Genomic DNA, 72,089 nt, shown 5'->3' with positions numbered 1-72,089 from the left:
CTCATGGCTCTGCTTTCAGGCTTAGAACATCTAGCCCGTGACGGGAGACTTTGACCAATCACAGGTCATTTCAGAGAGAGAGAGCGATCCTATTGGCTGTTCATTCAACGGAGGCAGCTGTCAATCAATCGCGAACTCTGATCAAATGGTCAAACTAGGCAGTGCTGATCAAATATGAATCAATATTCTGTTACTGTAATGCCTATTTCTTTCCTCAAATGTTTTAATGAGAACGTTTACTCTGGCTGGTGGGCGGTGCTCTGTATTTCCTCAACTGATTGATCAGAGTTTGTGAGTGATTGACAGCTGCTCAGAGACGGCAAGGCCTCCAGCTTAGCTCTGATTGGTTGTTTTCCCTCCCGTCTGTGAAATCTTGCGGATGCTGTTAGGAGCACCGGAGGACACAGAGGAACATGATTTTTTTCAGATTATCTGTCTCATGCACTACTGTCAGGTTATAGTGGCCGTTTTATAAAATAACTTTTTGAATCATATTTGCTCCATTTTTACCTACTGCTGCTTTAAGTACAGTAACTTGAGTAAATCTACTGAGTTACATTCCACCTCTTTTCACACAGCAAGCACGAGCAATTTGGGGTTCAGTATCTTGCCCAAGGACACTTCAACATGCAGACTGGAGTGGAAGAGCCGAGGATCGACCTCCCCGAATCTCCAGATTAGTGGCTGACCCGCTCTACCACTGAGCCCACCGCTGCCGCTATATTCTAGGCAACAATGGTCTTGATGCAGTATACCTGTCATACAATCACAACATTCACTACTCCTCCTTTAGCACTTTTGATCCCCAGTAACGATTCTATTAAATTCCACCACATTGATTCAACTGGTTTAGTAAAGCCCTATGAGTTTCTGCAAGAAGCAGTGATTTTTTTCATGAGTTTAAAGAGCGTCTCCCTGTATGATCTCCCACTTAATTGGCTCTTGCCACTGGAATTCTAATGAGTCATTTTGTTTGAGGTTTGCGAGCGAGGCTATTGTGATGCAAATTCACATTGCAACCAACGCTTAAGACCAAAGAAAAATCTGGAATACCTGACATCAGATTTTAAAGTCCCGATGATTTGTTTATCAAATAATCCCCCCACACTTGCCCACTTCAAACACTGTAATGATATCAAACATGGGGAGCTTTGATATGCAAATGTTGTGTAAGGGAATCTAAAACATTCTGTTTTCCTTCCGTTCACCGCATCAGGCTGCGACAAAGACGCTGCTTAGTCTCATTTCTAACACAAAACGCTCCATTAAATTCTATTTAAAGATGGCTCTGGTGAACCCGTATTTTGACAGCACCTCCTACACTAGAACCCACAAAAGCTCTTAAGTATCAGTCTGCATTGTGCCTTTTTTCGGTTTGTATTCTTGTGTATGTGTCTTTGTTTTGCCTCTTGTTCTGCCGCCAGCTGCCCACATCTTTGGTCTGTGCCTAATCTTCCAGATCCAACCCATGACTCTTTTTTATCCCTTTATCCCTTTAAACAATACACAAGAGCCTTTTCTGATCTGATGCCCGTATTAGCAGAATGACATATTTTGTCTGTGTAAAAAAAGCTGTTGCCAGCTGTTACAAACATGACGTATATGACCATTTATTTTTTATGTTAGGTTAGTTTAAGGCAAAAACATACAAACAAACAAAACAAAGAAATCTATAAGAGCACAGCCACGTGAGTGGCTCTGTGAGGTTGGGCTTTGAGTTCAACGCTAACGTAAGCATTAGGGGTGGGAAAAAAATTTATTCACCTATGTATCACGTTTTTTTGTTTTTTTTAACGATTTTGAAATATATATTTTAATGCCAGAATCGATATATTTGTTTCATTTGAATCTATGTGGAGGTAGAAGGAAGTAGCCGCTTTTTATTGTTGTAGTCTGAGTAATGTGACATCATATCCGTTCCGTATCCGTCAACCAAAACAAACCGCAGTCGGCTGGAACGAAAAAGCAGAAAACGTTGCAGGGTCAGCGTGGATACGACCTGCACCCTCCCATGTTAAATCCAGCGTGGTAAACACTACACATCCAGTAAAGGATGGAAACACTTTGGGTTTCACACATTGACAGGAAAAGCAGAGCTAGACATTATGGCTAAAGCTGCATGCTAACTCTGTCACGGACAGGAAACGTTATCGTATTGCGGGTAACGTGCGGTCGAGCCGGCTGTCGCTCTCGTCTCCGTGGTCAAATGGGCCGACGCTACAACTGTAGAGCACCCAGATACTGACATTTATGTTCTCTGTATTCAAACGGCCCCAATGGAGCTGACCATGGATGGATTAAAGAGAACGGAGCTGACGGGAGAGCTAGAGACGGACTTGGAGAAGTTACACGTGTGACTATGTCCGGTTTTCAAAAGGTGTTAACAAAGGGAACTGTATATACAAAATACATCTATGGAAATAAGATTGATCGGATAATATTCACCAGAAATATAAAACATTACATGTACCTTAAAAACGAAAAAGAAAATACCACTGATCTGTGAGGGAAATGTCTTTATTCTTTGATTTTTGGGTTGCTGGAAAAAATATAATAAAAAAATGACTGATATATTCGACTTCAGGACACTGCTGACTACATACTTACTGTTTTACTGTATTCATTTATTTAATTTTTCAACTTAAAATTCCTTAGAAGTGCATGACTTGTGACCCATGGTCTAGTGTTAAAAAGGTTAACAAAAATCACAATAAATTGTAATATTGAAACAATACTTAAAAATCGCAATACATATAGAATCGACACCCAGGTATCGTGATAGTATCGAATCGAGAGGTAGGTGTATCATCTGAGTCCTAGTAGGCATGCTAACATGCTCCCAACATTTACTGTATATAGATGGACAACGCGTCTCCGCTTCCTCCAGCTGTACAAGTGAAGCCAAAATATTCCAACACGTTCTCATCCCAGCTCATCACATACTGACGCTTTGTCGGACCCCTCGGCATCACTTTTCAGTCGCAGTAAACACATGCTTGTCTGCTGACACTAATATGAACACATGAAGTGCTCCGACTACTACTTCAGCTGTCAATCACAGCTGTCAATCATGATGTCACACCCCTTTTTTATATCATCGAACAACTAATTAAAACCAAACTTCTAAGAAAAATGAACACATGAACATGCATCCGTATGATAAGAACTAACTAAAATCACAGAAAACCATTTTTTGAAAAAAAATTATTTGACTTATTTTGGCTCATGTTCCATAGGCTCACATTGAGGGGGTGGGCTTTATGAGCTGTCCTGCAGCCAGCCACCAGGGGGCGATCAAGATGTTTTGGCTTCACTTCATATCGTTTGAGCAAGTTTAATGTTTACCACGTTGGCATGCTAACATTTGCTAATTATTGCTCAACACAAAGTACAGCTGACAGCCGATGGGAATGTCCTTAGTTTTAGGTTAATGTTAAGTTGCTGGCCATATTATCTGCCCAGAGAGTTCACCAGTGGTGTTGTTGCTAATGTTTGCATTCCTTCTGATGGACAAAAAAAAATGCACTACAGAATGCACTACTGTTTTTGTTTTGTTTCTGGTTGTAGTATTAATGGACTAGGCTACAACTGAGTTCCGTTGTGCAGCCCTGTGTTGTATAATGACAATAACTGAGTGCTCCAGGGATGATATAATTTTAAAGGCCAACCAGGAAGTTAGCATCACCCTGAGTCCCTCGACACAAAGCCAATGGGAAAAGAGATGTCTTTTTTAAGACACATTAAGGCTTCAAAATTCACGAGTGGGGTATTTTACAAAATACATAAATATGTATTTTATGTCGTAGAACAAAATGTGAAAATGTTTTTAAACTTGTGTTAACCACAGACCTTATTTCAGGCATCTAACTAAAAACCCATTCCAAAACACATTGACTTCCAGATGAGGGAACAGGAAGTGCTAAAATGCTAACTCTTTTCCGGGTTTTAGGACTCATTCCTGTAGCACTCTATAGTTATTTTTGTAACTACTTTTACAACTTGCTGTATAACAGTCTGTTTTCTGCTACACGTTCATGGGGATCTAACAATGCTGTTAATGGCCCACTGGGCTAATGTAGCATGTTTGAGGTTTTTATGAGACCAGTTCATCAGGAACAAGCATAAACATGAGGAGGATGGAGGATGAAGCTGTGGCCAGACAAATAAAAGAACAGCCAAGCAATCGGGATGGCAGTTTTCCAAAGAATGGTTGTCTGAGGGGCAATTGGATGAGCCGGGCGCTGATGTAAACACACGTATGCCTCCCTCAACAGAGAGAGAGAGAAAGCACAGCATGCCACTTCCTCCTTCATAATCACTTTGTCTCTTTCATTTTGCTTATTTTTTTTTCAAAAGGCACAGAAGCCCTGAGCCCATGTGTCTTGAAAAGGGAGCGCAATGGTGGAGCATAAGACATTAGTCTTGGGAGTAGTGAGTGTGTGTGTGTATGTGTGTGTGTGTGTGTGTGTGCACTTGAACACGGCATATGTAAGTAGGGTTTTTGTGAAGCTATATTTTGCATAATTTGTGCCAAGCTGCGTGTATGTGCAGTCATGTGCATCTGGTGGGTAAGCAGAATAAAGGACTTACTGGGGTTTGGTGGGACAGGGGTGTTGGGGGGTAAATGATGTGTTTGGGAAAGGAGTAATGTTGGGGTTCTGTGGAGGGTTTGATCTGGAAAGTGCTGGCAGAGTATCACAACTGGCACAGCAAGAAACAGAGCCGTTTTCCCCGACAAGCTGTGAGATCCACACAGCCGGGAAGGCTATTATCTGGCTGGGGATGTGACTTGTTTACTGCTGGCTATCACTCACACTGCTAGCGGGCAACATCTCAGAATAGAGAGTCACAATGTAAGGAGAGCATGCTAATGGTTTAACATATTATAAGCAAGGAAAATATGCATTAAAAGGCATATCATAATCTTCTTTTATCATATTCAAACTTGGTTGGACAGCATTGCATTCAGCATTTCAACAGTCATGAATTACGACCATGCTGTTGTTTTTGATGCCTCTACCATGAACAAATAATAGCATCTGGTTTGGCAGCCTTAACGTGCTATAAAGCAGAGGTTCTCAATCTTTTTTCAGCCAAGGCGCCCTTACGAGATCCCGGGAACACCCTCATGTGAGACCCTTGAAATAATTTGATGGAGCCTATTTTTACATTTCTAGTTATGTAAAAGAAAAACACAAGAGAAATGTATCATAGAGAGATATTAAACTTATTTGCAGATTCTAAGTTATAGATCCGTTGGATTAAAATGTAATCTATGAACTATTAAACCACCCAGGCGCCAGAAAAAATGTTGGCATTGTACAATGTTGATATTTCTGAACCAAAAACACATTTCGTAAATACGATGCCAAAATGCACAATGCCACGTGGTTAATGTGAAATGATTAGTTAGGTTTAGGCAACAAAACTACTTGTTTAAGGTTGGAAAAAACATCATGGTTTGGGTTAAAATAAAAACATACCAAAATAATGTTACAACCGTAAATACACAACAAATGCCCTTAGCAGACTTTCTTACGTAACGTTACATAGTAAGCGTAACATTGTTATGCAACAAGTGTAATAGTGTTACGTAAAATAGCATTACGTAAAATAGCATTACGTAAAACAGCGTTACATAAAACAGCGTTACGTAAAACAGCGTTACGTAAAACAGCGTTACGTAAAACGAACCACGTAACTTTTAATAACAGTCGCTCGATATACTACTATTACTACTTCCGCTGACCAAAAGCAAAAATGTCCACATTCAACGTATCATTGGTTTCCAAACATACAATACCAAAATTTTTTCTTGGCGACTTAAAACATCATTCGTTGAACTATGAAGTCATTTGTAAAAGAAAATGATCACGATAATTTAAATGAATGAATCTGAAAACTTTTCACGGACCCCTTTGGGGACCCTCGGTCCTCAACCTAGATTAAAAGGCCTGAGAGATGGGGTGTCCTGGTGGCCTAGGGATTCCAGACACTGACCATGTAAGTGCAACGTCAGGCAGGCAGCCATCTTCTCTTTCCAACCCTATCTCCTACAACAAGGGTTCTCAAACGTTTGGGGCCAGGGACCCTTTAAAGGGGAGAACATTTTCCAAGGACTCCCTCATAATTGTAACACAGATTAATCATAATGCTTTCAACCATATGTACTCTTTCAACCTAAATACTTTTAGCCCTGTTTGATAGTGAGAAACAGAAACACATTTCAATGTGAATCATGTTAACATCACTTTGTTTTGCCCTGATAATCCGGGTGCTTTGTAATCAGATGTCGCTTTAGCTTAGCTGGACTCATGGCTTCGTTCGCTAACACCTGAAGACATAGGAGGCATTTTGGTCTCCCGTCGCTGTTGCTTGACATAACTATTGTCCTATTTTCTCAGTTTAGCTAGTTTGATCTTAGCATCACTTGACGATGTGGACTGACTGAAGTATTTATCCATGCTCGCCAGGGATAGGGACAATAGCAATACCTGGGTGAAGTGACTAATTCATGACAGATTGACGTAATGTGTCACAATCGTATCAGAGTTTCTATTGTTTCTATAACATTTACTGATTTGTTTAGTATGGGTATTTTGCTGTGAGCAATGTTTCCTGCATCACATTTGGAAATTAGTAGAATATAAATGTAATTTATATACATTTATTTCCTTTTGTATTTCTTCTATCCACTATTAAAAGGCAGGAATGCTTCCAAGAATCCACATTATCTACAGGCCTAATTATAGTGACATGAAAAAGACAATTTTAGACAATAGCAGATGTAAATCTTCTCTGAACAGTGCTCTAAAAGCATCTGAGGAAATTAGTTTTTTTTACATGATGTGGAGAATACTGAGTACTGGTACGTGCTGATTGTTCTATCTTACAAAGGGTTTAGGCCTGTGACATCATCAGTCTAATTGATGCAGCAATCAGCTGGCACGCCTGCTATTCATTAGCTGTTGTTTCCTAACTCCTCCACCTGCTTCACGCTCTCTCTTTTTTTTGAGCAACTCTACTCTTATGCCAGGATCAGACTACACAATATCTTTGTCTTTGACGATGGTCACCATGTCAGATCACAGCGCCATAAACTCTTGCAGTGTCTTGGTCGGGTGACTGGCAAGACTACACGAACTGTTCGACCACGACCAATCATGGAGCGTCATATTCCACGATCATGTGCGAGTTCAGACGTCATCGGGGAGGCGGTTGAAGCAACTGTCAATCATGGTGACAGAAGTGTCGTGTGTGATGCTGGCGGTTTTGTGTTGCGCAAAGAAAAAGAAAAGAAAGAAAAAAGGGTTGTGTATCGATCCTGTGTGGCTCAGAGAGGACGGTACGGACTGTCGGTACTTCAGTCAGTTTGGTTGTCCCACCTGACAGCAGCGAACTGGGCATCCCTCCTCCTTTTCACCATGTTTGTTTATTACCAAGTGACCTGACTGCGACTGCGCGCTGGAGAGAGCACCTGATTGGTCAACGCAAAGGAACACATCGTTGGAGATGTCACACTCGGCGTGTCGAGACGACAAATGCTGACAGGCTAGACTTTTCCTCGGGTGTCGTGGGGCGTCCCTGACATGACGTCGGTTGTCGTGTACTATAACACTACACGAGATAAGAGGATCGATTTTAGCACAGGACACTCATTTATCGTTCCTGATCCCCTACGACGGCCGTGTCGGGCTATAATCGGGCTGATATCGTGTAGTCTGAACCGGGCATTATACATGCTAATACGTGCTATAACTGGAATTCCTTGTTTCTTTCATACAAACTTGTATGGAACATGGTCGTATATGTTTTATAATACTCTATTTTGCAGATGGATATAGTACTATAGCAATGATGCCACTTGTAATGGTCTGCAGTTTTTCTATTACCTTGTCTCCTTAGGCTGCTAAGTATATAGAAACAGACCTTGAGCGACTGCTAAACTAAAGCAACCTCACGGAGACGATCTGCACTGAGCATTTCTACATGACTCATGAAGAAACGTGAGTGAGATCATTAAACAGAGATCGGTATCGAGAACGAGAGAATGTGGGGGATGCTGTGCCTTCCCACAGCCACGACGACAGTGACAGCTCAAGCTCGACTTGGACACTTACTTCAAGGGTTACTTATGTATTACTTCTTTTGAGTCATACTCAGAAAGCACGGTATGTGGGAGAGAGATGCATCTGTTATTGATCACGCAGAAAACATCTACGTCTCAGCCAAACCCTGGTGGGCAGAAAAATCATTTGAGTGACAAAAAAGTTTACGAGACATGTGTAATTAGTCATTAATCAACAAGTCATTTACATAGACAAGTTATGTGTCAATACACATGAGCTTCATTTATGACAATGACTTTCTGCATTTATAGATCTGCATTTAAATGACTGTCAGTCAATTCAAATATTTATTTGCAATTAATCGCATGATTGTCACGATTAATCACGATTCATTTCAAATTAATCGCACATTTTTTTATCTGTTCAAAATGTACCTTAAAGGGAGATTTGTGAAATATTTAATACCCCTAACAACATGGGAGTGGGCAAATATGCTGCTTTATGCAAATGTATGTATATATTTATTATTGGAAATCAATTAACAACACAAAACAATGACAGATATTGTCCAGAAATCCTTCACAGGTACTGCATTTAGCATAAAACAATATGCTCAAATCATAACATGGCAGACTGCAGCCCAACAGGCAACAACAGCTGTCAGTGTGTCAGTGTGCTGACTTGACTATGACTTGCCCTAAACTGCATGTGATGATCATAAAGTGGGCATGTCTGTAAAGGGGAGACTCGTGGGTACCCATATAACCCATTTACATTCACTGATCTGGAGGTCGGAGGTCAAGGGACCCTTTGAAAATGGCCAGTTTTTCCTCGACAAAATTTAGCGCAAGTTTGGAGCGTTATTTAGGCTCCTTCGCGAAAAGCTAGTATGACATGGTTGGTACCAATGGATTCGTTAGGTTTTATAGTTTTTATATGATGTTGGTATCTTCACTCTAGCTTTAAAGCTGAGCCCGCCACAATCTAAAAACTTGCATTAATGCGTCAAAAAAATTGGTGGCGTTAAAAGAAATTTGTGTTAACGTGTTATTATCGCGTTATTATTAACAGCCCTAGTAATAACTTTTGTGCGTCGTTGATACATAAACAATAAAATGCAGGAATAAGATATTTTTAAGACACATAAAGCACAAAATTGTAATATTTTAGATGAAAAGTGAAATATGACGAAACTGAAATGCAAACTTCCATGACTAATGAAAGAAATGTCTAAAAAGACGTATAGCTCAATTTGTTCCCTGGCTTCCCTTCAAGATTTTCAGGCAGATTATCCAAAAAGCTCACAAGAACAGGCCCTTCACTCCCACCCTAATAGCTGCCAAATTGCAAAAAAATCAGCTAGAGTAATCCCCTGAGAAAAAAAACACACTAATCTACTCCCCAAAACCTGCTAATTGTCCATTTGGTTACAGATCCGGGTAAACACAAAAGAGCACCGCTCTCTCACTGAGCACAGTTTACACCCACCCAAAGATGTCTTGAGAGAGATCAATGCAAAAAGCCTGTAACAGCTAAACACTCAGAATTTCTGAAAACACATTCTAAATAAACAGCACCCGGTTTGAATAAAATGAAATGCTCAAAGTTTGATATGTCCAAAGCCTCAGAGCAACTCCCACATCTGTATATGTTGTATTGGCCTACAGGAAATCATTGTTTGAATCTCTGTAAAAGTCTCTGAACAACAAGCTTTGAGGTGTGAGTTCCAATTAGGCTGTCAGAATGGCAAAGAGCAGCTGGTACAGTAATGTTCTGGATGTAAGAGTTACTAATTGCTGTAGCAAAGTGCTGCAAATGAAAAATGAGAGGGAACTATGTACCATTCCTTCGTTAATTAACTTGAGATCTAGTTTGCAAGCTGATTTGATGGCTACCAAGCAAAAAAATCCTACTGAGTAAGAAGCATTCAGTATATAGAGCTTTTAGTAATGTTCTGACATCGTGGGATACAGTTAAGATCACTGCTCACCAAGTAAAGGCTTGTTGGAGGAGCTGGAGCTGAAATGTATAATGAGAGGGAAAGCACCCGCACACTCTTCACTGTGCAACATTCATTTACTATGGCAAGCTTTTGGTCTTATTTTAATTAATGTATGTATACCTGTAAGGGGCCATGTAGTTTAAAATAAAATGTTTTACTCAGCCGTGAAGGCCCCTCGACACCAACACGGCATGCAGCAACCAGACTCTTAACCACATTACCACCTTCCTTTTTAGAAAGAAGAGAGAGAGAAACAATCATTTTATTGTGTTTTATATGTTAAGTTACACTACTGGACTCATTTCTGCACAATACTTCAATTATGTAGTAGTAGTAGTAGTAGTAATAGTAGGTCGGGAGCCTGGCAAATAGCTCAGGGTGTTTGCCCTTTTCTATCCATAAGCAGTCATTAATGGAGGGAGGAGATGGAGAAGGAGCCCACTTGGTAGGGAAGCACTATGGCCCATGGCGGTTGCATCGCGTGGCGGCTGCATCGAGTCGCGAGGCTGCTGCGTGATGCACGCGTCGGGCGTTTCAGCTGCGATTCTGCTGCTGCAGCTGCTGCAGCTGCTGCTGTCAGCCCTTTCTTTCTACATAGTTTGCCTTTCATAATGGTCATTTAATTTCATTATAAATATAATTTATATTTATTTCAGACAGAGAAAGGTTAGGAAACGTGTGGTAATTTGTAAATAATAGTAATAATCAACAATTAAAATCTGGTACTTTATTCATTCATGAAGCTCTCCAAGTCACTGCATGTTCCACAACACTGTCCAGCACATATTTCAGAATAAAAGCCTTGTGTTAACAAATGAAGAAATTCTGTCCACAGAAAAAACGCTTGAGCAGGAAGTGTTGATTTAAAAATAAGTCTTTACTTTTTTTTCATGTCTGTAACATATTCTACAGATAGACATGTAAACTGTAGTAATGTAGCTGATATGATGTTAATATACAGTCAATAGATCACCTTCACTGTCTTCTGCTGTGAACGGAGTGGCACGCATCAAAAATAGGCAAGACCTCTCTTCTCTAGAAGAGATGCAGCTGAGACGCGCGTCTGACGCGGGCAGTGTGGCTGCTCTAACCTGTTAACATGGACACCGAAATAAAAAAACAACAGGTAACGCAGCCGCCACGCGATCCTGACGTTCCCTGTGTGTCCTGGACCTAAGATTAGTTACCCTAAGTAAGAATACCAGGGTAACCAACCAGTGGCAGATTAGGGTGGGTCATGCCTTTGCCATAGTAGGAATAAAATATTGTGGCCGTGACATTATTCTGCATAATAATTAGCAATGTGCTTCTGATTGATGCAAGGAGAGTTTGTATTTGGTTTTGTGATAACGGGCTGTCAGACAAATGGAACATTTTTCTGACTATTGGGGTATGGGAATAATGGGTCCTTGGAAACAATGGCATGGCGCCAGCTAAAGAGCTTGGAGCTAGGGTTATATGTGTAACTAAAAAAATCTATGTCTATATAATAAAGAGGACTTTAAAAACATTGGCTGCTGTGAAGCTGGAAGCCTGCAGGTCTGAGAGACAGCTGCTCGGGGGAAGGAGAGAGGAAATGTGTCCAAAACTGCACAGAAAAAAGAGATGAGAAGTCACAGGTAAATGTGAGAGGGAAAGAGACAGCAATAGTGAGCATCTGTGTGTGTGTGTGTGTGTGTGTGTGTGTGTGTGTGTGTGTGTGTGTGTGTGTGTGTGTGTGCGTGTGCGTGTGCGTGTGCGTGTGTGTGTGTGTGAGAGAGAGAGAGAGTGCTTCCTAACACTGCCTCCACTGGAAAGTTTTAGCAAAAAGCAGCACCGTTCTCTATTCTTGTAGGTTGAGTATGTTCAAGACTTCAAAAAGTTGTCAGGATTTTAGAACTCCTGGCCCAGTTCTGTGAAATGCACTCCTGTTTGGCAAGATGTTGCCGGGCAACTCAACTCGCTGGAATACTGAGGTGGAGCTATAGCAACTACTGTATATTTTGAGATACTTAAAACAGAAAAGTCATCCAAAAGTTTGTTATTTAAGTAAATGGAACACCCGGTATGCGATTGTGCATTTTGTTGGCAAGTGTCCATGGTATACGTGGAATAATACCTGACAAGTTGTACGGTGGCTATGAACCTAATTCAAAGCAGGAGGGGGGGTGGGGCGGGGGGGTCTGCCTCCTTGAAATACTCACTCATCTTCTTTGAGAAAGAAATAAAGCCAGATTTCCCCTACGAGCCAAGCAGAGTGATTGGGACACTGTGTAAAGCATACAAAAACATCCCAGGTAAAGTGATATCAATGCTGTATTAAGGGCTGGTGAAGAGTAGCGGAGTCAACACACTGTATGTCAGAGATAAATGGGTAAAGAAAAGAAAATGTAACTAACCGAAGAAGACTGGTATAATATATGTCACACTCAACTACCACCAGCTCCAGGGTGTGGAAAGAACTTTGCTGGAAAAACATAATCAGATTATTCATTACTTCTTATGACAAAAAGTACATTTTCATCTACTCAACAGACATGCTGGAGACTGTGTTGGGAGGATAAAGTAGGCCACACACATGTTTTTTGGGAATATAAGAAAATGAGTAAATACTGGGAAGATGTATGGGTAGAATTAAAAGCAATATTGGGTTATGAAATACCTAAGACATGCGAGGTGATGTATCTAGGCAACCTTAAAAGGGAAAGTGTTCAATGGGAAGACCGATATCTGGTCAAGGTCTTGTTGGTGGCGGCGGCCAAGAAAGCAATCACCAGGAAATGGTGCAAAGAGGACCCTCCTACTCTGATTCACTGGAAGGACATTGTTGGGGAGATATTTTACATGGAAAGACTGAGAGAAAACTTACTAATCTTACAGCTGTCTACGCAAGAGACACATTTACGCATTTTTTTTTTTTTTTTTTTCATTTGCCTGTCTGACATGTAGCTGATGAAACAGATACGCTTCATTTTTAAATAACACAGGCTCAGCTTATGTTTCACTCACACTTTACATGAGTAGGCTAACTGTGACTCGACACGTCTGAGGCAGAACTGAATCTGCAGCGCTTCTAACGTGCTTCTTTCACTATGCTACCACTGTGTATTTTAGCTTATTATCTTATCTTAAGTTATCTTATAGGAGAAATGAAGCATTCACATGTTCATGTTTTGTTTATTTTAGGGCATATTTATGCACATCTGGAATTGTGTTACATACACTAACACTTTCAAATAAATATTTTAAAGATCCCATATTGTAAAAAGTGAGATTTACATGTCTTTTATATTATAAAGCAGGCTTAAGTGCTTTATAGATACTGTTAAACTATCAAAACGCTCAATATACGGAGAAATACACACAGCCCGTATTCAGAAATTGCGCGTTTGAAACAAGCCGTTAGGATTTCTGTCCATTTGTGATGTCGCAACATATTTAGACCATTACTCAGATTTAAAAGTTAACATTCTAAATGTGTCCCAGTTTATTTCCTGTTGCAGTGTATGTAAATAACATCAGCTGACAGGAAGTAAAACATGGACCTAAACTGTTGCAAGGCAACGCAATTCCGTTGAAATGCACTAAAACGGAGCGTTTCAGACAGAAGGTAAATACAGGTATATTCAGGCAGACAGTATGAGGAAAATAATGTGTTTTTTGAACAATACAGCATGTAAACATGTTCTAGTAGAAACACAAAATACAAGTATGAACCTGAAAATGAGCACGATATGGGACCTTTAAGTACAAATTCAAATACAAAATTTGAAAAAATAATATTTTTGAAAGATAATTCTACAATTACATCTGGATTAAATTCAATTACACACCGATAAATCCGTCCTAGAATATCTGGCTAATCTCCATATGTCTAGATTAAGAAAATAATTCTATAACAGTGTGTCCAAGTATACATGATTTAGAAAATACCTCAAAATAATCAATGCTTTTATAAGATAATAAGAAAGAACAACACATTTACATGAGAACAGCTGTGACTGTTTTATTTCTGTTATTTGATTGGGTTCCAGGACCAAGATGTCATATATGATAAATAAGTGTTAGACAGGCTTTAAGTGTTAATGTAAGATATGTGTTGGATTGAGGTGTTCGTCTTATTCGACGTGCTGATTTTGAAAAGTAACCTCCGGGATGACTTGATAGTCCTCCTTGACCTTTTTCTTTTCCAGCAGGGAAGGTACGTATGTGGTTTAATTTGCCGTGCCTAGAATGTGATAGGGATAAATTACATTACATAAATGATGTACTTAGCCCTGTGGCCTTGTGTGAGGTGACTTCTCATTTTACGTAGTGCTTATTCTAAAGAAGACTGTGGTTTAGGAGACGGATGGACTCCATACCACTGAGAAGGTATCAGACATCCAACCTGGGACTTGATCAGCCTCCTCAACCATTTTATTGACCAGTGTCCTAGAGACAGTTGACATGCAGCCGAGGAAAAATAAAGAAAACAAGCCATAGATCCTACAAATTACAGCATGCAGAAATTGAAAGTATTTTTTGGGGGAAACTCATTGCTGACTGTATTGTGTGTTTTGGTCCACATATCACAAAGGATACTGAAGCTTCATTAACTTAAAGCTGCAGTAATCAATATTTTTCATCCTAACTGATCAAATTACTCTGTGTGATGTCATAGGGGTCATTTGGAATGATAAACCCTCTGATAATTATCAGCCAATTTTAGCTCCCTGCAGCTTTGCGTCTTTCAGCTCATTGTTTGGATTTTACGGGCCAAAATTTAACCGCTCCGGTTCAGTCTCACGGCTCTCATCGACCTTGTTTTTCCTGCAGTCTGGTGTCACTCCCAGGGCGCCAAATATCGACCCTTGGCAGTGGCCCGTCTTGATACTGAGGTACAAGGCACCCTTTAGCGTCTGTATTATTAGACACTCAGAGCAACGGCCGTAGTATTAAGAGCGACAAAGTCCGCTAAGGGCGGGAGGGATGTATGGTAGATGGGTCAAACAAACACACACTAATCACACACACTTTTACACACGTTCATGTCCTGGGTAAAACCAAAAGTTAAGTAATTTTTACTAACCTTGTTATGTCACTCGCCGCTACATTACTGAGTCTAATGACAGTTAAGCCGATACACAATGTTTTTTTCTAACCCTAACCAAGTAGTTTTGTTGCCTAAACCTAACCACCTTCGTTTCACAATGTTACCCACCTGTTACAACGTTAATGACACGCAAACCTTCTGCGTCAAGATACTACGCAAAAGGTTGCCTACTATAATGACGCCGGGGCTTCTGCCCAAGCAAAACAAAATTAATCCGATTATACTGTTATCAGTTCATTAAATAGGCATTGTCAGTCACTATAAGCTCCATAGACATGGGTCATTAGGGACCAACTACACCTACTTTACGTTGTAAAAGTGAAAGTGAAACTAAGAGCAGCACGTTCTAACATGTCGTAAAACGGATTAAACATCCCATTTTGAACACTAACAGAAACGTTTTTTTTTGGGTTTAGGCAATAAAACTACAACTTCTTTAGGTTTAGGCAAAAAGACCAGTTAGGTTTAGGGAAAAACATTGTGTTTTGGGTTAAAATAACTACGAACACAGACAACTAAAGCACCTGACTTCCGCTTCTGCTCCTGTCATAATTACTACGGTCGCTAGAGGTCACTGTCGTGTTCTTTTATACCTTCTTTTGGTGATCTAACATGTGAATAGATGATAAAACCTACTAGTGGGTGTAGTGGGCCCCTACTGACCCACATCTATGGTGCTTGTAGCGACTGATAATGCCTATTTAATAGCCCGACAACAGTCTAAACGAGTAAGGATGCAGCAGCATGCATCTATTTTTAACATAAAACTCATTCGAACAAAACTCACTCAACATAACAACTTCATAAAGTGGTAAAATGTAAATGTTGTGTGTACAGGGTTGCGTTGCCTCCAAGTGGCCCATAAAAATTGTGCAGGTGTAACATTATTTTCAAAAAACATTTATCAACAAAACAACATTGTACTTATCTGGAAAATGTCCACTGCCAACATCTTTCAGTTGGTTATTTCTAAATGTATGATTATGGTATGGTTGTAACAGTATGAGATTTTTACGATACAATAACCGTCTCAGAAAATATCACGGTGTACAGTATTACACTATTATTGTCATAAGTAGCAGTAGCAGTTGTAGTAGTTGTAGTAGTAGTAGTATGGGGCGGCAGTAGCTCGGTCGCCGTTTCAAGTCCCTGCACGGACCAAGTACTTCCTCCGGGGCACTGCCGATGTTCCCTTGAGCAAGGCACCGGACCCCCAAACTGCTCCCTGGGCGCTATATAGTAGCTGCCTACTGCTCCTAATACTAGTAGGGGTTAAATGCAGAGACAGAAATACACAGTGTGATGTTACCTTTAGTAGCATTAGTATTATTATCTGTTATAATAACCCTTAAAGGAATGAGAACAGAATTATAAACCTGATGAAATAAATAGCATGCACCTATAATATGTTATCTGACTAAAGCATGTTAGTTTACATGTTAGTAGCATAATATAATATATTTAATTACTAAATGAAAAATAACATCAGCTGTGAGCTTTTAAATTATTTCCTATGATCATTGACAATTAACATGTACTGTAGGCCAGACTGCTTCTATCTGTATCTCTAACTCACTTATGTCAGGTTTCGTTCAATACTGTAGATAAGCAAATGTCACTGTATGATAACCGTCAACTTTCATACCACGTTGTACCTTGATACTGGTATACTGTTACAACCCGAGATTATGGTGAAGGTTAGGTAACTAAACATTCTTGATTTTATGAAAACTATATGACTGTATGTTAAAATGTGGTCATTTATCTACACATTTAGGTCCTGTACTTACATTGTTTTTCGAACTCTTTTTAAAACTATGGAAAAAGTAAAGAAATCTATAATTTTTACTTTATTTTAACACTCAAAATAAAGTTACAAAGTGCTGAAAAAAGAAAAATAATAAAACAGTGTCACAAATAAGATAAGGACAAATTAAAACAAAAAAAACAACAAGGACATAGTTTTTAGTTTCTCATTGCAACTTCAGTTGCTAAAATTAGACAGTCCTCTAACAAACAATTAAATCCTGCTCTTTTCCGGGATTCAACAAATCGTTTGTGATAATAGCCCTACCACTAGGTAAGTAACTTAACAAATGTCTTCAAATGGCAAAGTGAAAATACATTCAGCGATTAATTACTTCATTAGCCTGCTGCTGTTCTAATTATTGCATCAATAGTGCTCATTAAATGATCTTGACCTCCAGATTTTCTGTCTTTCACTGTCACTTTTTTTTTGCCTTCTGTCTCCCTCAGCCTCTGTCCACCCACCAGGGCTCCGGCTGCATGCAAAAGTTAAAAGTCACACACTCAGAGCTGGACGGAAAACTGACAGCTCATTACGACTTTTGAAATTGAGTTCAGTTCTGTGTGATCTATTAATCTATTCTGTGCTTCTGCCGATCCACAGTCATTTCTCTTTTCATTAAGCAGAACAATAGCCCCAATGCCACAGAATTCATTACACACAATCAAAAGCAGATCCTTGGGGCCCATTTAATTCACTTTCATTATTAACATTACCACTATTATTAATATGCTTACGTAGAAGGCTGCTGTGACATTGTGTGGCGTTGAATTGAAATGTTAATCCACCCTTTTGACACGTGCTATTTTCTCGCTGGAGGCAATCGTCAGCTTTCTAAACTGACTGAAACTTGTTCAGAGATGAATGTGTCGCAGTTGACATTTTTTAGTATGGTACAAAAAACAACTACAATGTGGTGACATTTTCTGCCATAATACAATGGAATTATTTGCGAACATATATGTCAAGTAAAATGTATATTTGTGCCTTAATTATGTAAAAGATTATAATTACTTTTAAAGACAGGGAGTCGTACAGGAACTCCTTCATGATCCCACTGCAATATGGTGCTACAGGAATGACCACTAACAAGTGGCTGAATGAGACTAAACGTCATCACGCCGACTCACCCGCTGTTACAGCCTCGTGTTTACTCACGTTGTCATACAAGAGAGGTGGGGACAGAATCTCACTTCTTACTGTGCTGTGAGAAATATAAGGATGTGAGAGATGTTTTCTTTGAAAAAATAAATAACACATCCTGAGTTCATCAGTCTCCCCGATCCTCAGAAAATACCATACTTATGTGGGGAGAAAAATCAATAATGCAATATTAGCTGCAAAATATGTTGACTGTTGTCACACAATAAGAGGTTCTACAAGCTCTGAACATGTTTCTGATTGACAACATCTATAAAAGAATGTATATTAAAATGTATGCGGTATATTGTGATTGTGATTATTTCTTGTGAAATGTAATTATTCATTAATATGTAATTTAGCTTTGGCAATAATATAACCACATGCCAATAAAGCTTATTTGAATTTGAACTTGAATTTAAATACTCACACTCATGCGACTGTGGTGTAGTTTGTTCATAGCCTAACGTTAGCTTTTTTTTACTTCTGGCGATAGCATTTACATTTCAAAAATCATAGAATTGGTGTTCATTTGTGAAAATTGTCTTGCTGAACAAAACATGTAACTATAATAAATGTGCGTTTGCCACAGAGCTTATTTTCTGTAATTATCCAAAACCCACTGGATGCTAACTTCCTAAAAAAATACATCATCCCTGCACTCTACTGACTGTGCACGCAACCCACCCCCACCCCCCCCTAGATACTTTCTGTTCCTTCACAGCACACAGTTTACAAAAATGATAGTGTAGATTTACCACTCAAAATTTGCGTTTATTATTTAAACAACAAGTCTGGGATTTTAATTTTCTTCTATTTTCTTTTTTTGCTTGCTAGCTAATTAAGGCTAACATAGGGTGACCCCCAAACCGGGCCCCTGAAGTGTACCACACATTAAAACATGCACACACGTATGCGCGTCATATGCATTTTCATCAGGACGGGGAACAATTCTTTCAGCACCATTGACAGCTCCTCAACAGACGGAAACTTTTTTGTCACCACCAAAGCATAGTTCATTAGAAAACTGTGTAATAACACTAGTAAACACAAGGATTGCATTGGTGTAATATAGCATATTTATTGATTGTCAGACACCTTTTAAACACAAGGCATTTGTCAGTTAAACATGTGATTAACATAAATTGAAACAAAACAAAAATGAAACAAACTGCTTGGTTAGATTTAGTAAAAACATCATGGTTTATTACAATATTTAACTTCCGGATGTAAATCAAAATAAGTCAACGTTTACTTTTGGTTTCCCACGGGACACAAACAGCGGCCTCCTGGGTGAAAGTCCTGTGTTGACTCCCCCAAACACCCCGACCTCCTCCCTGCGCGACCAATGATTAGAAACGTTTTGTGATTCGTCTAAAACAAATGTAATCAGTTAACAATGCAGTTCCGTTGTATGGGAGTGCAATTTTAAGGAGACCAGGCTGGAAATCGTGGAACACCTAATGAAAGGCAAAGCATTTAAAGGCACTTTATTGATCCCCGAGGGGGAAATTACCTTTTTTCACTCTGTTATTTTACACAGGCCCAAAATACACACACATGCACAAACAGGACCTATATACATGCATTAATGGAGAGATGTCAGAGCGAGGGGGCTGCCAATGACAGGCGCCCCAAGCAGTTGGGGGTTGGTGCCTTGCTCAAGGCACCTCGGCAGTGCCCAAGATGCAAACTGGCATCTCTCCAGCTTCCAGTTCACACTCGGGACTTAAACCGGCGACCCTCCGGTTTCCAATCCAAGTCCCTATGGACTGAGCTACTGGACTGAGCTACTGCCGCTCCCAGTTTAACAACAGCAAAAGTATATCAAAAATCAGTTTACAAACTCTCACACAACTCGTGTATAATCCAAGTCTCGTTGCAGTCATATGCTCACTACTTCCCAAACACATGCATTTTCGGAAAATCATACCATTTGAAATGCCATCTCAAGCGTTGCATGCATGCCAACATGTTCTCATCCCAACTCGTCACATGTCCCTTGGCATCACGCCCCGCCCCATGGCATCACTTTAGGATTAGGCAACAAAACCACTATAGTTAGGTTTAGGAAATAACTCCTACTATGTTTTACAGTGCAAATGACACTGAACATTGTGAACACGGGACACGAACAAACAGCTGATTGTAGCGTGACGCACGGGACAAGAACAGCGGTCTCCTGAATGAAAGCCTTGTGTTTGTTGGACCCCACCCGCCCGCTCGGTGTGTGTCTTTTCGTTCCTAACACTACATCACCACACTCCCGGCGCACTTTATGAGAGCGTTTACTGGTGCCGCGAATAGGTTTACATAATAGTTTACAGAACGCCTGGTGCGTTGCAGCTGGTGCTGAAGGGTGCCTTGTGCAGCAACAACGAGCACCGACGGCCTTGACAAAGCCTCGGAATCCAGCGCCCTGGGAATGAGATCGGGCTGTGCATGCATGTGAGTCCGGACGAGTAGTGTGCCTGCGCAAGAATGAGTGTTTTAAATAGCAATTATGTTTCCTTCAAAAGAAATTTGTCGAAAACAAATAAGTAGCATGCAAACATAATTTGAAGGCAGGTTTGGGGTAACACATATAACCACACACAGCAGTGAGCCAAGCAGATATCAATACAACAAATTAGTAAGGTGAGACTTTATGTCATAGAACATTTTATCTTAGGAACAACATACAAGGATTCCATTTAAATGTAGGCTTTTATCCAAAGTGCTTTTATGCTAAGCTCTTTACCCATCACTCACTTAATGCTGCATTCTGAACTGGGTATTGTGGGATCGGATTGGAAGGTCTATAAAAAGCAAACAAAACGGATTTTTCGCCACAAATATTGGATGAATACTTTTGTACATCAAGGTTTTTTTTGTATCCCTTTGTACAACATGAAATAAGTAAGTGTCATTGCAGTAATGGAGTGGAAATAGTCCCAATTAGACTTGATAATTAGCAGTTTAATAAAGTCATGTTGAAAGGATTGCTCCCATGAGGACATACAGTACGTCATGTAAGCGACATCTTAAGTGCTGAACCACATGGGGCTAAAATCTGCATTTTTTTAATTATGGCATGTGACCTCTTTGTGTAAAATTAATGAGGAAAAAGTTGCTCAGACAGGCTGTAAGTCAATGTACCTAGTACAATAAAGGCTGAAACTTGTTTTGAAGTGTTACATCACTGAAGTTGGTCATTATTTATTCAAAGAGCACAATACAATATATCTTTCTCACACTCCTACGCCCCACACTGTAAACATACACATCTGAAAATAATCTTTATTTCATCTTTCTCTAATGCTTCTCTATCCCCAGACATCGAGTAGTCATGTCAACATGATTTTTCATGTGCATGGCCAGCCAATTAGATTGTTGTCAGGCTATTAAATGGGCATTATCAGTCGCTATAAGCCCCATAGATGTGGGTCAGTGGGGGCCTACTACACCCACTAGTAGGTTTTTATCATCTATTCACATGGTAGATCACTGAAAGAAGCTACAAAAGGACATGACAGTGACCTCTAGCGACTGTTGTAATTATGAGCAGAAGCCGAAGTGTAGTATAGACAGTGTGAAACTCTCTGTGAGTGGAGGTCAGGGACGATGAGTGGGACACAAACTGGAGTCTGCATCCTGTGTGAAACCAATAATGTTAACTTTGTGTTCTTAGTTATTTTAAGCCAAAACATAATGTGTTTCCCTAAAAGTAAAGTTTTTTTTTTTGCCTAAACGTAAAAAAGTTGTAGTTTTACTGCCTTAACCTAAAGAAGTTGTAGTTTTGTTGCCCAAACGTAACTATTTTTTTGGCCTAAACCTAAAGTAGTTGTAGTTTTGCTGCCTTGTCCTAAAGAAGTTGTAGTTTTGCTGCCTAATCCTAAAGTAATTGTAGTTTTCTTGCATACAATTTTCTTTGTGTTCAAAAGGTTCAGTTTTACAACATGTTGCTTTTAAGTTTCACTTTCACCTTTACAATGTGGTAGTCATAGTAACCCCCTAATGACCCACATCTATGGTGCTCATAGCGACTGATAATACCTATTTAATGGCCTGATAACAGTCGAATCGGGTGCCATGGCAATGAATCAGCCCAGAGATGTGTGAGTCATGGCGTGTCAGGCCAGATGGATGGTCAACTAAACATACAAAGACAGGCCATTAAAGCCATAGATAGATGGATAGACCACTGGATATAAAGACAGACAAGATAAACAGAATGAAACCTTCACTGTGTACATGTGAATGAGGCTGTCCGTTGATCTCTCAGAGCCACTGGGAATATACAGCCAGGTTAAAGCAGCTGCACTTCTCAACTGCGGGACAGGCACAGTTTATTATTCAAAATGGTGCACTGATGCAATTGATACGATTTCTTAATAAAGCTGCAGAAGCTGTGAAGTGACGGAAACAAATGGACAGGGCTGTCATGGTTGACCAGCTCATGAACCTTGTGCTGAGCTATAATACTGGAGCAAAACTGAGCTGCGTGCTCCAGAGAATCACTAAAAGCCAGACTCAGCTCATTCAACTGCAACTCTTTCATTCATTTTCAGACTTTAGGGCTTATTGAAAGAGCCAGAAAACTGAGGGTGCGTGGGGACGTACGTGTGTGTGTGTGTGTGTGTGTGTGTGTGCATGCAATTGAAAGACACTAACAGCAAAAACACCTCTGTATGCTATTGCCTTATCAAATTCTCGTTGTTAACATGGTGGCAAAAAACGAATTACATGCACATTAGGCAGATGCAACACAACATAGGCATCTCTTTGGAGCTCAGCGTCTCTCCACCTGATGAACGTGAGCCCAATGTTTAATTGCTTCTCAGCTTCTCTTGAGAAAACATATCTGGTTTGCTAGATGTTTAAATTTCATTTACTTTGGCTGTGTTATTTCACATGGGGCAGGTAGGTTACAAGCAGCTTGTCTGAGGCTGCATGCTGGAAACAGCTTCTGTAGTTTTGCATGAGGGGGAGCTGTTGGGTTTGAACCAACAGACCAAAAACAATGGGATGAAAGTGGCTGAAAGCCGAACAAGCTGCAGATTTGGGTCTCGGCACTCAGTGGAATCAGCTGTAGTAGCAAATCTTTCACATTATTCCAGGCAAACACTGTATGAACTAGAATGGCACCCAGAGAGTGCAGACCTCCGCCAAGCTGCCCGAGTACGATTGCCCCCCCCCCCCCCCCCCCCCCCCCCACCTCCCCGTTTAGCTTGCCACATGTATTTGTGTTTATGTTGAGATCAGCTGTACGTAGCGGAGCATCATAAAACACTTCATTCAAACTGGACAGAAACAAAATAAAACTCACCTAAACCATCGTTGTTACTATTTCCAACAATCACCAAGTGTGCTTCGGTCCAACTCAACTGGAATTCACCGAGTTTAATGTGAAAAAACGCAGAATGTGCAGTTGTTCCTCTCTCTCTGTCCCTTTCTCTGCAGGCAGAAGGAAAGAGGCTGGTCGATGTGTCATGAATGCGTCATCAGTTACACTGCGCATGTCTTAACCCTGTGGTGTTAATGCAAAGGCTGAGTGGAGTTATTAAAAGCACCATAATCTAATGGATTGTTCATTGTTGCCACAAACCCACCCCTCCAAAAAATCCATCCATCATGGACTTTTCACGCCGGTGAAAACATAACATACTTCCTAGGCCTTCAGCTTGGCGGAGGTAATTAAGACTCAGAAATGGTCGGAATTGTAGAATTGTGCCGAATTTTCTGCCAGATTGTTGTAGTTTGATGTTCAGTTTGAGGGTGCTCGCCATGCTAGAATAATTTTCTTAAAAATCAACTATCTGGCTGCTAGGAGAATGATTTTGTTGACTTGAAAGATTCAAAAGTGAAGAGCTGCCTTACAATATTACATTAGTGTTTGCAGTTAAATTATCACGACTAACATCACCACAGTATCTGTATCTGAGGTGATTTTGAAATTTGGTTCCCCTTACATGTCATAGACTCGATGATCACGATACAGATAATTAACTAAATAATATATTTTTATTAGGGCTGTCAATCAATTAAAATATTTAAACCCGATTAATCGCATGATTGTCCATAGTTAATCATGATTAATTGCAAATTAATTGCACACTATTTATGTGTTCAAAATGTACCTTAAAGGGAGATTTGTCAAGTATTTAATACTCTTATCAACATGGGAGTGGACAAATATGCTGCTTTATGCAAATGTATGTATATATTTATTATTGGAAATCAATTAACAACACAAAACAAAAACCCTCACAGGTACCGCATTTAGCATAAGAAAATATATTCAAATCAAATCAAGGGGAGACTCGTGGGTACCCAGAGAACCCATTTTTATTCACATATCTGGTTGTCAGAGGTCAAGGGATCCCAGTGAAAATGGTCATGCCAGCTTTTCCTCGCCAAATTTTAGCGTAAGTTTGCAGCGTTATTTAGGCTCCTTCACAACAAGAAATGTTGACATGGTTGGTACCGATGGATTCCTATGGTTTTGTAGTTTCATATGATGCCAGTATCTTTACTCTAGCTATAAAACTGAGCCCGCTACAATCTAGAACTCGCAAGTTGCGTTAATGCGTTAAAGAAATTAGCGGCGTTAAAACAAATTTGCGTTAACGCGTTATTATCACGTTAACTTTGACAGCCCTAGTTTATATATTATGTGGTATTCTACTGTTGTGTCCCCTTCTACCCCCTCACCCTATATGTTATGTGATGTTGTGTGGTTTATCATTGTGTTGTTGTATTGTATACCTGTATAATTGCAAAACTGTGAACAAACAAATGAAAAATCAGGCTGTTGGTCAATCAGATGGATTTCTGGCCAATTTTAAATGGCTGTCTTGCAGTTTGAGCAATTCCGCAATCCATATCCCACGTCTGTTGTTTATTATTATTGGAATAGTATTTTACATGTTGTAATTAAAATGTAAAATTACATGTCTTAATTGACTGAGATGATGCTGTGATAGAAATAATACATACAGACCATATAGTCCACATGTTACCGGCCATTTCTGTCTGTGTCCATATTTTCCTCTCCATTCAAAGTAATATCACACAAAGTAATGCTGCCTTTTTCCTTGTTTGGCAACATTTTTTAAGACGTTATCTTTTTAACGCAAATTTATTGGACCTGTCAACGGACAAAACCAATTTGGAATCGATCCGTACAGTGTGAGCATAGACAACCCTGTTTCCTACAAAATTACATTCCCATACAACTAATCTGCATTCTCAATAGTTTTGAGGGAAACTTTTTTTTTTCCCATTACAGTTTTAAACACGTGGTTACAAAACAAAATAAAGAAAATGCAGCATATCTACTTAATACGGTTTAGGCAACAAAACCACTTGCTTAGGTTTAGTAAAAAAACATCATGGTTTGGCTTAGAACAACTTCAGAACTGAAACAAAACAAAACAAAAATGCAAGAAAACTAGTTTAGACTTTAGACCTTATTGTCCCACAAGGGGAAATTCTTTTTCACAGCACTGTACTTGTCAGACACCAATACATACAACAGCACACAGTAACACAGCGACAGCAATACAACAGTGACAACAACAGAAAATGACGGACAGCAGTACACACTCAGGCCTGTTCAGCGACGCCTGTTGTTTAGGGCAGCTATGACTGCCGGTATCAAGCTTTTCCATAAGCGAGCCCTATTGCACCTCAGTGTTCTATACCAGTGCCCGGAGTGGGGCGTTATGGTGAGGTGGTGATTGAGTCGGTGTGTGATGTCCTGTGCTATTGAGATTGCAATGCGTGCAATGGGTTTGTTGTTGAGTTCTGTGAGGTTGGGTTTGGGGATACCAGTTATCCTGGCAGCAGTGTTGGTTATGCGTGTGAGTTTTGACCGATTAGTGACGGATAACATGTTAAAAAAGCAGGTGTAACAGTAGAGTAGGATGGGCTGGATAATGCTCTGGTACAACAGTAGGAGGAGATGGGGGGCAACATAAAGTCCTTTCAGTTTGTGGATGACTGATAGTCTTTGATGGCTCCTTTTTAGGATGTCATTGGTGTGTCGGTCAAACCTGACTTTTTTGTCAAGAGTCACTCCGCGGTATTTAAAGCTGTCAACTACTTTAACTGTTTGGGTATTGATGATGACGGGGTGCTGAGGTGAGGTGAGATCGATTAGTATTTCCTTTGTTTTGCTGACGTTGAGGTGAAGATGGTTGTCCCCACACCACTGAGTGAAGTGAGCAACTGTGTTGTGATAGTCCAGGGCAGAGTTGTTGTCTGTGAGTAGGGCAAGAATGGCTGTGTCGTCTGAGTATTTGAGGTAGGTGGTGTTGGGTGACGGACTGGTGCAATCGTTGGTGTAAAGTGTACACAGGAATGGGCTCAACACACATCCCTGTAGTGCTCCGGTGTTGGTGGTGAGTGCAGGTGATGTGGTCGTGCCCACCCGCACAGCTTGCAGTCTGTCACTGAGGAAGTTGTGTATGAGATGGATCAGATGGGGGTGAGTGTTGCGATGGTGTAGTTTCCGGCTCATCAGATGCCCTTAGATGGTATTGAAAGCAGAGCTGAAATCCACAAAGAGTATTCTGGCGAAGTTGCCACGGGCATCCAGGTGCTGGAGTAGGAGGTGTGGCAGGCAGGCCACAGCGTCCTCCATGCCACTCTTAGCCTTATAGGCGAATTAGAGGGGATCCAGTTGTGGGGCGACAACTGGCAGGATTATATTTAGCAGCAGCTTCTCCAGGCATTTCATCATTATGGATGTTAGAGCAATGGGGCAGTAGTGGTTGAGTTCTGTGGGCCGGGGTTTTTTGGGTACGGGGATTATGGTAGCAGTTCTCCAGAGTGTGGGTACTGTGGCAGTATGGTAGGATTCACAGAAGAGTGAGTGGAGGATTGGTGAGATTTCCTGGGCGCAGGTCTTCAGCACCCTTGCTGGGATGCCGTCAGGCCCTGGGGCCTTGCCTGTTTTACACCGGCTAAGCTGGCGCCGTACATCCACCTCTGTAAAGGGGGCTGGTTCGTCAGGGTCTGGTGAGGGGAGGGCTCTCAAACATTCTCCACATTCAGCTGTGAAGTCCTGACTGTCAAAACGGACGTAGAATGTGTTCAGTTGTTTTGCAAAGGATGCTGGGTCAGTTATTGCAGATAGTTTGGGTTTTAGTTCACACTCAGTGAGGGTTCTCACCCTCTGGAATGCCTGCTTGGTGTTCATGTTGCCAAAATCAGATTGTAATCTGTCCTTGAATTTTAGTTTAGCCTTAAACACCTCATTTTTTATTTTTTTTCTATTTGCCAGTTTGAGGCTGGCCCAGTCTTTGAGCCTAAAGATATCATGTTTTTACCTTAGGCTCTGTCTTATTCGGGGAGTGATCCAAGGTTTGGAGTTGGGATATTTCATTATTGTTTTAACTGTAATGCTGGTTTTCATGCAAAAGTTGATGTAGTCCGTAATGACAGAGACCCTGTTGTTCAGGTCTCCGTCAAAAACATCCCAGTCTGTACATGCCAGGGAGCCTTGAAGCTGTGTAATGGCGTCCTCCAACCACTGTGGGGCACTGTAACGTTGTAGTTTATGACGTTTCAGTTCCTGTTTGTATAGCGGAAGTAAACAGCCGATGATGTGGTCTGCAAGTCAGAGCGGTGGATATTAACGTGCACGTAATGCATCGGTAATGTTGCCGTAACACAAATCCAAGATGTTTGCCCTTCTGGTAGGAATGTCCACATACTGTTCGAATGATGGAAGCACGCAGTCCAGTCTACACATGTTGAAATCCCCCAAGATAAATACCAGAGCTCCGGGGTACTTCGCTAACATAGCATTAGCATCCTCGTCTACCAGCTCCAATGCTGTCTTGATGTTTGTGCTGGGGGCAATGTAAACACAGCTGACCACAACAGTAGGGAATTCCCGGGGGAGATAGTAGGGACGCAGGGACAGGGTCAGCAACTCCAGGTCAGGCATACACACCTTACGGTGCACCTTGATGTTGTTACACCATCTGTTATTGATGTAAAGGCAGTCCCCTCCACCACTTTTCTTCTTTGATTGTCCCGTTCTGTCGGATCGGATGATTGTGAAGTTGTCCAGGCTGACCTCAGTATCTGAGACCAACTCATCAAGCCAGGTCTTGGACAGGGCGATGATACAGATGTCCCTGAAGTCCCTTTCCAGTCGGCACCAGGCGTGTAACAAGTCCATTTTATTCTGGAGTTGCCGGATATTTGACAGGATGATGGATGGGAGAGGGGGTTTAAATTGACGCTTCCTTATTCTGTTGCAAATACCTCCACGTCTTCCTCTTTTCCTCGGTCTAAGCTCCGACGGTAGAGCCATAGCAGGCTTGATGTTACACAGCAGCGAGGTCCGGTGTAGCAGGAATTCATCGCGGCTGTAGGCGAGTAACCTGTTGCCGGTCCCAGGCTGTAGTGCTAAACCAATCGCAGATCAGCCATAAGATCGCGAGTGAAATGACGATCGCTTTGTAAGATCTGATCATGGTCGGTCAGCCCAGTGTGACTTACATAAAACGCGTAACAGAACACAAGAACACTTAGACCGGACGCTAGAACATTTAGACCGACGCTGTCAAACAGAGTAGTCTGTGCTGTCGCAGCAGAGCGTGCGCCATCTTAGCAGTGGGTTGATACTTAAAATGCTAAAAAAAAGGACTACGGGCAACGAACAGTGACCTCTTGGGTGAAAGCCCAGTGTTTGTTTGACCCATCCATCACCCCAATCTCCTCCCTACGCAGAGTTTGATTAGAAACGTTATTTGTGATATGTCGAAAACAAAAATAATCCGCGACAAAATACATTTCCCTCGAAATGTAATTCACAATGCAGTTTTGTTGTATGGGAACGCACTTTTTAGGAGATAATGCTGGCATAGAAGTGTTACATTTGGCTAAGCATAGAGGCTAATTAATACAATTAGAGTATGTCAACACCATATAGAGGATTAAGAACAACAGACGTTGGACATTGTGCAATGGCCCCTTACATTTATCTATTTTGGATAATGCAATGTGTTTTTTTTTTTTTTTTTTTAAAGTTATTTTTTTGGGGGCATTTTTCCATTTTTATTGAGGACAGTGGATAGAGTCTTGAAAGGGGGGAGAGAGAGAGTGGATGCGGAAAGGGCCACAGGCCGGATTCGAACCCGGGCCGCCGCGGTCAGGACCAAGCCTTGATACATGGACGCCCGCTCTACCAACTGAGCTAACCCAGGCGCCCTGCAATGTGTTTTTGATTTGATGTTGTGATGTAAAGGGTTGTTTGGTAGCAACATTAACTTTTTTTTTTAATCATCATATCAGTGGTTTTCAACTATTGACATTTAAGCATTTAGGTACGCTGTACCCTTCTAATATTTATTTCAGACAGTCATTTATGGCTGCAGGTGAAAAGATACAAGTACAGCTTACTGTAGCTATAAAGAGTGCACAAGTTTGTGATTGGATGAGACCAATGAGAGGGATTAATTAGGCTCACTGATGGATGATTCAAAACGTTTTTTTAATTGCAGGAGAAAGAATAATGAGCTATAGGGGTTTAGCTTAGCATAAGAGGCAGTGGTGAATGGAAGGGAAAGAAATGTGAGCAATAAGTTGTTTTCTGCATTGAACTTGTGAAAGCATTTATTTGTTATAGTTCAATTCTATTTATTGTCATTCTGCCAGGCAGAAAGAAAGCGTGTTTCCCAAGATCAGTGCAATACAAATAATAAATAGCAGACACACGGTACTAAATGGGAGTAAACAATACAATAAAATAGTACACTAATCACATCAAATGAACATTAGACACAAACACACAATAATTATAAAAAGAAAGGTTAAAATCTAAGTTAAAAGTGTCCAGCACACTGCATCAGGGTACAGGTGACTAACTGTTTAGCAACCTGACAGCTTGGGGGATGAAGCTGTTACGCAGTCTAGTTGTTCTCGCTCTGATACTCCGGAATCTTTTGCCTGATGGCAGGAGAACAAAAAGTTTATGCAAAAGCTGTGAGGAGTCCTTGACAATGTTCTGTGCTTTTTTGAGGCAGCTGCTCTGGAAGAGATCTTGTATGGGGGGAGGGAGACTCCGATGATCTTCTCAGCTCCCCTCACCACCCTCTCCAGGGCTTTCATATCGGCAGTGTTGCGGCTGGAGTACCAGGTGGTGATGCAATATCAGCACACTCTCAATCGTGCCTCTGTTAAATGTGGTGAGAATGTTTGAGGGGACTGAGGCTTTATGAGTTTCCTGAGAAAGTACAGTCTCTGTGGGGCCCGTTTGACAATCACAGTGGTGTTCATCGACCAGGTGAGCTTGTCTGAGATCTGCACTCCCAGGAACTTGATGTTCTCCACTCTCTCCACTGGTGCCCCACTGCTGCTGAGAGGAGTGTGCTCCGGCTCTGAGACCTTCTGAAGTCTACAATCATCTCCTTGGTTTTGTCAACATTGAGCAGCAGATTGTTGTCACTACACCAGCCCTCTAGATGTTTGACCTCCTCTCTGTACTATGATTCATCATTTCCATTCATGAGTCCCACCACTGTGGTGTCGTCATCAAATTTGATGATCTGGTTCCCCTCGAATCTGGCTACACAGTCGTGTGTTAGTAGTGCGAACAGCAAAGGGCTGAGTACACAGCCTTGAGGGGCTCCAGTGCTCAGCGTGATGGAGTCTGAGGTGTTCTTTCCGACACGCACTAACTGCGGTCTCTCCGTCAGGAAATCCAAAATCCAGAGGCAGGTGGCGGTGTCGAGGCCAAGCAGGGAGAGTTTCTCCACCAGTTTTTGTGGGATAACGGTGTTGGACGCTGAGCTGAAATCAGTGTACAGGATTCTAGCGTAGGTGTCTTTATTTTCCAGGTGAGTGGGTACTGTATGCAGTGTGGTTGATATGGTGTCCTCTGTGGATTGGTTGAGACGGTAGGCAAACTGGAATGGATCCAGCAATGTGGCGAGGCTGGCTGTGATGTGACGCTTGACAAGCCGTTCAAAGCACTTCATCACTAAGGGGGTCAGGGTGAGGGGGCGGTAGTCATTCAAACAGGATATATCTGATTTCTTTGCTACAGGGATTATCGTGGTGGTTGTGAAGCATCTGGGTACTATGGCCTGACTGAGGAAGATGCTGAAGATGTCTGTTAGAACATCCGCTAGCTCGTCAGCACACTCCTTGAGCACACATCCTGGGATGTTGTCAGGACCTGCTGCTTTATGTGGATTGACCCTGGTTAGGATCCTTTGCATGTCTGCTGTCTCAATGATTAGAGCCTGCTGGTCAGTTGGTGAGAGAGGACCGACTCTTCCCCTTGGTTTAGTGTTCGATACTTCGAAGCATGCAAAGAAATCATTGAGCCCGTCTGGAAGAGAGGCGTTGCTGTCGTTGACCCGCTGCCCTTATCTTGTAATCCGTTATTGCTTGGATTCCTTGCCACATCCGTCTGGTATCCCCCGTGTCACTGAGGCGTCCATGTATTTTCCCCGCATAGTAATTTTTCGCTTTCCTGATTGCCCACGAGAGTGCAGTCCTAGCCGAGCCAAGGGCAGCCTTGTCCCCCGACCTGTAGGCTGCATCACGGGCCTTTAGTAGCGAGCGGACCCCTGTTGTCATCCATGGCTTTTGATTTCCACGTGCGGTGAAGGTCTTGATCCCGGTTACATCCTCTGTACATTTGGCCATGAAGCTGGTCACTGCATCAATGTACTCCTCAATGTCTGTGATCATCATGGGAGGCTGTTGTCTGAATGTATCCCAGCCAGTGTGCTGAAAACAGTCCTTAAATGCAGAGATTGCTCCTTCCGGCCAGGCCCTGGTCTGCTTTTACTCTGCTCTGACTTGCTTAAGCAGTGGTCTGTATGCTGGTGTTAACATAACAGATATGTGGTCCAAGTGGCCTAGGTGTGGGGGGGGGGGGGGGGGGGGGGCTGCCTTGTATGCCTGTGGGGTGCTGGTATAAACCAAGTCTAATGTGTTCTCTCCTCTGGTTTCAAAGTCCACATATTGATGGAATGTGGGGAACACAGTCTTTAAGTTGGTGTGATTAAAGTCCCCGGCAATCACTGCAAAGCTATCAGGATGTTTGGTCTGTAGCTCACTGATCACATCGTGCAGGCCCCACAGGGCTTCTTTAGCATTAGCTTTAGCATTAGCACTGTAAACAGCTACTACAAAAATAATGGTGAATTCCCTAGGCAGACAGAACGGCCTTAATTTCACAATGAGGAATTCTACCAGCGGCGAGCAGTGTTTAGCCGCTACTGTAGCATTCACACACCAGGCTTGGTTGATGTAGATACACAGCCCCCTCCTTTGCGTTTCGTGTGGACAGAGAAGCAGCTAGCTCTGGTAAGAGCAGTCATTCCCTCTAGCTGTATTGCTCTATCCGGGATGTTATCATGGAGCCAAGATTCCGTGAATACATACGCACAACAGTCTCTCATCTCCTTGCTTGCATCTCTCAGCAGCCACAGCTCGTCCAGCTTGTTGTCCATGGAGCGGACATTTGAGAGCAGAAGTGATGGTAAAGCTGGTCTGGTGGGGTTAGCTCTTAGCCTGGCGTGAATTCCGGCCCTCTTCCCCCTCCGTTGTTTCCTCTCACACCGCTTGCGCACCCTCCTCACTCGGGTGACAGTCGGCTTGGTAGCCGATAGCAGTCCGTGGCGGCGTAATTAGTCTATATCAAACCAGAACTCGTCAGTTTTTCCGGCGTAGTTTGTCCTAATGTTCAGTAACATATTACGACTGTATGTTATACTTGTTGGACGACTAGGACAGACAATAGGACATACAATTGCACTTGTTGATCCCCAAGGGCCGCTGCATCTTTACACTCCGCCATCATATTCTATTTATTGTTTTTTTCAGCCACAAAATGTCACCTACATAAGAAACAAAACATTTACAGTATATTGAAATGTATAGTACTTTATGCTATGTTATACTTCGAAATGAAGCAACTTTAAACTTTGTAAAAAAACAATGTATAGACTGGTACAAAAATAATCCCTCTCAATAATCACTTCTGACACATTAGCAGTATGTGGTGGTGTCTGCAGCTCTCTGCCTGGATTTTCTCTTTTCTTCTTATTTTCCTTCTGGGCTTTACGTTCTATTTCTCTGATTGACTGCTATGTTCTCACTAATGCCGCTCCCTCTCTTCATTCACTCTTGCTCCCTTGTTGAGCCATGGAGGATGACCAGCTTTGAATGCCATGTGTCTACAATCAGCAACCACCAACTGTTACATACTATAACTTTAACTTATTGTTTATTCAGATTGAAGATAATATGTATTTAGACTGTACAGTGTCCACCATTCATCAGTCCTGGGTAATATGTCCCCATATCATCAACTAATCGTGGTGCACTTGATGCATCCAGACACTTAATAACTAATTGCTACATCCTGGGCTGTCATTAAGTTATGTTTTCCTTGTTTCCACTTATTATTTCCTGTTTATTTTGGTATACTCACCCAAAGAGTATAGGAGCAAAGAGACAAAACTCTGTTGTTTCAACAGCTGCTGCCGCCATTTTGGACTGAAAATGCTGATGGTATTTATAATATTTTCTTGTTCAACACAGGACATTTTGGCAGAATATGACAATAGAATAGAAATTATTTTGTTTACATTTGTACGGCACTTTGTAGGCAGGCGTTTTACTGGCGTCTGGTAGTTGCTTTCAGTGCAAAATGGACAGTTTCACCGGTCCCCAATTACCCTTCTTCCTTGTGTATTTTGTCTGTGTGCTCCCCTTTGTCTGTGCCAGTTCGTCTCTGTCTGAGTCGTGCTTTTTGGTCCACTTCCTGCTGGTTGCCAGTGTAATCCTGATACTAATGACATTATTTTAGGATGAAATCAAATGATTGTGGTGTTTTGTTTTTCATGCATTTTTTAAGTCTTCAAAATGCATTTTCCGATCTCTACTGAATCTCCCTTACATTATACCTTTCTATTTATGCGTCATCTGACTGACTTTTTCTCCAATATTTATGCCTCACTATATCTTCAAAGCAGCAGGGACTGAGTTAGATTCACCATGAGGGGTACAACAGTTTATAAGGCTCCAGGCAAGCCACAGGTTTCTTGACAGTTATGAGGCCCTAATAGCCCATGTGCACCAATGGAAGAAGTTGACAATTGTAGATGAGGAGAGTGGTAGGCGAAGGAGGGAGAGGGTGAAGACACAGAGACAGGGGGAGTATAATGAGAGGAGAGACAGCAGGAGTGCTCATGATGACAGCCTGGAGGAGACACTTTGTGGTAGTCAAGTGTCCGCACAGTTGTGCACTCTCTGTATTTTATTATCCTTCTCTGCATCTTTCTGTTGACATCGTGATAATAATTTTACAGGAAAATATGTCTAATGTGAGATTTCCCTATTGGACATAGAAAGTAAGTAATACACACAATGAAATACAGGCAGAATTGCCAGGATATTGCGCATTGAATTTCTGTGACATTCATTTCAGATTATGCTAAAGCAACCACAAGGCTACCCATTTAGGATTAGCTACTTTTTGTTTCTGAAGTTCCATGCTTCCTCCTCATCCACAGCCAACACAGGAAAATCACCACAACCATGGCTAAAAGGAAACTAAGTCTAGCAGTACTTTGAGAAATCCCTTCCCTTTCGTTGCCCCCATTGGACCTTATTTCTAAAAAACAATATATACGGTAGTCAATGGCGAGAGACAAATATGTTTTTGATCCTGTTTGAATTGCGCCATGAATCACACATACGATGATTGTCAATTTAAAAGATCATTTTGCAAGTCAAGAAAGTCTTAGGTTGTCATAGTATGATTAAGGGTGAAACCGCTTAGTGAAATACATCTCTTGTATCGCACAATAATCCTCACCAACACTAGCTAGGTAAATGATAACAGTAATTTGTTTTAACGCCACTAATTTATTTAACGCATTAACGCAACTTGCGGTTTTTATGCTGTAGCAGGCTCAGTTTGAAAGGAAGAAAGAAGATACTGGCAACATATGAAACTAGAAAACCTGGCATGGCTATATTCAAAGGGGTCCGTTGACTGAAAATGGGCTCGGTTTGAAAGTCAGAGTGAAGATAAATTAGATAAACTGAAAAAGATAAATTAGAAAACCGAAGGAATCCATCGGTACCAACCATGTCATACTAGCTTGTTGCGAAGGAGGCTAAATAACACTCCAAACTTGCGCTAAATTGCTGAAAAACTGGCATGGCCATTTTGAAAAGGGTCCCCTGACCTGAAATTGGTTCTATGGGTACCCACAAGTCTCCCCTTTACAGACATGCCCACTTTATGATAATCACATGCAGTTTGTGGCAAGTCATAGTCAAGTCAGCACACTGACAACTGTTGTTGCCTGTTGGGCTGCAGTTTGCTATGATATGATTGGAGCATATTTTGGGTTTCTGGACAATATGTGTCATTGGTTTGTGTTATTAATTGATTTCCAATAATACATGTTTAATTATATTTGCATAAAGCAAGTATATTTGCCCACTCCCATGTTGATAAGAGTATTACATACTTGGCAAATTAAATTTACGATTAATCACGATTAACTATGGACAATCATGCGATTAATTGTGATAAGTATTTTAATCGATTGATAAACGTAATTTGCAAAACGTCTTTTGTGAAAGTATTCCTTCAAACTGAAATGAAATTGATTTGCAGGTTTTTCCTGTTGGAAAACTGTGTGCCAAGGTTGAGTGGGCAGACCCCCACTTAGCAATCCTCCCATTCTTTATACAGCTTCCTGGCTGTGCCCTAGTAACTGTGATGTGATAATGGTCAGAAGATTTGGAGTGGATGAATTAGCATTGTTGATACATCTTGATAAATATGAAAAAATTGAACTAACACAGTAATATCAGCAACCTTACTGTTTCATTTTCCTAAATGCAAGCCCATACTCTGGGACAAATACTACTCGACTGGGTGTTAATAGAATTCATCCAGCTTTTAGGCATGCTGTAATATCATTCCAGTATTGAGTCATAATGGACACAAACATAAAGGAGAAGATGTGTAGTGAAATGGCCAACTAAAATAAAAGTGTCACCCAGACCTAGCATGTTACCTTTTGGAACAATAAGGGAAATAATGAATCGTGCCGGAGTGGTGTAACTCCATTTTATATCCATTAACAGAGTCCTTCCGTAGCCAGAGACTCCATATCAATTTATTGGATTGTTTAATGTAATCATGCATAATGCAGAAGGATTAATTGAAAATGGCTACACCAAGAAGGGACCAATGCATTAAGGAGCCACTTAGAATCAAAAGAGGATTTGTTAAATGGTCCTTCAGTCTTGAGATACCGGCAAATTAATTCAATGGTGGACGAGAGAGACACTTTTTGGAGAGTGCATTATCTTATTAGAAGATGAATACCTCCGCTGTTATTTTGTTGCTCAGAAATGAGCGGATGGGAAGTTGTTAAAGGTGTTTTGGGAAAGCGTAAATGCTGGATGCATCCTTAGCTCAGGTGGTGTTAAAGTCCGTGTTTGAGCCCATAAAGCATTGGAGTTCGGGGATTTCACAACAACAAAATCAAATCGAAAAGTCTGAATAGAAGTGACATTCATCATGCAATTTTGTTTTCTTTTTACCTGGTCAGGAAATTGAAAAAAAAATGTAAAACTTTATTTATTTATTTTTTTTTGCATTGTGTCCCCTACACCTACCAGTCTAAAAAATAGGGTGGAATGGTACAATTATGTAAAATTGCAGTTTTAAGTCAAAACCTTCAAATGTTATTGGGGGAGGAGCCACAAACCAAATATCACCTAGTAGCTTTTATTCACTGTCAAAATTCAGAATGTACCTCTTTATCCTGTTGCATAATTTGTAGGCGCATCCTGACTGGGACACAGCTCCTAAAACCTGAATGATACCCTACTGTAGGCTGCAAATAACACAGAAAAGCACTTTAACTATTAACACTATGGGTAAATATACAAACAACACATCATATTCCACTAACTTCATTAGCCAGCATATGGCTCAGTAAAGCACTATCTATCATCTCCCGAGGCGCTCTGTCCACATCATTACAAATGCCCCTTTCGGTGGGAACATTAGCTGGCCATTCTTTTTTTTTCCGAAATACATAATATTTTTGACCTCTGTGTCAGGCACGTTCAGTTGTGTTATTTTTACTCGGGGTGGATTCCATTATCAAAACACGTCCAGCAGACTGACAGGTAGGACGTGGCCTGCCCTGGGGTGATGCACTAATGTCAGAATAACAAAACCTGTCCAGGGGAAGCCACATCCATTTTTTTTCCTGGTGGTTAAATACCGAAGAATATTACTTTTCTCGACATCTGCCTCTTTCTCCTTTTCAACCTGACTTTACTCTTTGCTGCATCTGGCCTTCATTGCTCTACCAAGAAATAGCATTCCTCAAAACTCTCATTAACAGTATTCTGGCAGAAGCCACCATAATGACTTGGCCTCTCATTAGTTTGAGCCCATTTGCCAACTCAGGCCTGAAACAGGCCATTGTTAACACTTCAGTTGGGCATACTTTTTTTGTTCCGTGCTGAAACCCACAGCCTGGTCTGGGGATTTTAGTTTGGTGCATACCTCAAAGCAAGTTGCAGACACCATCTAAAGTCGATCTAAAGTTGAAATAAAGTGGAGCTCATAGTCATAAGCACACAAAGAGGGAGAGTAGAAAGGACTGTAGGTTCTCTGTTGAAAACCACAAACAGAGTCTGACACCCAGACAATTATTTGCAAGTGAAATAGGGCATGTCGGAGGGAATTTCACAAAGACAAATTATGGCAAATTAATTACATTATAGGTTAAGGGCACAAAGAGTAAAACAAAAACCTTCATCACAAAAGACGAGAATCTGATCACTATGATTAATTTGGGAGATTCGGGGGTGCTTATGCATGGTAATTTGAGGTTAATTACTTTGGGAAAATATCACAGAAAAATAGCAAACTGTAACCACAACAATAGAACAAAGTGTGCCATTTAATGTGAGTTTTGAATGAACTTCCATAGGTACTGCATGACATGTTGGAATGGGCTAAAAACATGACTGCATTAAGCAGAGTTCACACTACACGACTTTCAAAGTCGTACAGTTCACACTACACAACTTGCTGTCTTGTAATCGGGAGTCTTTAAGTCGTTGTGGTTTTCACACTACATCACTGACCGGTGACGGGGTCACACACTACAAGATCTTTCACCAGGAGGAATCCCTGATGAGGTCTCCAAACTACGTTTTCCCACAGAAACACTCGCGAGAAATACACAGTAAGTGATGTGATACCATATGCCAGACACATTGCTGATGTTGTTGTTGACACGTTTTCACAAAATAGACTCTTTCCATCGTTTCCTCACTCTTTTTTTACTATTTATTCTTCTAGGTGCAAAAACAACTTTGTAGCAAGTGCATCACATCCAGTAAGTTCCTCTTGTTACAGGCGACCCCTCCTCCCCCAGGTTTCCCATCAATCCGTGTCTTGCTCTCTCATTGGCTGTAGCTCGTGGCCGTAGTCCCCGACAGGTCCACATATTTAGATATGCTAGATAGGGCTTTTTGTCTGGGAGCTCAAAAAAAAACTGTCGGGGATTGGAAAATCAGGGCTAAAGTCTTGTAGTGTGAACTAGGCGTAAGTGCTACAAAATGTTGCCAGGCTCACATAGTAACAAGACTATGGGTCTACAGCCATGCTAGCAGCTCAGTGAAGCTGTAGTTAGGCACAGTGGTACTTTGTGCTAAATGCTAATGCTATGTCAGCATGACACTATGACAATGCTAGCATGCTGATATTTAGCAGGTATAATGATTAAAATATTCCACAGCTTTCATTAGCGTGTTAGCATGCTACAATTTTGCCAATTAGCACCAAAAACTAAGTAGAGCTGAGGCTGAGGGGGACTTAGTCATTAGTTTTGCAGGTGTGTGGTAATAACCTAATTGTGCTTAATGAATAACTAATTCCTAGAGCCATGCTGACAAAAAAAGAAAGGAAAGAGAAAAGCTGATTCAATGCCCCTCTACTGATGTGCTTTTTTTTTTTTTTTTTTTTGGTTGCTAGGCGCCGACGCGAGTGGCAGCCTGTCTTAGTAGCTCTCCGTGTTTCTACTTTCTTTGTCTTCTTTTTTGCTACTTTTTCGTTACTTTTAACTTTCTACTGCGCTTAGTTTTTGTCAGTGATAGTATACTGCACACTTTATGTAAATAGTTTCCTTTTTCACAGCCGTCTTATTTAGTTATTATATTTAGTTAGCCTGACAAACGGACATGATCGGACAACGGACGGTGTATTCATTTGAAGCGCTCCTCGCCTTTCGGGACCGAGTAGCAGCGCCACCAAAGGATTTACCTGCTGAGATACGGTGACACAGACGGGGATCAAGAGCCGGTGTGATCGTGAGGGGGAGGAGGGAGAAGGAGAGGAGGAGATATAAACCCGTCCTGCCTTCAGTGATCATGGGCAATGTGAGATCTCTGGCCAACAAGACGGACGAGCTAGCAGCCCTGGTGAAAGACCAACGGGAATACCGAGAGTCCAGTGTGCTGTGCTTTACGGAGACATGGTTGAAGGGGATTATACCAGACTGCTTAGTGGAACCGGACGGCTTCACGGTGGTGCGAGCTGACAGAGACAAACAGAGCGGTAAGAAGAAAGGCGGAGGGCTTGCTGTCTTTGTTAACTCCAGATGGTGTAATCCCAGACACATCACCGTAAAGGAGCGCATCTGTACCCCGGACATTGAGCTGCTGGCTGTGAGTTTGAGGCTATATTATCTGCCTCGAGAGTTCTCACACTGCATCATAGTTACTGTTTACATTCAACCGATTGCTGTGGCGGTGCAGGCGAGTGACGTCATCCACTCCACCGTCGCGGGATTACAGACGAGGCACCCCAGCGTATTCATCATTGTAAATGGTGATTTTAATCATGTGAAGGTCTCCAGAGCCCTGTCGAACTTCACCCAGTATGTGACCTGTAACACAAGACACAATAAGACCCTGGACCTGCTGTATGCCAACATTAAGGAGGCATACAGCGCCACTGTTCTCCCCCCCCTTGGCGGTTCAGACCACAACCTCATCAGGCTTGTGCCAACATACAAGCCTGTTGTCAGGAGGCAGCCCGCCACCACCAGGACTGTTCAGCAGTGGTCAGTGGAAGTTGAGGAGGAGCTGAGGGAGTGTTACAGGTCAACAGACTGGGAGTTGTTTGACAGGGTCCACGGTGAGGACATCGATGGGCTCTCCCACTGCATCACAGACTACATTAGGTTCTGTGAGGAGAGCATCGTACCCACCAAAAAGGTACGCTGCTTTCCTAACAACAAGCCCTGGATCAATGGGGACATTAAAGCCCTGTTGAACAGGAAGAAGAGGGCGTTCATGGCCGGGGACATTGAGGGGGCCAAGGTTGCCCAGAAGGAGCTGAAGAAGGAGCTGAGGGCGGCCAAGGACACCTACAAGGACAGACTGGAGGGGAGACTACAGGCCGACAGCTCCAGGGAGGTGTGTGTGTGTGGGGGGGGGGTTCAGGAAGATAACTGGCTACAAACAGCCGAGCCCTGGTGTTGAGGGGACCCAGGAACATGCAAATGAGCTAAACCTGTTTTTCAACAGGTTTGACCGACCAACCCCCATGAGCTCAGCAGGACAGCCTGGGTCCTCACTCACCAACACCAGTGCCCCCCCTCCACACCTCTCCTTCCCCTTCCCCTCCTTCCCCCCCCTTCCACACCACTCCTCCTCCCCCCAGCACTCCCTTCCACACCTCTCCTCCTCCCCCCAGCACCCATCCCCAGGAGGCAGCAGCAGCTTGCCCCCCCCATACCTACCCTGAGGAGCACATCCACAGCATGTCCTTTGCACCTGGAGACATTGCAACATCCACCCTGATCATCACAAGGGGCCAGGTGAGGAAGCAGCTCTCAAAGATCAGCGTGAACAAGGCCAGGGGACCAGACAACATCAACCCCAGGGTGCTCAAGGCGTGTGCTGGGGAGCTGGCAGCAGCGTTCCAGCACCTCTTCAGCCTCTCCCTGAGGCTGAAGAAGGTTCCCCAGCTCTGGAAGACCTCCTGCATCGTCCCGGTGGCCAAGAAGGGACACCCCAGCACCCCCAATGACTACAGGCCAGTTGCTCTGACGTCACACGTCATGAAGATCTTTGAGAGACTGGTTCTGCAGCACCTCAAGCCCCTTGTGAGCGACTTCCGGGACCCCCTGCAGTTTGCATACAAGGAAAACATCGGTGTGGATGATGCCATCACCTACATGCTCCACAGAGCCTACACTCACCTGGAGAGGCCGCACAGCACTGTAAGAATATTGTTCTTTGACTTCTCCAGTGCCTTCAACACCATCCTGCCACTCCGGCTAGCTGAGAAGCTCTCAGTGATGCAGGTAGATCATGGCCTGGTGGCCTGGATTACGGACTACCTCACCAGCAGACCACAGTATGTCAGACTGCAGGGCAGCCTGTCAGATGTGCTGGTGAGCAACACCGGCGCCCCCCAAGGAACTGTGCTGTCTCCCTTCCTGTTCACCACCTACACCTCCGACTTTCGCTTCCACTCGGGTACATGCCACCTACAGAAGTTCTCCATCGTCAGCTGCATCACAGATGACAACGAGGAGGAGTACGGAGCCCTGGTGGAGAACTTCATAGGGTGGTGTGATAGCAATCACCTGCAGCTCAACATTGGAAAGACCAAGGAGCTGGTGGTGGACTTCCGGCGGAGCACGAGGCCCCCAACTCCCATCACCATCCGAGGGGAGGAGGTGGAGGTGGTGGACACCTAGAAGTTCCTGGGAGTACATATGAACAGTAGACTTGACTGGACTGATAACACCGAGGCCCTCTACAGGAAGGGACAGAGCAAACTGTTCTTCCTGAGGAGGCTCAGGTCTTTTAATGTATGCAATAGGCTGCTGCAGATGTTTTACCAGTCTGTAGTAGCCAGTGTTCTCTTTTTCGCTGTGGTATGTTGGGGGGGTAACATGAACACAAGGGATGCCAACAGACTGAACAGGCTGGTGAGGAGGGCCGGCTCTGTGGTTGGATCTGAGCTGGACGGTCTGGAGGTGGTGGCAGAGGGCAGGATGAGGAGGAAGCTGGACGCTATCCTGGAAAACCCCTTCCACCCCCTCCATGATGAGCTAGTCAAGATGAGGAGCACCTTCAGCCACAGACTCATCCCTCCTCGGCACAACACAAAGCACCTGGGTCAATCCTTCATGCTGGTAGCCATCAGGCTCCACAACCAAGGCTGACCCCCATATGACAACTATTAGGACTTTTAAGAAATTTAAACATGCACTATCTGGCGCACTTTACACTCACTTTACACTATACATTCTATATACCACTTTATTGCTGACTGCACATATGTACATATTACATTCATTTATTTATTTATTTATTGTACATACTACATTTATTTATTGACGGACTGTACACACTATGTTCACCCATTCACTCTGTATCTTTTATATCTCTATTATTGTCTTTAGAATTTTTGTATACCTTTACCTCTCCTGTGATTCACTCTGTTTGCTGATGTTGCTGCTTTGACACCTGAATTTCCCTCCGGGGATTAATAAAGGTTCATCTTATCTTATCTTATCTTATCTTAATACATGTCTTTATAGTGTTTGGGGGCGTTACTTATGTTAATAACTGTCCATATTCAGTGTTTGGGGTGTTTGCTATGTTTATACCTTCCCTTATAGTGTTTGGGGCGTCACCTACACTAATACCCACCTTTAGCGCCCGGACACACTGGGAACGTCAGGAGTACACGGCGGCTGCGTTGCGCGGCGGCTGCGTTGCGCGGCGGCTGCGTTGCGTGTCGGCTGCGTTGCGTGGTGGCTACGTGATGGACGTGTCAGGTGTTCACACCAGCTGCATTTCAGCTGCGTTTCTGCTGCTGCAGCTGTCAACCCTTTCTTTCCACATAGAGTGTGTCTTTTAATGGTCATTTCATTTCATTATAAATATAATTTATATTTATTTTAGACTGAGAAAGGTTAAGAAACTTGGGGTAATTTGTAAATAATAGTAATAATCCACAATTAAAACTGTGTATTTTATTCATTCATGTTCTAGAACACTGTCCGGCACATATTTCAGAATATTAGCCTCGTGTTAACAAATGAAGGAATTCTGCCCACAGAAAAAACGCTTGAGGGCTTTTATTTCGAAATGAAAGCAGGAGGTGTTGATTTAAACACCATACTTTATCAATTCATGGAGCTGTCTAAGTCACTGCAAGTTCCACAGCACAGACTGCTCATATTTCAATAGATCACCTTCACTGTCTGTGACATATTCTACAGATGTTTAGACATCAAAACTGTAGTAATGTAGCTGGTATGATGTAATATACTGTCAATAGATCACTTTCACTGTCTGTTGTTGCTGTGAGACGCACGCGGCACGCGTCAACAATAGGCGAGACCTCTATTCTCTAGATAAGACGCGCATGAGACGGGCAGTGTGGCTGCTCTAACCTGTTAACACGGACGCCGAAATAAAAACAACACGCCATGCCACGCAGCCGCCACGCAGCCGCCACGCGCTCCTGACGTTCCTGGTGTGTCCGGGCTGTTATAGTGTTTGGGGTGTTAGCTATACTAATACCTGCCCTTATAGTGTTTGGGGTGTTAGCTATACTAATACCTGCCCTTATAGTGTTTGGGGTGTTAGCTATGCTTATACCTTCCCTTATAGTGTTATAGTGTTTCAAATTTAGACTTTTGTCCATCCAAATTCCCAAGTATTTCTAATTGTCAACAGACTGAATAGAGACACCAACAAGAGTTTTAAAGGCCGTGGAAAGGAAATTCAGAGTTTTGTTTCTAACCAAATTATAAATGTTGGAAAATAATGACTGAAAACATGTGCAAAGACTGTGAACGTTGTAGTACTGGATTGTGGAGTTATACCGTTAAACTGTTTTTGGCGGGGCTGAAATCATGGCTCGATGACGCACTAGAGCCATGATTAACATAACTCCACCGATCTGAAGTTATGTTGGCTAGCTCAGTTGGTAGAGCGGGCGTCTCATGTTGGCACGATCGTGGGTTCAAGTCCTGCATTTTCATCACTGATTTTGTTCTGTATTGTATTTTCATAATTGTAATCCATCGCATGTCCTATGTATATTTATTATTTTCTGTAAACTAACTAAACTAAAAATGAATAGTCAGTATGGAGTACCAGGGCCACGAATGTCTTTGAGACTACCAGGACCACAAAAGCAAGCACTTTGTACACGGCCCCGGCAGCGAGGTCCGGGCGGGGGGCGCTGTAAAGATAGCGGCCGCAAGCCGCGAGCCTTTCCAAGCCGACCGACCGCCTCGGATGAAATGCGAGCTAGCCAGCACCGTGAAGAGGGGAGAGGAGATCCGCGAGGGGACACACCGAGCGGCCGTCCCTAACCCGCCGAGTTCAATCCTCGGGGGACTGTACGCCCTCCACGGGCTGAGCCTCGATCAGAAGGACTCAGGCCCCATTTCCCCAATCCCCCACCTGACGGCGCTGGGCTTTTCCCTCTTCGCTCGCCGCTACTGAGGGAATCCTGTCCTGCACCTTCCCCTCTTGTGGGTGTGGTTTCAGCCATGGATCTATTAACAGAGGTTTCAGGTTTCAGCGCCTTCAGCGACATGCCCCCAGCGTCTCAGAGCAGAGAATACTGCTAATTTTCACATGATTTTGAAAGCTAATTTTATATACTTGGTGATTTTTTTAATAATTCAAATTTGGCTGGGTGGTTAGTAACACTTTTTTCTGTGGTGTGACTAACCCAGAATGCATATTTATTTTTGCTTTACACAGATTTTAATAGAAAGGTTTGGAACTTTTGTTCGCCCAGCAGAGAAAATCATAGTATTAGTTTTCGTTGAGTTTAAAAGCAATTTCAGATCCGACAGAGCATGTTGCAGGGTGTTAAAGTCAGTCTGCAGATTAGAAAATGCTGTCTCTGCGGTGGGGGCACAGGAGTTCATGACTGTGTCATCTGCATAGAGATGGTACTTGCAGAATCTGAGCTTCTCACAGATGTTATTAATATAAACTAGAAAAAGCAAGGGTCCCAAGACAGATCCTTGCGGAACATCCATCTCAAGAGTGACCAGGTCAGACAAGACGTCACTGTGTTTAACAATCTGAGAACAATTAATCAGATAACTGTGGAACTTCTTTTCCGCTTTACATCCAATGCTGGCATTCTGCAAGTTGTTAATGAGTAAAGGGTGGTCCACAGTATCGAAAGCCTTAGTAAGATCAATGAACAGTGGCACACATGTACGTTTGTTGTCCATAGCCTCTTAGATGTCATCAATGACCTTCAAAGTGGCGGTTACTGTACTATGCCTCGAACGGAACCCATATTGCATGTTGTTTCAAATATTGAATGATTCCATGTGGGATTTCAGTTGGGTAGCGACTAATGTTTCCAATATTTTTGAGAGGACAGAGAGATTAGAAATAGGCCTGTAGTTGTTCATGTCAGATCGGTTGCCAGCTTTAAAAAGGGGTGACATATAAGCTTGCTTCCAAGTAACTGGAACCTGATTAAAACCAATAGACATGTTAAAATGTGGGTGAGGGGCTCTGCAATAACCAATGCAGCGGCCTTTAACAGGTAGGGGTCCAGGCCATTGGGCCCAGGTGCCTTTTTGGGGTCAATTGTATTTAATGCATTGAGAACGTCAGTGACTTGGAAGGCTTTAGAATCAAATGAATGAGAAGAGGAAGAGGGCATAACCGATGGTGTGAAACACTCTGAAGATACAGCTGGGGTTGAGGGAGACAGTTGATCAAAAATACGACCTGCCTTCTCAAAAAGACTGTTAAAGGCATTCAGCATATCACGTTTGTCTGTGACAGAGGTATATCCAATTTTCAATTCCTGGGGACAATGTGATACTTTTTTGCAATAACCAATGCAGCGGCCTTTAACAGGTAGGGGTCCAGGCCATTGGGCCCAGGTGCCTTTTTGGGGTCAATTGTATTTAATGCATTGAGAACGCAGTGACTTGGAAGGCTTTAGAATCAAATGAATGAGAAGAGGAAGAGGGCATAACCGATGGTGTGAAACACTCTGAAGATACAGCTGGGGTTGAGGGAGACAGTTGATCAAAAATACGACCTGCCTTCTCAAAAAGACTGTTAAAGGCATTCAGCATATCACGTTTGTCTGTGACAGAGGTATATCCAATTTTCAATTCCTGGGGACAATGTGATACTTTTTTGTTCTGTAGTACTTTGATTATCTGCCAGAATTTGGAGTGGTTAGTATAACAGTCATTATTGCTCGGAGCCAGATAGATTTGTCCCCACTCATCAATTTGTCCACGTCCTGGAACACATTAAACAGAACCTTATCATAATCACCTTTTATGTTTGTTTTTTTTTACATCTGTTGCAATGTGCTTATATTTGTTATGCAGTCACGGTGGCCGAGAGGTTAAGGTGTTGGGCTCGAAATCCAATGGGGTTTCCCTGCACAGGTTTGAATCCTGTGTGCAACGACTTTTTGGGGGCGGCAGTAGCTCAGGCCATAAGGACTTGGTTTGGGAACTGGAGGGTTGCCGGTTCAAGTCCCCACATGGACAAATCTAACAAAGTGTCACTGTCTGGCTTAAGTGGATTGATTCTGGTAGGGCTATCAATAAATTGTACTAGATTTAAAGAGTTACAGGCCAGCTTGAAACTCTCAGATTTGTCACTTAGCCAGTCCCAATTCAAATCACCAATTACAATCGTTTCAGATTTACAAAAATTTAACGACACCTCAGCTAAATTCAACACTGTTTCACAAATAGCAGAGGTAGGTCTATAGCAACCAATACTTGTAAGTTGGGCATTTGCAATGGTAATGTTTAGGGCCAGAAGTTCAAATTGTCTTGGGATTGACTGGGAAAGTAAAACTGACACATGAAATTTATTTGAAACACAAATAGCAACACCACCTGCCCTTCCTTAACGATCTGTTCTAAAAACATTGTAACCACCAACATGTATATTGTCACAGAAGGTTGAACCCATGTCTCAGAGATCACAACAATGTCCGGGTTAGCAGTCATTAACCAGGTATTCAGTTGGTCCACTTTGGGCAATAGACTCCTTGCATTAATGTGAAGAAAGCCAATTCCATGCCTGTTGGCAAATTCAGTTGGAGTTGATAGAACTGTGTAAATCCTCAGAAGGAGCCCGGGGGGGGGGGGGGTTACATTGATATTACCAGAGACAAACAAGAGCAATAAAATCAGTGTCTGTGAGAGAGACTTTTTGTCATTGGGAGAGGGATTAGGCCTATGGTGAGAGAACACACTGGTTGAAGCCATGTGAAACAACAGAATCGAGCACTAGTAGAGCACAGAAGAGAACATTTTTCGTATACGGTCAAGTATTAATACATTATATTATCAGCTTGTGGTGAAGTTTGTCGTGATTTGTCCATTTAGCTGAAGGTCATAAACTCCCGTCGCAAGTAAAAGTCCAGCTGCCCACCAGCTCAGATGCAGCGCCTCCATCGGCCGGACCTCCAGCAACTCCATAGAGAGTTCCAAAGCGATCGCAGCGACAGCAGCACTTAGATCGGGGGAGAGCGGGTCAAGCAGTCGCCAAAGGTAAACAAACTACCTGTAGGTAGAGCCCAGCTGCAGCCACGGCCAAACACCCGACCTCGGACTGGACTCCAGTAATTTATTAACCTTAACCTTAACCGTAGCCTTATTAAAATAACGATTTCAAATCGATTTGAAGCTTTGAAGCTTCTAAGGCATTTAAAATGCTTTCAAAATGTTTTAAAATGCTGCTCAGGACAAGTGACAAGACAAAAAACACGCAGACAAGCACAGGGCTGCAATGGGACCACCATCTTTGACCACCTGAGTGTCTCGACTCATGCATGAATCTCAATCAGAATCAGACATGCCCACTTCATGATAATCACATGCAGTTTGGGGCAAGTCATAGTCAAGTCAGCACACTGATACACTGACAGCTGTTGTTGCCTGTTGGGCTGCAGTTTGCCATGTTATGATTCAAGCATATTGTTTTATGCTAAATGCAGTACCTGTGAGGGTTTCTGGACAATATCTGTCATTGTTTTGTGTTGTTTTGTTTATTGATTTCCAATAATAAATATAAATGTACATTTGCATAAAGCAGCATATTTGCCCACACCCATCTTAATAAGTATATTAAATAATTGATAAATCCTCATTTAATCGCGAATAATCGCAAATTAATAAAAAAAAAGTATCTGTTCAAAATACGTTATACTTAACTATGGACAATTATGCGATTAACCACGCTTTAATATTTTAATCGATTTACAGCCCTAAAAATTACACTTTTATCGAACATGTAACACAATACAAATAACGTTGAATCAAATCATGTTAAATCAAAGTCATGCAAGATAAAGAGGTCAGTGTTGATAAACAAGAAGCTTCAGTGGCCTAAATCACATCCTGCGTGGGAGCATTTTATCCTGGGCTACCTCTAAAGCTCTGCAATAAGGAGGAAAGTTGCAAGCAGGGGGCCCGTTAATGCTGAGATGCACACAGGCAGCCAGATGGTCACCCTGCAGCCTGTTCCTCAGGTCAGTCTTCACCTGTAAATGCAGTAACAATCACTTGACAATTAATAGGTTTGGGGTCAGTGGGGTTGAAATTTGAGAGAAGTCAAATATTGAATCTGAATACAGATTACCCAGTTCATGGTGAAAGCCCGCTCACACTTCACACTTGAGATTGGTAAATCAATGGCAGCAAGCTTGCTCAGAGCCAGATAGATTTGTCCCCACTCATCAATTTGCGATGCCAGCTTCACCATAAGGCGCTGCTGGTCCACGTCCTGAAACACATTAAACAGAACCTTATCAGAATCATTTTTATATTTTTAATCATCTTTATAGGCCAAGTACGTGTGCACATACGAGGCATTTGACTCTGTTTTTTTTTTGTTGCATCTCTCGCAATGTGCTTACACAGAAATAGATATAACAGCTTGGGCCGAGGACAACGAAGCCGGACAAATAGAGGAAAAGCATAGGCAGGACTATGTACAGTTATGTTACGTTGTTGTTAGTATGTTAGTTATGTACACAAGTAGTGAATAAATAGGTGTATAAATTAATATTATATATAAACCGTGTATATATTCTATATAATATAAACACTGTCAAGTCAAACTGAAGTTTCGGAAAATTAAGATTTATAAATATTAATAAATAGAAATTAAGAAAATAATATAAATAGAAAAATAGAAAAGAAATAAATCAGAAAGTAATTTGTAAATTAATAAGTCCAGTAGCAAAACTGAGTGCTCAGTGAGTAAAGCAGAGGGAGGGAAGTAATTAATCAAATTACGCCCGGAGTTTATAAAAGCAACACTCCTCAGTGCCACAGGGAAAAGGGTCCTGAAAATACAGCGGAGCGCTAACTAGCAGGGCTTGCATTCAAACCAGGACTGCAATCTGCAGTAAAACTGTGCGAAAAGAACATCTACAAAGTGTGAGAGGCAGCCGGTAAGGATACTGAATCACTTTAAGAGACTGTTTTCCTGGCGGAGATCACTATTGCTGGTGTTTTAGTCCGTCTGTTTGTGCCGGTGGTTGACTTTGTTTGTTTTGAGTGTCCGATGGATGATGCGGTGAGAGGCACGGTGAATTGTGGGGGCTTATGGGAAATGTAGTTTAGGATTGCTACGTGATTTGATATGAACTCAAAAGTAATTATGAAATATAAGATACTTTGTGCTTAATTAAATAATTAAAAATAGTAATTAAATAAAATAATATAATGCACATATGTATGTATATGTATATATGTATATGTGTGTGTGTATATATATATATATTACCTTTATGTTAAGGCTTATTTGTATTTGATATGAGACATTTAATGGGAGTGTGTGTATTAACTTAAATAAGGAGTAATGAATTTTGCATAGTCTCTCTCTTTGTTCTTATTTATACTTATTTTGTAATAATATGAATATTTTCTTTTCTGTATTTTTTCTATTTGAAAGGTTTTTCACCTAACGCCTAATGGCTAATGGCTAATCACTAAAGTGAAATGAACCTGCAACTCAACCTAAAAATAAAGGAGAGAAAAAGGAAAAGCTGTTTCATTGAGTGGATTCCAGTTAAAATCTTACAGTGGATGTTTCAGTCTCTTTCAAGTTTGGACAACGCACATAATTAAACAATAACTTGACAAACACTGATCAGCCATAACATTATGACCACTGACAGGTGAAGTGAATAGCATTGATTATCTGGTTACCATGGCAAGTGGCAGTGGGGGGTATATAATAAGCAGTCACAGTGGCCGAGAGGTTAAGGTGTTGGACTCGAAATCCAATGGGGTTTCCCCGCACACGTTCGAATCCTGATGATTTTTTGCGGGCGGCAGTAGCTCAGTCCATAGGGACTTGGCTCCGGAACCGGAGAGTTGCTGGTTCAAGTCCCCTCATGGACCAAGTATGCGGTAAATTGGTCGCTGGAGAGATGCCAGTTTACCTCTTGGGCACTGCCAAGGTGCCCTTGAGCAGGGCACCAAACCGCCTGTCAGGGGCAGCCCCCTCGCTCTGACATCTCTCTCATTAACGCATGTATATAGGTCCTGTTTGTGCATGTGTGTGTGTCCTGTATATAACAGAGTGAAAAAAATTTAATTTCCCCTCAGGGATTAAAAAAGTGCCTTTCTCCTTCTCCTTCTCCTTCTCCTTCTCCTTCTCCTTCTCCTTCTTCTTCTTCTTAGACAGCAAGTGAACATTTTGAACTGTGAACTTTGTGTTGGAAGTAGAAAAAAGGGGCCAGCGTAAGGATGTGGGCGACTTTGACAAGGACCAGATAGTGCTGACTAGACGACCGGGTCAGAGCATCTCCAGAACTGCAGCTCTTGTGGGATGTTCCCGGTCTGCAGTGGTCAGGACCTACCAAAAGTGGTCCAAGGAAGGAGAACTGGTGAACCGGCGACAGGGTCAGACCCGAGGCTCGTTGATGCACGTGTGGAGCGAAGGCTGGCCCGTGTTGTCTGATCCAATAGAAGAGCTACTGGAGCTCAAACTGCTGAAAGAGTTAATGCTGGTTCTGATAGAAAGGTGTCAGAACACACAGTGAGGAGCAGTTTGTTGCGTATGGGGCTGCGTAGCCGCAGACCGGTCAGGGTGCCTGTGCTGACCCGTGTTCACCGCAAAAAGCGCCTACAATGGGCACTTGAGCATCAGAACTGGGCCGCGGAGCAATGGAAGAAGGTGGCCCGGTCTGATGAATCACGTTTTCTTTTACATCATGTTGATGGCAATGAGTTGGAGGTGTTGACTCGGCCTCCAAATGCTAAAACTCATCTAACTAATTTCTGGCTTTTAGGACTCATTCCTGTAGCACTGTATCTGGTGAACCTCAGTGTTCTAGAGGGTATTGCAAAGAGAAACATGGTCCAGATGAGAAGGGCTTTAAGCCTGTACCAGTTGATCACAAATTCAAGAGTTACAAATACACTTATATACCTTTTTTTTAAAAATAAATTGTCATTGCAATTAAAGTAAAATGCAAGCCAAAATCCCAGAGTGTGTTCATCGGTGGGAAGCCAGTGAGGGATTCATACATGACTCGGTTGGTTGCAATGCCAGTGCAGAGGGTTGTGAGATCTAAGGGACACGGACCTCAGCAAATGTTTTACCTTCGTTGTGAAGCTCCTTGCCAGCAGGTCAAAAGAAGCAGCTGGTGTCTCAATGTGTATCAGAGGAGACATGTGGCTGTTTGCATTCTCACCAAACCAACGGCGCCAATTAGCCGTGCAGGAATTCACCACTCAAATTTGTGAGCAAAAGGGTAAAAAAGTCACATCCTTATATTTGTTAGTGCAACAGTAGAAATTGTGGCAAACATTAGGACAGTTTCTAAAAGAGAAATCACGATTCTTTAGTAGTGGCACGTACAATATTTTGAGTAACTTCACATGGACGTGAGGTTTTTAATAACAACATGAGATTTGGGAAGACAAATCTCATTTTAGAGGATATTATGTGCCTGTTTTTGCTCTCTGATCCTCATAGACCTTCAATCCTATGGTTGTTGTCTCAGCTCAAAGCCCCTAGGCCAGAGTTTCCATGTAATTACCAGCACATGGTCACCCAGGAGGCCCAGAATCAGTCTGCCACTCTTTGATCATAACTGATATTGAATGGCATTTACCCCCTGGACAGAGAGAAACCTGTTTCTTTGGCTCTGTGAACAGATGGCCACAGGATGGTGGAGGGTGTTGCTATTATTCAAAATTTCTCACAGAGAATGTGGAATGCCAGAAGCCTTTTTACCCACCAGGAGAGCTGGAAGAGAGATCACAATTTTTGTTTGGCGAGGATTTGGGGCGTTTGTGCTTCAAATAACCTCCTGTCAAATGCTGAGGAAGATGCTGTCAACCTTTGACATTTGCTGGATGCAAGTTCTTTTTCGGCTCAAGGCCTGTCAGACTGGAAACTAAATGTTCAAGATGTTACTTGCGATTCTGCTCACACCCTGTTTAAACACTCCTCAGATGTCTGCAAATGAAAGTGATATTAATGTCAAATCTCAACTAATTCATTCCACTTCTCTTTTACCTATCTGAGTTTCATCTCATCCTCTCCCAGAGGCAGTGTTTACCAGAAGCAGTGTGCATTACTTAAGGAGAAGAAGACATGTTAAGCTCTCCACAGGCAAAGGTGAGCAGAGGAGGTTATCCACAGAGAGGTAGCTGTGTCCCTTTGAAAGTGAATATTAGTTACTCTTTATTTGATATGCCGTGAATAAACTGGAGACAAGAATAACTACAAGAAAGGAAGAATCGCCAGATTTACACAGTCAACACATTCTTACGCCCAACTCGTCAAATACCGCCGCTTGGTCAGTGCCCTGAGGCATCAAAGACCGACACACGGGTTACCCCTCTTACGTTACTTTTCGACGGCCTGGGGGTGGCGTGTCAATATATGCTTGTTACGTGCATAGTGTCCTTTCAAAATAAACTTCCGTTGTCACAAGAAGTTAGGTTTAGGAAACGGTCGTGGTTGACGTTAACTTCACTGACTAGCGACTCACGGGACTCACGGAGCTGACAATACTAGTCACGTGACTGACGATACCGTCGAGTCAGTGAGTGAGTGCCTTGCAGTTTGAGGATGAAGTCTTGATTTCTTTGGAATAACTGGGGGAGGTAATAAACCTCTCCAGACAAAAATGGCAAAAAGAAGTGGTTGGGATATGGCGGAAACGGCGGATGTTGAGATGGTGTGTTTGAGATGCGGCAGTGCTGCAGGAACATGATTATGACTGCCGTCCTCCCAGCCCATTCTCATTCCAAGGGCATCAAATACCAACGCTTTGTCACTGCCATCGGCGTTCTATACCGCCTAACAAACAGGGCTTTCATCCATACCGCTGTTCGTGTCCCGTGCGTTACGTTTCACTTTCACGTTACAATCAGGTTTGGTTCCTGTCCCCTGTTCACGTCAAGTCATGTTTTCACTGTAAAAATGTAGTAATTTTGAGCCCAGGCATGTTGTTTTTTCCTAAATCTAACTAAGTGGTTTTGTCACCTAAACCTAAGCAAGGGTTTTTTGTTTAATTCACAATATTAAGCATGTGTTTACTACAACCAAAAAGTGATATGATGAGTTGGGATAAGAACGTGTTGCTCCTACATGATTACAATAGCCACATTTAGACCCTAAGAGTCAATGACAACTGTAATATTAACACTGTAGATAATTTGTTATCCAAGATAACGTAACACAAAGTTGACCTAATGTTTACAATTTAAAGCATTGCAACCAATCAGAGCCGAGCTGGAGCCTTGCCGTCTCTGTGCAGCTGTCAATCACTCGTGATCTCCGATCAAACGGTCAAACTAGGCAGCGCTGATCAAATATGAAACAATATTCTGTTACTGTAATGACTATTTCTCTCCTCAAATTTTTTCAGAAACATCTTGTAGTGTACTGTTTAGCTGTAAAACAAGAAAGTTTGTGACCCGGCAGCCATATTGAGATAGTTGAGGAAATACCGCCCACTAGCCGGAGCAATTTTTCTCATTTTACAGCTAAAAACTGTTTTACAGTACACTACAAGATGTTTCTGAAAACATCTGAGGAGAGAAATAGGCATTACAGTAACAGAATAGTGATTCATATTTGATCAGCGCTGCCTAGTTTGACCGTTTGATCGGAGTTCACGAGTGATCGACAGCTGCCTCCGTTAAATGAACAGCCAATAGGAACGCTCTCTCTCTCTCTCTGAAATGACCTATGATTGGTCAAAGTCTCCCGTCACGTGCTAGATTATCTAAAGTCTGAAAACAGAGCCATGAGGAGGAGCAGAAGTCTAGTTTTCTCTCAGAACACTTGAATTACAATATGCTGAAAGGTTATTAAGGAATTTTTGCCCAATGATGCCACAAATAATCTGCCTACTGCAGGTTTAAGACCCACTTCTGATTGCAAAAAAAATCCAAAGACCACCTTCCCAAATAAATGAGAAAGAAAAGGAAAAATAAATGTAAAAAAACAAACACGAAGCGACACACACTAATGGTGCCAACTTGAATGGTATATTGATATTTTTGTATATATTCACCACAAACTACCATATATCAGACTTTTTTTTTAAATATAGCACAGTAGAACTCAAAAGCCTTCAAAACTCAAAACGATCAACCACAGAAACATATTTAGCTTGGTAGTAATCGTTTTAGTTCCTGAATGGAACCGTTGTTGTGTCACTTAAAAGCAGTCAAGAAAGATGTGAATTTCTGTGAGAAGGAGGATTTTGTAGAACAACTCCCAAACCAGCACAATCTATCAGCTTGGATGAGGTTTATGACCATATCATGGTCCGCAATTATTTTCAGTTTTTCATGCTGAATTGGGTTATAAAACTGACAGCTATGTATACCCGAGCTAAAATAATACATTCCCAAAACAGTAATAAGAACAGGAGGATGCAGATTTAAACATCAACAGCACAAACACTGGAGTGCTCAGCAGAAATGCTGCAGAAACCAATAATGGTAGTGTGATTAGGCTGGCAAATGCAAGGCTTTAAGCACTTTAATTAGACTGATGGCTGCTTTCATGCTATCATCTGCTGCCAATGATACAGTCTTAATTAACCCATTTAAAAGCAGTGGTGTGTATTTATGTCCACAATGAGCCTTTCCAGTGTCAAAGGAAAACATAAAGGCATAATGCCATCCCCCAACAGCTCTCTCTGATGCTTATCACACTTCTGTTGCCGTCTGTACTCTTTCACAGGAACAAAGTCAAGCATGATAGGTTGTTGTCATTTGTCACAGTTATTATAGAATCCTGACAGCCTGCATGTCAAGTGAAGGTTCAACTCATTCATTCAGATTCAAATACAAAATCCTTTCACCGCTTATCCAAAAGGCTTTTTTCAGTCCTGTACTGAAGAACAGTACAGTACAAAAATATTACCTAATCGCAAATTTAAGGAAGCACTTTATAGATTGGTTTAAAAGTGTATCAGTATTTGACTGACTGTTTAAGATGAATAGACGTCTAGTGGTTAATTACAAACTATTCAAGTGGAACATGATTCATGCTTCCACAGAAATGACTACATTTTAATGACATGTTATGCTTCAGTAACACTTTATAATACTAGTATACAAATAAGCATTTATTAATGCTTTAATTGTTGAATTATCATGAGTTGTTGCATGAATCATGACAAACCGAGTCATTGATTATTGTTCAATACATCAACTAGAATTACCACCTCATGGTTGTATGCCTCCGCCAACCAGTCAAGTTGCAGTTTACATCCATCTGTCCAAAATGTCATCACTTCATCATTTGTGTGAATTTGTCGTATTTAGCATATTAATTCTTGAGTTATGGCCAAAAACGTGTTTTGTGAGGTTACAGTGACTGATACATTTTCTCAAGGTGTTCCTGAGATATCACGAGAATAAAGACTTTAGATGGAGTTTATGTCTGAACTGTACTAATAATACTAATAAAGACGATTCTCACTGCCAGAGCAGCAGTGTTTCCTCTCTGTAGTCTGTTACCTGTTTAATAAACTCCTGCACATGAATAACAGCTGCAGTCTGTATTTCTACTGTGGAGTCCTGACAGACAGACTCTCCTTCTCTCTCTGACTTTAATTTTATCCTTAATAAAAGTTAACGGGGAAATAACAGATCATGAAAAGAAAAGTCTTTCTAATAAATGAAGAAAGATGTTTTAGACCTGTTTGTCAGGTGTTATAAACCTCTTTCAGTGACAGGCTGCTTCAGTCGTGGTGTGTGAAGGAGAGCTACTGCAGGTCCTTCTGCTGTTGGAACACCTACAGTTAACACAGATTATAACTAGATGGTAACTCAGAAGACAACTAAACTATAAAACGTTTACTCTGTGATCTGTCTTCACTCCGGTATGAAACTCCAGTGATGTTGAGAGGTAAAGTTATCAGTCCGGTCAGCAGCAGCGTCCAATCAGTAACTGATATCCAATAAGGGGGCGTGTCGGTCGGTAAAACACTTCCGTGAAGGCTGCTCTTGTGTACCCTCGCTCGATGTCCTCAGAGATCCCTCTTCGATCCTCGTTCCTCGCTCCTCCGTGCAGAAATAAGAGCTTTGGGATGATTTTCAAGATGGAGCAAGGAAACAACAGATAAGAGACTTGGGATGTACCCAATGTGTTCACAGGAATGGAACGGACTTTAGGACACGGTGACCTTTGAACACTAAAATCTAATCAGTTCATCCTTGAGTCCAAGTGTACATTTGTACCAAATTTGAAGAAACTCCCTCCAGGCGTTCCTGAGATATTGCGTTCAGGAGAATGGGTCTGACGGACAGCCCGGAAACATAATGCCTGAGGCCGCGACTGGCATCAAAACAAACATGTCAAATCTGGCTTAGGGCTGTCTGTTCAAAATGTTTCTGACTAGAACCACCGCACCGTAGCTATGAAAATGACATCACACAGGTGATGTTTCTGTCTGTCACAACTGCCTTTGTTCATATTGTTGAGGAGCGATTTGGACAGTTGGTGCCTCTTTTACTGGAGAAATGTGTAACTACAGTAGATCTTTGCTGCACTTACTGAAACTGTGTTACATAGAGTAGAAAGCAAAAAAATCACATTTCACAATGAGGAACATAGTGATTTATCTCAGGCTTGCAAACTAGTGAATCTACTGTAGTTTTTCTTTACAGAAGTATATTCAGCAACATAGAAATTCATTTGTGTTCCAATTCAAATTCTGTGCCAGCACTTGAAAAGTTCTGAATATGGGTGTCAGTACCTTTACAGATGTTCTGTATTCCTTATCCAGACAGCCTTATACTGTACCTCAACTATGTACCTCAACCGTTTTGGTGCTCTAGGCAAAATTTTGATTGGGAGCCCCCCCCCCCCCAACGAGAGTTAAAGGGGTCAAAAGTGTATTTCTTTCTTTATTTGTTTATTTGTTACCTCAATGCAGAAAATTAGGAAGGGTGCTCACTAGGGGTGGAATGGTTCATAAAATTCACAGTTCGGTTCATATCACGGTTTTCGGTTCAGTTCGGTACATTTATGTTACAGCAAGGAGGTCAATTTCTGATTTCAACATGCTTTTCATTTATTTGCCAAAAATAAGTTAAAGGACTGTTTGTAACTTCTTACACATATAAATCTACCGGGTCGGTGTCCCATGCTCACTCCCATATGTGCGCTATGTGCGCTATGTGCGCGCTCGCGTGTGGCTACGCTGTTCAGACTGACTCCAACACAAACTACACGGAGGCACCAAAACCACAAAGTTCTATCTAGTGAAGCCCGTCTTGCAAAACAGTGTCAACTCTTCCTGCTCCAGCCCCCCGACCACGGTCAGAAGACACAGGGGAGACCGTAGCTTTGGTCTCCAGGGCCGGAGTCTCTGCTCCTCTGTCTGCTTGCCTTCACTCACACACCACGCGTGTTCTCGCGCTACACTCTTACGTGCATGGGCGCACACTCCACACTGCAGAAGAGTTAGTAGCTCTGAGAATATCTAGTGAATGTACAGTGGACGTTTGTGCAGAAATAACTGCTGCAGCTCCTCCAGACCAACAGAGGTTTCCCGTGTCTTGTGAAGTGACGGGGCTCCGCAGCGAGAAACGTTATCGTCTCCGACCAAAACTCCGGTGTCTCCCCTGTTCCTGGTCGCGAGGCTAAATAAGGAAAAGCCAACACTAGGATCAGGTCTAAATCATGTTCATGGAGAGACCTCCGTCTGGTCAGCTAACATTACTGCCAAGCAGGTGAAATATAGAGTGATATTGTTGTTTTAGCTGGCGTGTGTCGCCTCTCTATTTAGAGTGAGCAAGCGCAAGCCCAACGCTGACTTTCATTGACGTAACGGCCACAGGTGTCGCTGTTAACAAGCAATTTCTGAAAGTTACAGTCCCTTTAACAAATGTTTGCCTCAACAAAAGTATGGCTTACATAAGGAACATAAACACTTCTTCATTGTCAAATCTTAATTGAAAGAATAGGTCTTCTACAGTCATTAGTGCAAACAAAAAAAATGCAGCTTTGTTATTTTCATATAAATATGATGAAATTATAGACTAAGGCCATACATTGAAGCATAAGCTCAACCAGAACTATGCTTAAAAAAACGTATAGCTTTTTATCTCATATAAACCCGACTTCAGTTGAACAGTGTCGGCGTACAGTTTGACACAAATCGTTGTCAGTTCAGCTCGACTATCAAGAGCTACTGGGCGTTACAGGGCTGCTATCATTCCTGGTGCGCTGCCAAAACTTTCCGGGTAAAACTCAAGCTCCAGAGTTTCTGTTCCGCACGTGCGAGTAATAGACATTAACAGCTGTTTGGATAACGGCGAACTGAAAGGATGTCGTGGACCGAACCAAACGTCCTGAACCAAACGGTCCGGGTCAAATACACAACCCGTTCCAACCCCAGTGCTTTTTTTTCCAAATGTCCACTGTTAATCTGTTATATTTTAGTGACTGAGTAAGAACTAATCAAGTCAGTTAGTATTAATGAATATTCTAGGTGAGAGGACTTTTCATGGTGCCATGCCATTGCTTTGACGGCCCATCATTGCAATACCTCAATAGTCTGAAAAACGGCCCATTGGACCGAAAGCCCATTTGTCCAACAACCAGTTATAAAACAAACGCCCATTCTTCCAAAGGCCCAGTGCTCTGAAAATGCACACACAGTTTATGAAAAACAGAAGCACGTGGCTAATTAGTATGCCCTAATCTGCCTCTGGCTGGCTTACCCTGATATTCTTACCCTAAACCTAACTAATGTCATGCCTAAACCTAACCAAGCCAACCAACGAAGGCAACGAATAAGAAGATAAATCAGGAAGGTCCGACAACGTCATTCTGCATTAGATTCTACATCTTTAAGCCACATATAAAAGTATACTGAGTGATAGTGTAACAGACTGAATAATACACTGAAATTACTACAGGGGTTGTCAAACAAAACAGGGTGGCATAAATAAAAGAAAAGTTTCTTTAACTGCAACAATGCAATATGTATAACCCTAATGTAATGAGGCAGGTTCAAGAAGAACTGAGTTACTAACAGAAACTGCCTACGGAGTCACTGCAGGGGAAAGCAGTGGTTAAGAGCAAGAAGAGTGCCTGTACTCTGATTGTACTGTTATCACAGGCACTTTCCATGAAGTATACTGAAAAGGGGAATTCAGGTAAAAGTCTGTACCAAACAAAGTGAGAAATGTAGATAAACTAAAAAGTAACCGAGGCTTTTAAGCTTTTCGACAAGTGAGATGTAACTGTGTAATTCAACGATTGATCAAATGTAATGTAAAGACGGAGGCTTGCGCTGATGAACCAACGGGGAATTATCCCCCAACTCTGCAGTTCCCCTCAGTTGTACAGAGCTTTATCGCCTCTTTCAGCTCTAGTTTTGTCTCAAAAACCTACTCTATGCTACCTGGCCAGCACCAAATGGCATGCAGAAATGATAGTGGTTTGCTGGTGAACGTAATGAGCAGCACTCAAAAGACAGATATTTCCCTCTGGAGTTGGCGGAGACCAAAACGGAACCAGGAAGAGCTATAAAACCTGAGCTAAACCAATCACAGGTCATTTCAGAGAGAGAGCGTTCCTATTGGCTGTGCTCTGGTCATGTGACCGGAACTTCAACAGATTTCACAATGGCTGCCGCGTTAAGAACTTTCTCATTTTACAGCTAAACAGTATACTACAAGATGATTCTGGAAAACATGTGAGGAGAGAAATAGACATTAACGTAACAGAATATTGATTTATATTTGATCAGCGCTGCCTAGTTTGACCGTTAAGTTGGAGTTTGTGAGTGATTGACAGCCGGCTCTCATAGACGGCATATGGACAGCAGACCTCAAATCAGCTCTGACTGCTTGATTTCCTCCGATATTTGAAATCTTGTAGATGCTGTTAGGAGCACCGGAGGACACAGAGACACATGATTTTTTTCAGGTTACCTGTTTCATGTACTACTGTCACGATATAGTGACCGTTTATAAAAATAACTTTTTTTAATCATATTTGCTCCAATCTCCACTACTTCAGCTTTAAGCGGACTGCAAAAACGTGTGCTAGAAGTATTGAATATTAAAATAAAGACATATCTCCTTCAGATTATAATGATAATTCTGATTCTGATTTTATTCATCCATTTTCGCAGTGGCTTTACAGTTTACAGATAAACTCCGCTTAGCTTTTATACTTGCTGCTTTAAAGGCAGTGTTGACGATGTTCTCCAGCCTCAACTATTTGTTCTATTGGTTGAAATGGTCTTTACACCCCGACAGCGATCCATTACTGATGAACTCTGAAAAAGGACCGGAAAAGAGCCGTCATCTGTAGCTGTCATCATGTAAAAACGTCTACCAATCACTGCCTCGTGGTCCGCTTGGAAAGAACCAATCAGATGCCTCCCTGCTCGTACTCTACCTTTGGCGTGCACCAGCCTGAACCATGGATATATTAAAAGAACTGGATAGAGCGTTGGAGGCGGGGCCTCGGTCATTCCTATGAGAGTTGCCCATTGGAGCATGAAGCCCAAATGGCTTGACTTCCGTCTGGAAAAGTACCCGGATCCTGGCGGAGTAACGTCCACTCGGTCGCATGACTTGGTCACGGGGTCCCAACGTCACGGCTTGCGCTCCAGCCTCGGTCTGGGTCTCCCTCACCCTCACATGAACGGAGGAAGGGAAATAACTTTGGTTTCGGCTGTTAGTGCATTTTACAACTTTAAAAACGTAATGATTTAAATAAGGGCTATTAGAGTGTTCGTACTGGGGAGTTTATTCACCTAAAAAAAATGATCCTCTGAGTTACAGATGTCTCTTTCCCAATGTAAGTCTATGGGGAAAAGTCTTTTCTGGCCCAATGCATGACGTGACTGACACGGAAGTTGCAGTACCGCCTTTTGGCCACTACGAAAGTCGGGATCGACGACCGACGCTCTTCCTGGAGGCTTGGCCTGAACTCAAACTGTGCTGTCGCCGTCGCACGTTTCCTGGAGAATAGAAGAGAGAACTCAACCCTGCAGTAGCACTGCCGCGGTTATTTGTCATGAGGTAGCGTTGTTGAGTTGAGGTCCTCTCTCCGCTCTGTTTGTGAAGTAGTTACGATGCGGCGGTGCTCGTGCATGTGTGGGGGGCGTTGCCTTGGAAGGAGCCCCGAGGGGAGGGGGGGGGGGGGGGTGTTTAGACGGAGCTCCTGAGGCGATGCTACTTACAAATAATGCTAGCTTTACAACATCGTCGACCTTATCTTTAAACAGTCAGTGTGCTGTAGGATTTTCACAGGAAAAAAAAATCCTCTGAAATAAGGTGAAGTACTATTCCAACAACCTGCAGATCAGATTTCGCAATTTGTGGGTTACCTTCTACACACGACCCAGTCCTGCTGGGGAAGCAGAAACATGTGTCTGGAAATGACAGAAGAAGAAATACTTAGTTCAGAAGAAACATGTAGCCCTCTTAGTTGATTGAACACAAGAAAACGACCGTATTTAAAGGGACTGATGTAACTTTTTAACGGTATATATGTGTTTTAACCGTTATTTCTTTTTTATTTTAACAGGTTGTAACCTAACATAAAAATGAGACCTTCCACGACTGTCTGGGCTTCCTCCATCACCCTGTAGACTGCTTTTAATGCGAAGAAACCGTGCAAATATAGCTAACATTCATGGAGTCCACTACCACCAACAAACGACCAACCTCCACCCCAACTCAGACTTCAACACAAACCCCACGGAAGCACAAAAAAAAGTTATATCTAATGAAGCCCGTCTGTTACAACCCAGAGGTGTTGTAGAGGTAAAGGAAGTAACATACAGCCGGTGTTATCAGGCAATCACTTGTTTTATTGCCGTGAATGAAATTAAAGCAAAATAAAGGGTACAATGGTTTGAATTATAATAACCAAAAACGAGGGTTTCGGGTGGCGCGAAAAGGAGAAAACAAAAGTACACACCCTAGCCCTGAATAATCCCTAACAAACAGACAACTAATCAACTGCTCTACTCACAAGGAAATATAAACACAAACGAGTACCTCAGACTAGTTAACTTACACACTCTAAAGCCCCGTGACTCCAGTTGAACCTGTATACAAGATTCTAGTTCACAGAAACAATCGAGATGCACGGGGGACAGATCAATGGTAATCGCTGCCCGCCATAGCCTAGTCACAGCTGGCTTTTAAAACTTGACATGCGGCACAGCAGGCTGGTGATTGGATAATGAGAGGTGACATATCGGAGGTAGGACCACAAGGGAAACTGAGGGCATCCACCTGAGGGCGGTCCGGAGGCGTCGCCCTGAAGGGGATCCCCCAGACGTGATGTCATCTCGGAGCGGAGGGACTGCGGAGCGCACCAAAAGAAAAGAGCAAAAGGGAGAGCGCAGCACAACAATACACAACAATAACAACAACAATAACAAACGGTCACTCTGAGACCGTAACACCGACATTGGGATTATCTTATATTGTCTTAAAGAGTACGTTGTTTATTACCTCCTTCCAAGAAGTTGGAAGGAGGTATGTTTTACATAAACAACGTATAATAAACAATATAAAGGTGACATAGGTAATAAAGAACCTATGTTTTACATAAACAGCCTATGTTTTCACCGACGTTGTTTTTTTTTGTTTGTTTGTCTGTTAGCAGGATTACTCCAAAAGTTCATGATGGATTTGAATGAAATTGTTTGGAGGGGTGGGGTGTAACCAAATGAACAATCCATTCGATTTCGATGGTGATCCTTTTTTTACGGATACCGATCAGCCTGAGCATGAAGACCACAGGGTATAAAACATGCGCAGTGTGACCGATGACGCGGTGATGACGCATGACACCGCCTTCTTCCTTCTTCAAGCAGAGAGATACGTGTGTGGATGTGTGGCGAGACATCGAGGTGAGGAAGCTGCTGTCCGTCCGCGGTGAGAAAGAACAAAGCGGTAGATGACGGGATGAGAGACAACGTAGTGTAACGTTATACAGAGATAACAAGGCTGCTGAATGAGAGAGGCATTGATACTCTTATCAATACGTGACTGAACAAATATGCTGTATTTTGCAAATGTATGTATATATATATTATTGGAAATCAATTAACAACACAAAACGATGACAGATATTGATCCAGAAACCCTCACAGGTACTGCATTTAGCATAAAACAATATGCTCCAATCATAACATGGCAAACTGCAGCCCAACAGGCAACAACAGCTGTCAGTGTGTCAGTCTGCTGACTTGACTATGACTTGCCCCAAACTGCATGTGATTATCATAAAGTGGGCATGTCTGTAAAGGGGAGACTCGTGGGTACCCATAGAACCCATTTACATTCACTGATCTGGAGGTCAGAGGTCAAGGGTACCAATGGATTCCTTAGATTTTCTAGTTTCGTATGATGCCAGTATCTTCTCTCTAGCTTTAAAACTGAGCCCGATACTATCTCCGGAAAATCGATTGCGTTAATGCGTTGAAATGTGTGGCGTTAAAACTAATTTGTGTTAACGTTGACGGCCCAACTATAAATACAACCTGCACAATTTGAATACATACTTAAAGGTCCCATATCATGCTAATTTTCAGGTTCATACTTTATTTTGTTTCTAATAGAACATGTTTACATGCTGTAATGTTCAAAAAACACATTATTTTCCTCGTACTGTCTGTCTGAATATACCTGTATTGATCCTCTGTCTGAAATGCTCCGTTTTAGTGCATTTCAATGGAATTGCGTTGCTAGGCAACAGTTTGGGTCCATGTTTACTACCTGTCAGCTGATGTCATTCACATACACTGCAACAGGAAATAAACTGGAACACATTTAGAATGTTTACGTTTAAAACCGTGTAATGGTCTAAATATTGTATGTTTGTGACATCACAAATGGACAGAAATCCTAACGGCTTGTTTCAAATGCACAATTTCTGAATACGGGCTGTGTGTATTTCTCGGTATATTGAGCGTTTTGATAGATTAACAGTATTTATAAAGCACTTAAACCTGCTTTATAATATAAAAGACATGAAAATCTCACTTTTTGCAATATGGGACCTTTAAGAATGTGTTACACCCCACCCTTGGGCAGCCCTATTTGGGGGAACAACACTACACCACTGACCCAAATCAATCACAGAAGACACCCTTAAAACATTCAAATCCATAGGATTTTTTAACAAAGACCTACAAACAATACAATACAAAACTCATTGGCTGAGAGGCAGCAAAACCAGTATTCCACACACCAGAGGCCTCTCCCTTCTGCTGCTGGCACAGGAGCTTTAAAGCACTTCCCCCCCCAACCTCGTTGAGCAATGCAGCACACGTGGGCAGAGCTACTGGAGAGGGAAAAGGGACAACGGCACAAGGAACACATACAGCCGTAAACAAGTGTACCTACAAACAAACTAGAAAAGTGCACTCAGTAGAGTACAGATTTCCGCTAGGTGTGTCTGCAACGACCACTGCTGTATAATGTTTGATTGAATGAATACAAACTACATTTGTCTATCCCCCAGTCTAGACCACAAGCGACACTTTTCACTCGCACGTCTCACGCAATAGATAGACTCTCATTTTAATCTATGCAGCTGCACCAGCTCTGTGCAGGCTCACGTTTCACCAGCGTAACTGCGGCCTCAAGTGTTTTAACATTTCAAGTCTATTTTCTTTTTACAGTACGTGCATAAGCGTGAGGTTGATGCCCAATAAAAAGACACTACCTACTATCTCTATATTTATCTACATTTTGCAATCTAGGCAGAGCAGAGTGTGCTGCTCTCTGGCTCTGTCCAGAGACCGGTTTGTAATCCCAAAGACTCTCCCTTCACTGTTGCCCTGCAGCTGAGATGCAAGTCGTTGTTCATGGGCAAACTGTAACCTACACTGTATATTTACTGCCACTAGACAACTTCACTGTTAACCTTTCCCTCCGCTCCGATCGCCGGCACCAGTCTGCCCTGAGAGCAGCCACCGTCTCTTTCTCTCTAGCTCAACCACACACTGCTGAGCCACAATCATATGCATGTGTTGATGGAAAAATAGATCAGGAATACTTGGCTTACCTAGGCATGCAAAGAGAGGAATCATTTCTAATCTTAAGCGGAAACAAGAGTCCAAACTGAAGCAATTGTTGATCACTTGCTGCCCCTACCGGCTGGTTAAGAGTAGTGAGGAGTCAGCAGTCAATGACGGTATACACCAGTCAATAAAATAATATTTGAATCTAATCTTTTGTCCATAATATATGTTTTCAAAAAGTGTGAATCACTGCAACCATGAGAGGTCATACAGTCATAAATGAGCACAAAAAATATTAGGCTGATGGGTCCAGCAGTTTGCAAAATTAGGCGTGGACTGACAGACACACTCACAGGACCTAACGCATAATCTCCTGGCAGAGATATTAATATTTTGCAGGTTTTTTTGGTATTCAGGGAAATTATCATGGAAAAAAATTGTTTTGCTCAGAATAAAAGCAGATTGGTCAAAGCATGGCCAATAACTTTGCAAGGTCATAATCCGCTAGCTCTAGTTAGCTCTGAGTACAGTACAGTACACATGACGTCTCATGCTTGTTGTTGATACCAGGTATAAATGCCCCATGATCAGATGTGATCATCCACTTAGTATCCCAATACAAACAGCCTGCTCATACCAGGTGTCAATGGGGTAGACAATCTGAGCTTTGTTTCTGCTGTCATCCACAACATTAAACATATATTTGCAAAGGCCACTTTCAACTAAATGTACAGACCAGATTATCCATGTTGACATTGTGTTCTTTTTCTCTACTCTCTCCGTCCTGTGATGTTGACACAACGCGAGCCAAATATCTCCGCAAATCTCCAGCGAAACTGAAAGAGTCAAACTCTACATTCTGCATTTTCTTAAAATGAAAAGATAAAAACATTTTTAGGGTTGTTCAGTTTTAAAGTGAGTGAAAATAACGGTGAAGGCTAAATAACGTTCCAAACTTACGTTACATTATGGAGAGGAAAAACTGTCATGGCCATCTTCAAAGGGGTCCCTTGACCTCTGACCTCCAGATATGTGAATGTAAATGGGTTCTATGGGTACCAACGAGTCTCCCCTTTACAGACATGCCCACTTTATGATAATCACATGCAGTTTTGGGCAAGTCATAGTCAAGTCAGCACACGGAAACACTGACAGCTGTTGTTGCCTGTTGGGCTGCAGTTTGCCATGTTATGATTGGAGCATATTGTTTTATGCTAAATGCAGTACCTGTGAGGGTTTCTGGACAATATCTGTCATTGTTTTGTGTTGTAAATTGACTTCCAAAAATATATATATACATACATTTGCATAAAGCAGCATATTTGTCCACTCCAATGTTGATAAGAGGATTAAATACTTGACAAATCTCCCTTTGAGGTACATTTTGAACAGATGAAAAATGATTAATTTGCGATAAATCATGATTAACTATGGACAATCATGTGATTATTCACGATTACATATTTTAATTGATTGACAGCCCTACTTATAATAAAAAAGATGCATTTTTTTGTGAGTTGTTGCCTATTGCAGATGTTCTTTTTGGTATCACAAACCTAAGCTTCAACATCTGAAAAATACAAAGGGCTCTCACAGCTGATCTTGTTTCATAGCACACCCTCATCTGAATCCTTCTCATCACCAAGTCTACTTTATCCCCGTTGACACCCCTCCGCCCACTCTGCACTACATTTTACATATTCCTTGAGCTCTATCTCCTACCATTGTGCCAATTTCTTCACCTTCCTCCATCAACTTAAGTCCAATTCCCTCCTCTTCTGCTTCAGTCGCCCACTTTCCTCTCTTTATGATTATCCACACCGATGTCAGTCTTTTTAGTTTTGCTCCACAGGAACACAGGAGGCGTGTGATATATATATATATATATATATATATATATATATACATATGTGAGGGGAACACATTGACAGAGGTGAACAACAGGCCATTCCTGTTCCCAGAGGAGCAGGTGGGAGGGAGCCCAGCACAGCAGGATGGCCTTTTCCTTGTCCCTTTGAAACCACGGTTTGCGTGCGCTCAAGGTAGAATGAATGTGTCAGTATGTATGTCATTGCATGCGCGTGCATGCCTGTGTGTGGTTTCCCGGACCATATGTTCATGTTTAACTCCCTCCACATCTGCGCTGGCAACAATAGCAGCTCGCCCCACTGGAATAACCACAGTCTGTCAGGGCTCATCAGACACGTCCTAAATTTAAATGATGTGGGCGCCTCAGACCCCAGACTCGTTTCATTGCTTTATGATGGAACCCAGTCACCTTTGACCTGCACAATCAACTCCATTTTCTGCTCAGGAAAACGTGCAGATCCACTGATCATATCCATGAGGTCTAACCAAATAGTGTTCCCTTGGGTGACGTTACTGGGATGAGGTCATATTTGTTCGCTTTCGGCTTGATTAAATGTGAGAACACAGTTATCATGAATTTTATGTTCTCCTCTCATTGTCTCATGTTCATGTCAGGCTAATTCAAACCAGTTGGAAGGAGAGAGAGGAATCCACACACGAAGGAATGTATTCATTCCGTCCACAAGCATTTCAAAAAGCCCACAAGTCTGGCAAGTATCAAATAGTAGTCCAGTTTCCATTCAAATTTTATGCAAATTTTAAAGGGACTGTTTGTAAGAATTAGAAATGGCTTATTAACAGCGACACCTGTGGCTGCTAAGTCAACGAAAGTCAACAAAAGTCAGCGCCCTGTTGCTCGCGCCCGCTCTAAATAGACATGAACGGAAATAGTGAGTCGACACACGTCAGCTAAAACCACAATATCACTCTATATTTCAGCTGCTTGGCAGTAATGTTAGCTGACCAGACGAAGGTCTAGATATTCTCAGAGCTACGAAGTCTTCTGCAGTGTGCATTGTGCAGGATGTAGTGTGCGCGCATGCACGTGAGGTGGAGTGGGAGAGCGAGCGAGAACAAGCGCGGTGTGTGAGTGAAGGCAGGCAGGCAGAGGAGCAGAGTACAGCAGAGACTCCGGTCCTGGAGACCAAAGCTACGGTCTCCCCCGTGTCCTCCGAACGCGGCCAACACTGTTTAACAGACGGGCTTCACTAGATACAACCAAGAGGTTTTGGTGCTTCACTGTAGTTTGTGTTGGAATCTGAGTCTGAACAGCGGAGACACACGCGAGCGTGCATGGGACACCGACCCACAATGATTTATACGTGTAAGAAGTTACAAACAGTCCCTTTAACTGAATTTCCAGAAAATCGTCATCAATGTGTGTTTTCATCCACTTCTGCTATGCCAATATCAGGAGTTGGGTGTCACTAATCCTCCAGTCAGCTTCCATTAAACCATGGCAGAAGAAGAGGGCGCAACAAGATGATGTGATGAAAAGAGCGTCAGGCAAACCTCAAACAAATGAAAGCAATGTGGAAAATATGATGTAAATATATTTTTCATGTTTTAATTTGAGGAAGGTTACGGCCTCTTGTTGCTCCACACAGATTCCACCTCTTCAGTGGAAGCTCGAGTGACGTTTAACCCTCTGAGACCTTTCGATCCCGATCAACGGTACTGTCTTCCAGAGGCTGTAGCAGGATGAAGAGCTAGAGGTATCATGAAACTAGAAAAATCTAAGGAAGCCATTGGTACCGACCATATTGTGTTAGCTCGTCGGGAAGGAGGATAAATAACGCTCCAGATTTAGACTGCATTTTTGGCGAGGAAAAACTGGCATGGCCATTTTCACAGGTGTCCCTCCATATCTGAATGAAAAGGGGTTCTATGGGTACCCACAAGTCTCCCCTTTACAGACATGCCCACTTTATGATAATCACAGGCAGTTTTTTGAATGCAGTATAAATATTTTATTTTCATCTATTCTAAAATGGTGTGTTTGAATATTTCTGCATTCTGGGGTCCCTAAACAGTCTTGGAATTGCATAAATTGGGTATGACAGGAATTTTGAGACTCTTGTGGATTCAGTGAGCCTAATTGTATTCATTTGTGATAATGTTAGTTCCCAAAGTTGCTATTTCATATAGTGAGACCATTTTTGAAACTTTACAGCCACAAACTAGAGACCTAGAGCATTCAGAGGATGGATGGATCAAACTAGAGACCTAGAGCATTCAGAGGATGGATGTATCAGACTAGAGACCTAGAGCATTCAGAGGATGGATGGATCAAACTAGAGACCTAGAGCATTCAGAGGATGGATGGATCAAACTAGAGACCTAGAGCATTCAGAGGATGGATGGATCAGACTAGAGACCTAGAGCATTCAGAGGATAGATGGATCAGACTAGAGACCTAGAGCGTTCAGAGGATGGATGGATCAAACTAGAGACCTAGAGCATTCAGAGGATGGATGGATCAAACTAGAGACCTAGAGCATTCAGATGATGGATGGCTCTCATAGCTAGATTGACAATAAGGGGGTTTCTGACCAGTTTCTAGAACAGAAGTGCTCGCCATCCAATCGCCGAAAAATGCAATTCTTGCAGAAATCTCCAAATGTCAACATTTTTTTAAACCAAATCACAGCATGACTTTTTCTATTATGTTCCTCAAGGTCTTGGCCAAGACAATAATGGTTAAATTTAGCACCAAATCTGTGTAACAAATGGTATCAACCCAAAGATTTATGCAATAACCTATGAGACATAATAGAGAATGGGGATGACCATCACATACTGCTATCATAATGTTCTAAGCTCTGACACACTTTCACAGTTCGTTTTAATTAATTAATTAATTAATTAATTAATTAATGTTTATTTCTGATTTATGAGTAGGACAACTTGACATTTAGTGCTGAACTGCATCTCAAATTAATCTCCAGGTTCCCATCGTTCAGATGATGCACACCACTTCTATGTGACATCTACTGTTGACCTGCTATCTCCCATTAAAGACCCCCTGTACCCCCCTAAAAAAGACAAAAATGGTCTCTTAGGGTTAAGTCTTTGGGTGTTTTTATATGAGGCACGATTGATTCGCGGGTCTTCGGAGACAGACCATTCAATTATTATCACTCAACCCTAATGCCTACTATTGTTATGTAAGGACGTTAAGGGTGATGACCCACGGCCGTGCAGGTCAGAAAATGAGATTGTTGCATGCTGCGCACATATACAGATTTCGGAGGAGACCGGCGGCGTTGAAAAAAGCCTGTCCTTTCAAAACTACTCGCTGTCTGCTAACGTTAAATACAGTCCACTTCCATGTTTGGTACGGTCGGCTTTCAGACCTGATGCGACCATTACCCGAGTACAACCGTACTCCAGATCACCTTTTCAAGTGGACTCCAGCACCGATCAACGAACAGTGCCCGAGTACGGTACGGAGCGTTCACACTAATCAAACCAACTGGACTTTGGGGTCAAGTGTACTCGGATCCAGGTCCCTGATGTGAAAACGTCCTAAATTATTTATACACTTTCAGTCTGTTTCCATTGCATTACATTTTGCTTTTATTGACATCAATATTTCAACTAAGACAAGACTAAAAAACTTTTGCAACTTTTTTTTTATTTCCAGCATTTTCACTCCAGCTTTTTTATGCACAATTGAGCATAAAAATAGTTGGATAGAAATGCACACGAGGAAACACCAACTTATAATGGGTTTCCTCAAATAGATCATCAACATACGGTAATTGATTCCTCTTGATACATAGATCAAACTATCTTAAAGGGACTGTTTGTAAGAATCAGAAATTGGTTGTAACAGCGACACCTGTGGCCGTTAAGTCAACGAAAGTCAGCGTCCTGTTGCTCGGGCTCGCCCGTGTGCACGCGCTACCTGAATGTGAGCAAGCATCCGTCAAAACAGTGAGGTGACACACATCAGCTAAAACCACAATATCACTCTATATTTCAGCTGCTTGGCAGTAATGTTAGCTGACCAGACGAAGGTCTCTCCATGAATCACTGCTGATCCTAGTGTTGGCTTTTCCTGCCTCAGCCTCCCGACCGCGGCCGGAGGGAACAGGGGAGATGCCGGAGCTTTAGTCGGAGACGCTAACGTTTTTCTCTGCGGAGCCCCGTCACTTCACAATACACGGGAAACCTCTGTTGGTCTGGAGGAGCTGCAGCAGTTATTTCTGCACAAACGTCCACTGTACATTCACTAGATATTCTCAGAGCTACTAACTCTTCTTCAGTGTGGAGTGAGCGCGCATGCACGTGAGAGTGGAGCGAGCTGAGCAAGTGAGAACGAGCGCGGTGTGTGAGTGAAGGCAGGCAGAGGAGCGGAGTACAGCAGAGACTCCGGTCCTGGAGACCAAAGCTACGGTCTCCCCCGCGTCCTCCGACCGCGGCCAACACTGTTTAACAGACGGGCTTCACTAGATACAACCAAGAGGTTTTGGTGCTTCCGTGTAGTTTGTGTTGGAGTCTAAGTCTGAACAGCGTAGTCACACGCGAGCGCGCATGGGACACCGACC

At 42.2% G+C, this 72,089-nt stretch overlaps 1 long non-coding RNA gene across 1 annotated transcript; it reads left to right on the top strand.

Moving 5' to 3' along the window:
- The first annotated feature begins 49,275 nt into the window (after nt 1-49,275).
- LOC119499889 lies at nt 49,276-50,216 on the top strand. Its single transcript, XR_005209478.1, has 2 exons — nt 49,276-49,617; nt 50,121-50,216. It is a non-coding gene; the product is annotated as an uncharacterized LOC119499889 (long non-coding RNA).
- Nucleotides 50,217-72,089: the final 21,873 nt, after the last annotated feature.

Source organism: Sebastes umbrosus, chromosome 13 (genome assembly GCF_015220745.1).
Source record: "Sebastes umbrosus isolate fSebUmb1 chromosome 13, fSebUmb1.pri, whole genome shotgun sequence".
NCBI classification, from domain to species: domain Eukaryota; kingdom Metazoa; phylum Chordata; class Actinopteri; order Perciformes; family Sebastidae; genus Sebastes; species Sebastes umbrosus.
Note: the sequence above shows the minus strand (reverse complement) of the source record. Positions and strands in the feature narration are given on the sequence as shown.